This window comes from Puma concolor, chromosome B4, assembly GCF_028749965.1.
Source record: "Puma concolor isolate L17-30 chromosome B4, mPumCon1.1.hap2, whole genome shotgun sequence".
Lineage (NCBI taxonomy): Eukaryota > Metazoa > Chordata > Mammalia > Carnivora > Felidae > Puma > Puma concolor.
In genome coordinates this window covers 68,500,309-68,572,397 of record NC_141673.1, presented here as the reverse complement: position 1 = coordinate 68,572,397, position 72,089 = coordinate 68,500,309, and the positions used below count along the sequence as shown (strand labels likewise).

General features: G+C 43.9%; 1 protein-coding gene and 1 long non-coding RNA gene across 3 annotated transcripts; one reads left to right on the top strand and one right to left on the bottom strand.

Annotated features, from left to right (window-relative positions):
- Positions 1-31,222: 31,222 nt before the first annotated feature.
- PCED1B (PC-esterase domain containing 1B) lies at positions 31,223-46,237 on the top strand. Of its 2 annotated transcripts, none has more exons than XM_025930670.2 (2): positions 31,223-31,693; positions 44,598-46,237. In XM_025930670.2, exon 2 carries the CDS (start codon positions 44,646-44,648, stop codon positions 45,942-45,944), a length of 1,299 nt encoding a protein of 432 aa, XP_025786455.2. In that variant the 5' UTR covers positions 31,223-31,693; positions 44,598-44,645; the 3' UTR covers positions 45,945-46,237. The 2 variants fall into 2 exon arrangements, with proteins under 2 accessions (XP_025786455.2, XP_086569710.1); XM_086713584.1 differs by lacking the exon at positions 31,223-31,693 and adding an exon at positions 36,737-36,887.
- Positions 31,699-37,269, bottom strand: LOC147579203 (uncharacterized). The gene is made up of 3 exons (XR_015253659.1): positions 36,872-37,269; positions 35,835-36,187; positions 31,699-32,661 (listed from the first exon to the last, which is right to left on the bottom strand). It is a non-coding gene; the product is annotated as an uncharacterized LOC147579203 (long non-coding RNA).
- Positions 46,238-72,089: the final 25,852 nt, after the last annotated feature.

The window sequence follows — 72,089 nt, the reverse complement described above, 5'->3', positions numbered from 1 at the left end:
GGCTTTGGGTGTCTCCTTGTTTCTGGAAATGATTTAAAAGATGGTTTTTACACATTTTGCCATCTGGAAAACACAGGTGACATAAAGAAAATTAACATCGAATTACATAACATATGTGATGTCCTTGGAATGTTAAATATCCAATTAGAGAGTGACCTTTTGTCCGTTAGGGAAAACTGGAGTACTTACAATTCAGGTATCTAGCATTATAATGTCAAGTAAGCGTTCATGTCTTGGTGGTTCCGTACAGGTAAAGGGGTGGGCAGAAAGCACGTAGAAAATGCCTGAACTATCTCTGCTCTGTCTGTCTGAGGATGAAATTCCTAAATATGTTATATTTTGCTTTAAGGCCTTAGAGAAAAAACCTTAAAGAAATTGGCATGAATCTTTCAAGAAATCTAAGGTGGCAGAAAATGTGCTTGTGTTTCCTGTGAAAAAGTTAATTTGTATGTCGGGGACCTAGAAAATGGGGGCCACTTCAGTGGCCGAGCCCATGTCACAAATCTAAACCTAAGTCAGCCTGTACTTACGGAAAACACCTGTCAAGGAAGTTGAGCATACGACAGTTACAGTCCTCCAATCCAGTTTTTGATAGCTTACCTTACCCTAGAAAATATGACCTGCTAGCTTTCCAAAGAAATTCCTGACCTCCTGGACACTTGCAAGAGACAGGCGTGTGCCAGTAAACAACTGAGGGGGAAGGGTTTTGATTTATTATTTGCAGATTCCCACGATACAAATATTCCCACCATGTTGGATTTCAAGCCAACAAGTTGAAAAGCCATCGAGCCCGTGCCAGAGGCTCCAGCAGATTATTGCTTCTAGGCCCTCAAGGCAAGTTCAGCCAACGTTCTTCTTGTCGTAGACTTTTGGATTTCACAAGCAAATATAAAGATTTTTGAAAATTAGAGGAAGAGTGGGGCGCCTGGGTGGCGCAGTCGGTTAAGCGTCCGACTTCAGCCAGGTCACGATCTCGCGGTCCGTGAGTTCGAGCCCCGCGTCAGGCTCTGGGCTGATGGCTCAGAGCCTGGAGCCTGTTTCCGATTCTGTGTCTCCCTCTCTCTCTGCCCCTCCCCCGTTCATGCTCTGTCTCTCTCTGTCCCAAAAATAAATAAACGTTGAAAAAAAATTAAAAAAAAAAAAAAAAAGAAAATTAGAGGAAGAGTAACCCCAAATCTCTTCCTTCCCTTCTCCCTCTCTCCCTCCTTCCTTTGCAAGTGCTAAAAAAAAAAAAAAAAAAAATACAATCTATAATCACCATCATGTCTTTAAAAAAAGGACATTTTAACAACAAAAAGTGAAAACCACATAATTTTAGAATAAAGAACAGCCCTTTAAATTTAAGGAATCTAGATCAAGAAAATTTTATTACCTTCTTTTTCTAATCTTGTTATTATATACCTGTGGAATTTTGGTAAATTCATTAGGATGTGTTTTGGCTACAAGTGATGAAGAACATGGAAGTGGCTTAAATAATACTTCAGGTCATTTCCTTACATATGAAGAGGTCTAGAGGTTCGTGGTTGCCAACAATCGTTAGTTGTCCTGTGATGCTATCAGATACCTCCCTCACCCCAGCTCTCTTTTCCATTGTCTTTAGCCTATTTACCTTTTTCTCAAGAGTGTAGCTTCATGGTCATTAGATGGCTGCTGTACTTCCAAGAAGATGAAAGGTAAAAGGCATAAGGCCTCGCTGTAAGTTGAATGTTGTCCCCCCAAAAGTTATGATGAAGTCCTAACCCCAGGTACCTGTAAACGTGACCATATTTGGAAACAGTCTTGGCCAATGTAATTAGTTAAGATGAAGTCATGCTGAATTAAGATGGGCTCTAATCCAGTAGCTGGTATCCTTATAAGAGAAAACAGACAGATACCAAGAGTATCTCATGGCATGAGAATACACAGAGAAGTCACAAAGGGACACCTGAAGACAGAGGCAGAAATTGGAGAGATAAAGTGTAAGCCAAGAACATCAGGACTGCTGGCAGCCATTAGAGCTGAAGAAAAGGCAAAGTATTCTTCCTCAGAGCCTTCGGAGGGAGCAATACCTGAGGTCAGATATATAACCTTCAGATCTGTGAGGAAATAATTTATGTTGTTTTAGGCCCAGTTTGTGGTATTTTGTTATAGCAGTCCTAGGAAACCAACACAAGCCTCTTCATCACAAAGCCTTGTCTTGGGAAGTCTCCAGATTACTCTTTATAGCCTGTTGGTGAGAACTGGGTCAGATACCCAAACTTAGAAGCATCAACGGCCCAGGGGAAGGAGATTTCCATAACTGGTTTAGATCTATACTGATTCATTCTTGGGCCTGGGGTAGGGTCTGTTCTCCCTGTGATCAAGGGATCTCTCTGCACCACATGAACACATTGGAAGAAAGGGAAATGGCCTTGAGGAAGCAATAGGCAATGACTGTCGTATGTGAAGATGGGTCGTTTTGCCACTTTGCATGTTAGACATGCTGCCCTATTTACCAGCGTTTGAGATTCACCCCCAAACAGATCTTTACATTCTCCAGAATCACTCAGAAATTTAGGTTAAGGATCAAGGTAGGTAGTTCCAGGGTAAGAAGTTAGAAAGGTGAGGGTATCTGAGAGGTAGTGTCCACAGGGTGAAACCATGGGATCTCATCTAAAACTAAGAGAGAAATTATGGAAGCAGCCCCAGTACCCATCGATAGATGAATGGATAAAGAAGACGTGGAATATCTTTAGCCATGATAGAATATTATTTAGGCATCAAAAAGAATAAAATCTTGCCATTTGCAATGACATGGATGGAGCTAGAGAGAATAAGTCAGTCAGAAGAAGACAAAAACCATATGATCTCATATGTGGAATTTAAGAAACAAAACAAATAAGCATAGGGGGAGAAAAGAGACAGAGAGGCAAGGCAAAAAATAGACTCTTAACTACAGAGAACAAACTGACAGTTACCAGAAAGGAAGCGGGTGGAGGGATGGGTGAAATAGGTGAGGGGGATGAAGGAGTGCACTTGTGATGAGCACAGCGTGAGGTATGGAATCGTTGAATCCCTATATTGTGCGCCTGAAACTAACATAACACTGTATGTTAACTCACCTGGAATTGAAATTAAAAATTTAAAAAAAGTTTTACTTGGGGTGCCTGGGTGTCTCAGTTGGTTAAGCGTCCAACTCTTATTTATTTATTTATTTTTGAGAGAGCGGGGAAGGACAGAGAGTGAGTCAGGGAGGGGCAGAGAGAGAGGGAGACACAGAATCTGAGGCAGGCTCCACGCTCTGAGCTGTTAGCACAGAGCCTGACACGGGGCTTGACCCCACGAAAGGTGAGATCATGAACCAAGTTGAAGTTGGATGCCTAACCAACTGAGCCATCAGACGCCCCAAGCATCCGACTCTTTATTTTGGCTGAGGTCACGGTCTCACAGTTCATGAGATCGAGCCCCACATGGGGCTCTGCACTGACAGTGCGGAGCCTGCTTTCGATTCTGTCTCTTCCTCTCTCTCTCTCTCTCTCCCTGCCCCTTCCCCGCTCATGTTCACTCTCATTGCTCTCTCTCTCAAACAAATAAACATTTTAAAAAGTTTTACTTAGACAGCTAATAATAACTGAATTAGGTAACAAACCTTTGCAAGAATACTTACTAAAATGGAGGTGGGGTATATCAAACTCCACATTCAGTATGACCTAGCATTTCTTAGTTTAAAAAAAAAATGGGAAGAAAACAGCAAAATGTTAATAATGATTATCCCTGGGGAGTGAGATTTTTTTTATATTGTTGTAATTTTCTGTTATGTTTTTCTGTATTTTTAAACTTTTCTACAGTGAGCATGGATAATAATGATATTTAACATTTTCAAATGAACATATGCTAAGCATTGTACTTGAATTTTTTTTTCATTTCATCTTCCAATTCTTTGCAGTGGGCACTATTGTTATCCCCATTGTACAGATGAGAAAACTGAAGTATGGAGCCATCAGTTAAATAAAAAAAAAAAAAAAGGAGAGAAAACCAAGAGAGAGATGGTAAATGAGAGAAAATGAAGTGTCAGGAAACTGGAAATCCAAGGAAGGTGAAATGACCTGGTGCAGATGAAAACCCCCCATCCTTACTCCAAGGGAATTACTACCCTCGTTTAACTATAGCAGCAACATATAGTAAGGCATGCGTCTTTAATCTTCACTCAGTAACAGGCTTAAACGGTTAAACCCGGCACCAAGTGATAAAAGCATCAGTGTTGTTAAACGTTTTTTTTTTTTCAGAGCTAAAACAGAGACTAAATGTGCTCATGAATTTAGCTCTAAGGACCAGAGGTGATAGAGTAGCTGTCCAAGCATTCCATCCAGTAGGCAACTCCCAGGTCTACACATTCTGGAATTCCTCTCAAACATTAAATCCATTGAGTGCATATCTGGGAACTATAGACATTGTCTGGAGGCCAAGTCTTGTAGAGGCTGTTACACTTCCTTGGGGCCCCTGGGTGGCTCGGTCGGTTAAGCGTCCAACTTCGGCTCAGGTCATGATCTCGCGGTCCGTGAGTTCGAGCCCCACGTAGGGCTCTGTGCTGACAGCTCGGAGCCTGGAGCCTGCTTCGGATTCTGTGTGTCTCTCTCTCTGCCCCTCCCCTACTCATGCTCTTTCTCTCTCTCTCAAAAACACATAAACAATAAAAAATTTAAATAAAAAAAAAGATAATTACACTTCCACTGGGATCTTCCGATGTGTGCCAGCCAAGCCCCATTCTGCCACATCTACTCCCTGGACCTGGCCTTTACTCCAACCGCTCCAAAGATAGGGTTCCAAGAGGCCAACTGATCTATCTGTCTTTTCCCGACCACACCAGTTCTTTGACCATGGCTGCTTTATTCCCACAGTTTGCTCTGCCTGGGAGCACCTCCTCCTTCTTGGTGACCCCTCTGTTCCCCAGACATACATGTGTCATAGCACTAAGGCAGAGTATGGCATTGTTACGTGTCTGTCTCACCTTACTGAAGACTTTGGAGGCAGTCGCCATGCCTCAGTTATCTTTGTATTCCCAGCATCTAACACAGTTGACGGTCTATGTGAGATCATGGACCAAGATGGATGGATGGATGGATGGATGGACAAATGGATAAGTAATTAAAGGTTAATCCCAAGGGAAGCAGATCATGTTTTAAATTCCTCAGCTGGGTTCAGTGATGTTCCCACACAGAAGCCTTAAGTCATGAGAATCCAACAAGGGTGTTGGCCACAGGTCTTCCCAGTCTGTGGAAAAGTAAGAGATATACACAGTGAGCATTGAGCAAAAGTCCTTTGAGGTAGTCTGATTTATTTTTACCAAATTCAATGCTCAGTTGTGGCGATCTGTTTTTTAAATCTTCTTTTTAATGTTTACTTTTTTAATTTTTTTCATGTTTTATTTATTTTTGAGACAGAGAGAGACAGAGCATGAGCAGGGGAGGGTCAGAGAGAGGGAGAGACAGAATCTGAAGCAGGCTCCAGGCTCTGAGCTGTCAGCACAGAGCCGGATGCAGGGCTCGAACTCATGGACCGTGAGATCATGACCTGAGCCGAAGTCGGACGCTCAACCGACTGAGCCACCCAGGCGCCCCAATGTGGTGGTCTGTTTTTAATGTGTAAATTCTGCTTTCCTAAGACATTGAGAGGGACCTGCGCAATTACTTACCTCGTTTCGAGTCCAAACTTCTCCGAGTTCAGGACTTCCTTTTGTGAAATGTGCAGCTGAGCAGTTAGCGGTCAGAACTGAGAGCGGCAGAGCCCTGCAGATGTGAACGTGATATGGAAGCTTTCATCATCCAAATGGAGATGTGAGACGTCAGCTGTAGCCGTCGGCCACACGGCGGTGGTGGGGCGGGCAGGAGGCGAAGGGAGTTTGGACGAAAGTGAAAAGCTCAGGGGCTGTCAGAAACACACTCATTTTACACGGTCTCCCTAAAAACAGGCCTGTTGCTGGCAAATGAAGTGTTTCCAGCCCCAGTTAAACAATTGCTGGGTTTAGCTGCTAGACTCATGTAGCTTCTTACTGTGAAATAGCTCTGCATTGCATTTTGCCCTGTTTTCCTTTCTTCCATTTATTAGGTCACTGTGAACTTTCTCTCCATGTTTACTCACAGTACCAGAGTCTACGGGGGTGGGAGGGAGTGCCTTCACCTGTCTTGAGACCTCCCACTGTTCCTCATGATTGACCTCACCGAGCTACTTTTTTTTAATTTCCTATACCTTATATTCCGATCGTTTTTATCTTCTCTTTTTTCTTCCATCATTTGTTTCCTACCTGAATCTGGAAGTGACTTTAAGAAGTGATCTCAGCAGAACACATGCATCGTTTTCAGACCTTGAGAGGATCCACACTACTTCATGGGATGCCTTTGTGTGAACTGGAAGAAGGCATTCCTTCTGGGCCGATGCAGCCCCACAGTAAGGTACAGGTTTAGTGAGCAGAGAAGCAGACTGATTTCAGGACCAACTCTATTGTGCCATGAACAACCTGCCCAACTGAACAGGTGCAGTCCTGTTCAGAAAAGAACAGCCCGTAATCTTCCTTAAATTGTTATTGTGACCATTCTTCTCATAACGAAGATATTCTTCTTTAAAGTCCTTTTAGGGGCGCCTGGGTGGCGCAGTCGGTTAAGCGTCCAACTTCAGCCAGGTCACGATCTCGCAGTCCGTGGGTTCGAGCCCCGCGTCAGGCTCTGGGCTGATGGCTCAGAGCCTGGAGCCTGTTTCCGATTCTGTGTCTCCCTCTCTCTCTCTGCCCCTCCCCCATTCATGCTCTGTCTCCCTCTGTCCCAAAAATAAATAAACATTGAAAAAAAAAATTTTTTAAAAATAAATAAATAAAAAAAATAAAGTCCTTTTAATGGATGAGTGACCTCGAACACACATTTATTTCTTCAATCTTTGGTAGTTTACAGGTCCTTGAGTGGTGTTGAGGCTACACAGTGGCTTTCTGCTGTATCGCCATCGCACATATTGTCTTCATTTCAGCAAACAACTGATGAGCAGGGACGCTGAGTCAGACTCTAAAAGCCAGCCATCTTTTGTTTCTCTCCAGCCTGGCATTTTCCCTTCAACTAGCCTTATGACGAAATGGGAGTCCTTGAAATTTCCAAACAGAAAGTTCCCCGAGATGTTTGGCAAGCCCTCCACATAACTCTCTGCCGCTCCAGGCCTGAGAGCCACAGAAGAGAGCTCTTGGGTTGGCTCCTCCAGCCCCAGCTGGCACTTGTCTCAGCCGTTCCCCACCCACATACCCACTTCAACACAATGTGCTCAGAAAGGTGCTTGAAGTGCACAGACTGGTTCAATGTCATTTGCAGGAATCTCTGAAACTCCACACAGAAACACAATGACAAGACCTCATGCACACAGTATTTTGTTTCAGAACAATATTGTCATACGCATGAGTTCGTGTAATCTTGAGTTGGACTTCTCGCCCAACAAGCAGAAACGCCTAAACTCAGATTAGCAAAAGCTGTCTATCCCAGCCTGTCCTTTTCTGTGGTTCAGGTTGGTTCATGAGAAGGCACGAGCGAGAGCCCTGCTCCATGGGGCCCCATTCTCTGGGTCTCAGTCTCCAAAATGGGTGCAGATGTCCCCCCAGTTCCATTTGTTCTGACCCACTTCTTCCTCGCCCTGAACCCCGAGCCTGTGGCCTCGACACCTTCCCTCTGGCTCCTTTTCTTCCTTCCAGCTCCCTGCAGGCTAAGGGTGATAGGCTTTCTCTCAATGCCCTTCAACTTCTTCAACTAGAAACCTTTAGGTCTCCACCAGTTTCCAAGGCAAATCTTTATGAGCCGCCACCTAAATCCTGAGGCTGGGATACAGGATTCATTCACACAGAACCTTTATCTCTTTGAAACAACAGTTACATTAACTGATGCCTATTCCTGTCTGTATGATAGCCACGGCATTCTGTGCTTTATGCGTATTCTCCCATCTCATTCTTACAACAAACACGTAAGGGGGCTACGAAGAGTATGCCCATTTACAAATGAGGAAGCTGAGGCTGAATTTAAGCCGCTTTCCCAAAAGGACCTAGCTGGCTTCACAGCCACGTGCTGTCTGTGTTCAGACTCGCTTTACCTCCTTATCTTCTGATAAAGGTCTGCTTGAAATCCCCAGGTTTCTCCTTAATGCCATACCCCAGCATTACCATTCAACGATCTACCAGATCTCAGGGGGGCGCCTTCCCCAAACCTTCAGCTTGCGCTTCCCCAGACAAACTAGCATGTTCACAGCCCAAGGCATCTACCTTACTCTCATCCTAGGCAACGTGGAGGAAGCCACATTTTCATTACAACCCAGAAGAAGAAATATTCACCCCCAGGCCTGCAGCTCTCCACAAACGACGTGGAAATATTCGGGGCGCCTGGATGGCTCAGTTGGTTAGGCGTCTGACTTCGGCTCAGGTCATGATCTCACAGTTTGTGGGTTCGAGCCCCACGTCAGGCTCTGCACTGACAGCTCAGAGCTTGGAACCTGCTATGGATTCTGTGTCTTCCTCTCTCTCTGCCCCTCCCCTGCTTGTGCTCTGTCTCTCTCGCTTTTAAAAATAAAGAAACATTTAAAAAAAAAAAAAAAGACGTGAAAATATTCATCATCTAGTCTTTGCCCTAAGGCAGAGGTTTTCAGCCCTGGATGCACATTAGAATCACAGGAAGCTTTCCTACAGCATGGATCCTTGGGTTCCCAGGCCCAGGGCAACTGATGCAGGATCTCTGGGGGTGGGGCCTGGGTGCAGGTGGATTTTTCATTTGTTTGTTTTTACTACCACGTGATTCTAATGAGAACCCTACATGCCCTTCTCTTTGTGATCCATATTCATTACATTTTCCTTTTTTAAAGTTTATTTATTTTGACAGAGAGACAAAGTGTGAGTCAGAGAGGGGCAGAGAGAGAGAGAGAGAGAGAGGGTATCCCAAGCAGGCTCAGCACTGTCAGTGCAGAGCCTGAGGTGGGGCTCAAACCCACAAACCGTGAGATCGTGACCTGAGCCAAAGTCAGACACTTAACCAACTGAGCCACCCAGGCGCCCCTCGTTACCATTTTCTATAGCTGACTCAGAACCATCAGTTGATATATGGGGCACCTAGCACTTGCCAAAGAGGTGACAGTTCGCTCTCCATATCTCCTCATTAGCTCCTGACCAATAGAGCATCCATTCACTCTGTCTCCTCCTGTGAATATATCCAATCTATCTAATATCATTGTGGAATGTCTACCCATTGCTATAGAACTACTGTTTTCTCATTGCATATGGATTTGCTTTACTTAAACAAACTGATAACTATCTCAAAGATGTAGACTATGCTTTATAATCTTTGCTTCTTTCCACAGGGCCTGCAAATAGCTTCGAAACCACAATAGACAGTAAATGAATGATGATGATAAGAAAACCTATTCTTTTTGCTTTCATTTCCCTTTGATATGAAAGGCAATTAAATAGGCTGCAGGGAACAGGGTGTTTAGAGGCTGAAATAAGAGAAATATGTAGCCTGGACAAAACCAGAAGATGTCCAGGAAGCAGATACAGATAAAGGCTCAGAGAGGTTAAGTAATTGGCTCAAATGTGCACGGAAAGTAAAAAGTGGAGTCCATTTTGCAACCAGGCATTAGACTATCCCTATTCTGTGTTGGCATCACCATCCATCCAGTTGTCCAAACCACTTCAGAAACCCGTGTTAAGTTAACCGGACAAGGAGGCCGTTAGATTGAAATAGCTTTAATGCCATGGCAACCTGTGTAAGCAAACTAAAATCTAAGCCCGTAAATGCCTCAAGATTACAAAGTTGAAACCTAAGGGTAACCAATCACAACCGGCCAACTAGGCTTTAAGCTAGAGCCAATCAATGACTTCCTTGCTTTACTTTCACCTTTTCTCTACAAAGAAAGTCTCTCTGGGAGCTCCTGTTGGTGGAATTCTCCTGACCACTTCTGACTTGGTGCTACCCCATCAGAACTGATTTTTTGCTCAAATAAACTCTGAACAATTTTAATATGTCTCAGTTGATCTTCTAACACTGGGAACCATTCTCTACAATACTTCTCTGGCCATGACTCTTGTACCCTCCTCCAATTCCGCTCGCCATTTGGTTCATCAGTTTGCCCCCACCCCTCTCGATCACCACCGTAATTCAGATTACTGCCTTCGCACGCCCAGATTACCCCGGTAGCCAGAGTCGAAGATTTGGAATATGGGCTGACCTCCAAAACAAAAAGATTAAACATTGGGAATGACTTTTATAAACTGTGAGCATTTCTTCTAATCTCTTTTAGAGACACAGACCTACTTCCGTACATGTAGTCCTGAATGGCTTAAATCATGGTCCACTGGGAAGTTACAATTGTCTTTTCACCCACTGACATAAATTTTGGTGTGAGGGTCAGCGCACCTGCTCTAGACCTATAAATCCCATTGAGGCAACCAGATAGTCTCCGAGATTCTAGTCTTGTTCGCTGATTGCATGTCACCAGTGTATTTCATTGTCCACCATTTAGGACCTAACTGTGATGACTGCATTTGGTGTCTTGAGTTGTGGTTGCTTTTAACCCATTTCATTCCTCGGTTTCTCCGTGGCTGGGGCCTTGTGTTGCTCTTGACCTCGCTAACCTGAATTCCCGGGTTTCCTGCCTACCTATCACTGAATAAATATCCCATGCCGTGATACTGAAGTGGTTTTTTTTGCTGTACTTTGCCACCTGTAGGGGCATTTGGTCAGGCTGCCTTAAGACCTCTCTGCACCACTAATTGCCTGCCCTTTGCTGCCAGCGTCCTTCAGATAACTTTCTCTATTGCCCCTCAAACAGATCTGCCTCCCCACTGCCTTCCTCATCTCAGAGGTGGGTCTTCTTACAAGCGTGGGAACTAGTTTAGACCCATAAGTGTCCCTTTGATATCTACTTATTGCAAACACAAGAGAAACTTCTTCAGGGCAAAGGGAGCTGGTCATTTTTGGCAGAGTGCTCAGGCTGTTTCAACAATGAAGCTTCTCTGAATATTACGGTCTCCTGCTCTTCTGGGAACCATGGAACAAAGTACTCTAGTTAATATTCTCAGCTGACCTGCCAAGAAGGAAGGTCACACCGGTAGGAGTTCCATATACTATTTAAAGAACAGACGTTCCCTAGATGGGAGAACAGCAATATATGGCCAGGATTTTAATGAGGCAGGGAAAGGTGGGATGTGGCAAAATGAGATAGCGAATGAAAATTCCCTTCGACCTTCACACTGGCCATTTATTCTGTTTTGTGATTCCATTTAAACTTATTGTCTGCATTGGGAGTATTGTGCATTATTAGCATTATATATTTAACCTGTTCTATGAAGAAATGTGTACTTGTATGAGATAAAAGAAGCCTGCTTTAGTCTTTGGGAATTAGTCTTCAGGAGTATTCGTAAAAGTTGGAGCTGTGCCTCAAGAGAGAAAATGAGGATGATGAGGATATGAAATGATCTCTCTCCGTATTCATTGTTTACATTTCAATTCTGTCTCGTAATTGGTGGCTATAAGGTTATTCCTTTCCCTCTACCTATGCTTCTTCCTCTCTGATGGTCTTTCTAAATTCATTTAGAGGCAGAAAATCCCCCCAAAAAACTACATGGTCGTAGGTAGAGGAGAGTTGAGCATTATACTAGAGGTGTAGTTCTTGTAAGCAACACGATGCAGTGAGAGTCAGAAAGACGATTGCTCAGGGCAGCTCAGTCCAGTGTAATATCAGACATGGAGGCGAGTCAGGCAGATGAAAGAAAGTGGTACCTGAGTCCGTCCGAGTTGTCTCACCCACTTTTCCTATTCTCCACGTCTTCAACTTCCATTCACTTTTTTGTGTGTGTTGTTAAATACTTATTATACGCTTTACTATACTCATGCAAATAGCGTTCATAATTTAATATTGAGTGCACTATGATTACTATTAAATTTCCTTATCATTTGCTTGTTCCCTGTAGTTAATAATTGTCTTAAAAAAAAAAAAAAACTTCTTAGATTTCTTTCCCCATTACACTTCTTCCCACACCTTCCAATATTCTATCAGACCGGTTTTCCACAAGATTAGTCAAACCAGGGAATGTATCAATTCCAGTTCCAAAATAAATGAATTCTTTTAAGTTTGCAAGGAAATTTGAAAATCCTGCCATTTTTGAAATGGAGCCTGTACGAGTGTCTTTTTTAAAAAATATGCAAGGGGCGCCTGGGTGTCTCAGTCAGTTAAGCGTCCAACTTCGGCTCAGGTCGACTTCGGCTCAGGTCACGATCTCACAGTTCGTGGGTTTGAGCCCCGCGTCGGGCTCTGTGCTGACAGCTCAGAGCCTGGAGCCTGCTTCACATTCTGTGTCTCCCTCTCTCTCTGCCCCTTCCCTGCTCATGCTCTGTCTCAAAAATAAATAAACATTAACAAAATTTTTTTAATAAATAAAAAAATTAAAAATATGCAAACCATAAAAAATATAGGTAGAGCAGGCCATCTGCAAGTGGGAGCACTTCATTAGGGGTCAGTAGAGCTCAGGGGCTAAGTTTCTGGCATCAGAGTGCCGCTCTTCAAATCCTGGCTCTGCACACGTGAAACAAGTTACTCTCCTGTTTGTGCCTCAGTTTCCTCATCCATAAAATGGAGATAATAGTACCTACCACAAGGATTGTTTCAAGTTTAACTTAAATAATGTATGTAAGTCTCTTTATAGGATGCCTGACACATAGTAAATTATCAGCACATGTGAGGTATTATCTACCACAATAACAAAGGAAGAAAGTTAAACAAAATCAAGACTTTATTTAAAGTTTATGCATGTATATCTGAGACTAATATAATTCTGTACATTAATTATACTGGAATTAAAATGAATGAATGAATGTCGACAAAAAATCCACATCTAACATCATACTTAACGGAAACTAGATGTGTTCTCCTGAAGATTAGAAATAAGGCAAGGATATCCCCTCTTACCACTCCTTTTCAATATTGCACTGGAAGTCCTAAGTAATGCAATAAGATTTTTTATCAAGGAAATAAAAGTTATACAGACTAAGAAGGAAAAAATAAGCTGTGTTTGCTTACAAATAACATGACTCTCTGTGTAGAAAATCCCACAGAATCAACAAAAAACCTCTTGTGATAATAGCAAGGTTGCAAGATATAAGTTAATATACCAAAGTGATTGCTTTCCTAATACCAGCAATGAACATTTGGAATTTGACATTTAAAACACAACACCATTTACATTAGTACTGACAAGAAAATAAAAATCCAATGATAAATTTTAAAACAAATGTGCAAGATCTATATGATGAAAACCACAACACTCTGATGAAAGAAATCAATGATCTAAGTAAATGGGGGAGGTGTTGCATGGATAAGAAGACTCAATATTATCAAGATATCACTTCTTTCTAATTCGATGAGCAGATTCAACTCAAACCTAATAAAAATCCCAGCAAGTTATGTTTTGGCTATCAACAAATTGATTCTAAAGTTTATATGGAGATGAAAAACACCCAGAATAGACAACCTAATAACAATAATAATAAAAAGAAGAAATTCAGAGGACTGACACTATCTGACTTTAATTCTTTCTATAAAGCTGTAGTGATGGGGTATTGGTGAAAAAACAGACCAATAGATTGATGGCACAAAATAAAGAACCCAGAAATAGACCCCCATAAATATAATCAACTTCTCTTTGGCACAGGAGCAAAGGCAATTCAGTAAAATAAGGATAGTCTTTGCAATAAATGTTGTTGAAACAATGTACATCCACACGGGAAAAGAAAAGAAAAAAAAAGAATTGACACAAAAATTAGCCTTTCACAAAAATTAACTCAAAACGGATCACAGACCTAAAAATACGAAACAATAAAACTCTTAGAAGATAAAATAGGAGAAAACCTAGGTGACTTTGCATCTGGCGACGAGTTTTTAGATTCAGTATCGAAAGCATAATCCATGAAAGAAAGATCCGTAAGTGGGACTTCCTTAAAATTACAAACTTCCGCTCTACAAAAGACACAGTTAAGAGAATGAAAAGACAAGCCACAGACTAGGAGAAAATATTTATGAAACACACAGGTGATTAAGAACTTACATCCACAAGGTACAAAGAACTCTCAAAAGTCAATAATGAGAAAACACCCTAAGTTTTAAAATGAGCAAAGGATCTGAACCTCACCAAAGAAGACATAGATGCCAAATAAGCATGGGAAAAGATGCTCAACACTACATTTCATTAGGGAGCTGCAAACTAAAACAAAAATGGCACACCTATTAGAATGGCCGAAATCCAAAAACAATTACGACACCACATGCTGGTGAGGACGTACAGCAACGGGAACTCTTCAGGGCGTGTGGGAAGGCAAAAGAGTACAGCCACTGAAGACAGTTTGGCAGTTTCTTACAAAGCTAAGAGTTCTGCCAAATCTCTATTTTGTTTTTTTTGTTTTTGAATGTAAAAGGCATATTGCTAAGTGAAAGAGGCCAGCCAGGAAGGAAAGGCTATATATCCTGTGTGATTCCAACCATAGACATTCTGGAAAAGGCAGACTAAGGAGACAATAGAAAAAGCAGTGGTTGCCGAGGTTTCTGGGGGAAGAGAGGGTGAGCAGGTGAAGCACAGAGGATTTTTAGGGCAGTGAAACTTTTCCCGATGATGCTCTAATGGTGGATACAGGATGATATGTGACGCCATGAAACATGGTGGATACAAATGAACATTTGTCCGAACCCATAGAATGTACAACACAGAGGGAACCCTGATGCAAACTAAGAACTTTGGTTAAATGATGTATCAACATTGATTCATCAATTGTAACAAATGTGCTACACTAATGCAAAATGTAGTAATAAGGGAAACTTTGGAGGTAGAAGAGGATATAGGAACGTGTACTTTCTTATTCAATTTTGCTATAAACCTGAAACTGATCTAAAAATAGCCTATTAGTCAAGATACATTTTATATATATCATTTATGTATAGTGATACAACATGTTTCACCTAGGACACTTCAAATTTTTTTTTTTCAACGTTTATTTATTTTTGGGACAGAGAGAGACAGAGCATGAACGGGGGAGGGGCAGAGAGAGAGGGAGACACAGAATCGGAAACAGGCTCCAGGCTCTGAGCCATCAGCCCAGAGCCTGACGCGGGGCTCGAACTCACGGACCGCGAGGTCGTGACCTGGCTGAAGTCGGACGCTTAACCGACTGCGCCACCCAGGCGCCCCTAGGACACTTCAAAATTACTTTTATATTGCAATATCCACTGTGAGGATGAAATCTATTCTCCACTCAAATATACATTGACACTTATACATTTATATATACAATTTGCATGTGTATGTGTGTGTGTGTGTGTGTGTGTGTGTGTGTGTGTGTGTGTGCCCTGCTTTAAAACCTTTATTTCCTTCTCAGTGCCCTCTACAAAACAATCCATATTCACTCCTATGCTTATAGAATCTGGCACAGTGCCTAGTTCATAGCAGATACCCATTAATATTTGCTAACTCAATGTTTGTTGAATGATATGTCGAATATTAGATGTAGATGGCTATGGATGCACTAAACTGTGCTATCATGTATCACCTACATATTTCTCCATCTTATTTATAAGGTTATACTGACAGCCATTTCCAACTGCCTTGCTGATATCAGGACACAATGTACCTATAGCATTCCCCTGGTATATCTAATCTCAGCTTAGCTTGTTAGAGTAGGTAGAAAAATAATAAGGACAGGTAAACAGTAAAGGATATATGACATATGGATTAAAAGGCAGAGTTGCTCATTTAAATTCTATTTCTCCAGTTTCTTAAAAACAAAATAGAGAATTGCTGGAAGTTATTTGGAAGGCTTTTTAAACTTCTTGGTAGTATGGTTATTAATACTGCCCTAACAGTATTACTATTCTTACAAATTACATACATACTATTATATATATTATTATTGTTCCTTAACAAAGAAAACACGTATTCTTAAGTTCATCTTTGAGTAAACCCGAACTTCCATCTGAAAATGGGCCATGGAGCTCTGCCCAATTTTGAAGAAATATTAAAAAACATTTGGATCAACTACAATATCAATATACCAGTGTTACAAATATCTGATTATCTATATTCATTGTAAGCACCACAAACAAAATAAAAACTATACCTAGAAGATACTTATGAAGCATTCAGGCTTTGAGAACCTGATTTCAAGGATCCACAAAGACAAAGAAATGAGCATTCATTAAAAACTCCATACTTCACAGAAAGGTTGAAATCTGGGATACCTGGGTGGCTCAGTTCGTTAAGTGTCAGACTTTAGCTCATGGCACGATCTCGCAGTTCATGAGTTCAAGCCCTGCATCGGGTTCTGTGCTGACAGATCAGAGCCTGCTTGGGATTCTCTCTCTCCCCTCTCTCTGTCCCTCCCCCCTTGTGCTGTCTCTCTCAAAATAAATAAACGAGCACACTTGAAAAAAAAAAGTGGGGGGAGGGGAGTTAACATTTTCCACGGCAGGGAGTTACTGCTCTAAAGCACCGTCTCAGCTTCCTTTCTTGGGTTTGTAAGACTCCGAAATTGTGCCAAAGTTGCCTATCAAGAAATGTTGCTACACTGCAGAAGCACGTGAGTTTCCAGGCTAGGCAGACTGGATGTTGCCTGGGAAACCGTTACTGGCTTCTGCTACAGCTAGAAGGGAAAATGTCTGTTCCCGAGGCAAGAATGGCATCAGAATTCTCTCTGGCCCTTCTGCCGTTTCTGCAACCCTCATGGCTTATCTGTCCCCTGTCCACAGCTCCCATTTGACCTGATTTTGTGTGATTCCTGATTCCCCGGTTGTTTGCTTGAATTTGACTCTCTCACTCTCTAGACAGAAGTAAAAACCTAATGACTGCAAAGCTGTTTGGTTTTACCTACATGGTGTATTTATTTATTTATTTATTTTGACCGATGTTTAAAAATCAGGATATATCTCATAAAAACCTCTACAGCTTTGCTTTTTGAAAAATTGGAGTACCTGGCAATAACTGAAACTATTTTCTCTCACAGAGCAGTCTGTTAGAACAGAAGGGCTAGTGCCTACTTAAATGGCACGTGTTCTCCATTTCGCCACAATCCCCACTATTCCCTATTGTCCCCGACAATGAGACTGCATATTAAGTTTTCATTTACCACTCTACTTCCGCTTTTTTTTTTTTTTTGTCTTCGTGATCGAGAGGTATTTTTCTCTTCCATTTATTCGTAAGAAGCGGCAAAATGAGATAGGAGAGGTTTAAGAATTTCAAGAAAAAAATATACAATACATTCTCAGAGGATACAAAGACTATTTCTACATGTTTAATATGGAAAATGAGTATACATCCAAGAACAGATCCTGCTTCACGTACCGTCTTATACCTCACGTCTAATACCCACAGCTATTGGAGTTTGTGGCTCCTGGTATAGTTCTCAGACATCCGGGTTTTCTTAAAGTGCTATCATGCTCTGGATGTATCCCCAATCCTAGCTTGCTGCCTCATTTCCTCAATTTGCCTACAGACCAGGAGAAGTAAGTCATACATCTACAAGTAAAGGTTCTGGGTGGCTCTAACTGCTCCTACTCATTGTCTACAAAGAAGCTGATTTCCACACATGGGCCATAGCGTTTCCTTCTAATTTAGCAATAAATGCTATACAGTCAATGATTCTTAGCATAAACGAATCTGGACGTCCTAGCTCACTGACCCCCTAATCACTTAATCTTTGTAATCGTGGTTGTGTGTAGATTATGCTAGAACAATCAACGACTTTAGCCGATAGTATTTAGCTAAAGAGAAGGGAAGGGAAGGAAGGAGAGAGAAGAAAGGAAAAGAAACACAAATAGCACTCAACAAATGTTAACCGTAATATTACGCATATTATATCGATGCCGAGTACCCTTAGCATCAGGTTTAGGGTATTTTCCTCTCTTCCTGGTAATTACTTCAGCCTACTGGAGACAAGGCAAAAGTTTACTGCAGTTTTCTGCGCTCTCTAATGAATTGATCATTTAAAAAAAATTTTTTTTTAACATTTATTTATTTTTGAGACAGAGAGAGACAGAGCATGAACGGGGAAGGGGCAGAGAGAGAGGGAGACACAGAATCCGAAACAGGCTCCAGGCTCTGAGAGGTCAGCACAGAGCCCGACGCGAGGCTAGAACTCACGGACCGTGAGATCATGACCTGAGCCGAAGTCGGACGCTTAACCGACCGAGCCACCCAGGCGCCCCGATCATTTTAAAAATCCTAGGGTCGCCTGGGTGGCTCAGTAGATTAAGAGTCCGACCTTGGCTCAAGTCATGATCTCACGATCCGGGAGTTTGAGCCGTGTGTGGGGCTCTGTACTGACAGTGTGAAACCTGGAGCCGGCTTCCGATTCTGTGTCTTCCTCTCTCTCTGTCCCTCCCCCATTCATGCTCTCTCTCTTTCTCTCAAAAATAAATAAACATTTAGAAAAATTGTTTTAATCCTAGGTTTTTAAGGACCTTGTTTGTTGGAAAGGAAAGCGAGGAAACAGACCTGCATGCGGTCACGGGATGGCAGCAGACCACCAGATACCCCAAAATCTCCTTAGAAGGTGCAGACCAAGGTTACCCTGGTGGCCTTCAGGGAAAAAGCTTCTCAGGTCCTAGGTGGCATCCCGTGGTCACAGCATCAAGTACATAAAGGGACCTTAGCCTGAAGATGACAGACCGAGGGCTAAATGGGTTTAAGTCTCTGTCCCCAAAATGTAAAATAAATGATTAGGATAGTCAGGGCTGGTCTGAATAGGCACATTGGATTGGTTCAGATGAAGCAGGCTCGTCTGTTAGCACAGATGAGTCAAGGCTAGACACAATTAGGGCCATAAAAGAGGAAGCCCTGACTTCCTAAAAGAGGACAGCCTCCACCTCTCCAGGGCAGTCTGAGGCTTTGGGGACATGCCCTCTGGCTGGCTGAGGCTGCTGCCTCCGTCCAAGCCTGCAGGCAGAAGTGACGGCCTAGCACATCAGCAAGTGGCCAACAGGAGCTCCTGGCTGCCTTTTTCTGCAGGGGTGACAATGTGGCGTGCTTCCTGACCTCTCTTTCTTCCTCCTCTGTACCGAATGATGAAGGGACAGGACAATCAGAAAATCTTCCTTGTGCAAACACGGAAGTATGCATTCCTCATCAGACACAACCACAAGGTAAAGAAACCGCATCAGCCTTGTAGGCTGGGTCCTGGCCCTGGTGGTCAACGACATACCCAGACACTCTTGAAACATCCGCTGAGCGCTCCCTTAGACCAGAGGCTTTTGCGTTCCCCTCCCCCCACGCTTGGGGGCTTTCCCATTTGAAGAACTAATAAACTCCCTCTCTAGTTTTCTTCAACAGACCAAGCACGTGACAGGCGAGGTCTCCGATTTTTTTTCTTCGCCTATTTCCTCCTAAAATTTAAGCCCGCAGTTAGCCACACTAAACTGCAAGAGAGTGTGGGCTAACACAGCTCTGTGAAGCATACCCCACGTTTTGTTGTTGCTGTTTCCCGAGGAGTGCCAACAATCCGAATAAGATTGTTAATAAATAAGGTATAAGGAATTTCCCCCAGGACCTCACATCTGCAATTCCACCCAACGTCAAGGACTTCTGAGCCTGCTGTCCCCAAACATATGCCTGAAACCAAAGCAGTGACATGTTCGGTGGTGAGCTGGGTGCTGCGTCCTCAGCTCCAGCCTCTCTCTTCCCCTGATAATAAAACACCCTGCTTTACTTCACCACAACGTTAATTCCCCTGTATGTCGCCATTCCCTGTGTGACACCCCATAGGGGTGGAAGCCGCAAGGATCGGGAGGTGTGAAGGACCCAGTTTGGGGGAGGACAGACTGGGGGTAGGCTGAGGCAGGCTGGGTCTGCAAATTGCTACTTCCTAGCTGACTAGCGTGGCCTGACGCCCTGCAGGGTGGTTTAAAAAGTAACAGCTAATGGACACATATGTCTGGAATGTAAAGGAGCCGCCCAGTCCATGGCGCCAGTAATTATTGTTGCTGATTTTGTAAAAAGGGTTAGTATAAATTGTTAACATTCTGAGCGGTTGATGATGCGCTCAGTGTGCATTCAGAAGGGTCTACTCGGTATGCACTTGTGATGTATTATTGTGATCTACGGGAACCCAGATGCCTTGTCAATTGGGGAGCCTCAGACCTCACCGAGGCACCGCTGCGTAGGTATTTGCCTAACATGCCTGATGAAGAAAAGGCAAAATGTTGAGTATTTTCAGAAAAATTCTAACAGGATGTAGCCGGTTAAACGCAGCCTCTGAAAGGGAAATGAAATTGTAAGCTACACATCTTTTTTTCTTTTTTTTAATGTTTATTTTTGAGACAGAGGGAGACAGAGCACGAGCAGGGGAGGGGCAGAGAGAGAGAGGGAGACACAGAATCTGAAACAGGCTCCAGGCTCTGAGGTGTCAGCACAGAGCCTGATGTGGGGCTCGAACCCACGAACCGTGAGATCATGACCCGAGCTGAAGTCGGATGCCCAACCGACTGAGCCACCCAGGCGCCCCCAGATACACATCTTAAAAAGAGCATAGACTGCAGACAGAGAAGGGGATGGAGGAAGAAAGGAACACCTGTGGGAAGATAAATCAGGAAGGCACGCCCGGGTTTCAGATTCGAACCCAGGTAGCGGCGTAGGGAGAGAAGTGGACAGATCACAGAGTGGTCCAGAAAGGGGAATGGACTCCACGCCTGGCGGCTGAAGGCAAGGAGGGAATCACAGACGATCTTGCAATTTCTGTCATGGAGCGATTAAGTAAATATTGACTTCACTTACTGAGAGGAGGAACAAGCTTGGGGACTAATATAATTAGTTTAGAATTTACTTTAAATTGGATACTTACGTCATCGCGGAGTTTATTCAACCAGGAACAAAGAGCCGTTTCTTTCTTAGCTATTTTTGTCATGTGTTTTAAGACTGCCCCGTGATTTAACTAGCATGCATCACCAAGAATAAACGCGTATATAGAAAATAAACACGGTCTTTTGTTCTAATACAAATATATAGGGTGACTGAGTCCACAGTTATGCAACACCTAGAAATCATGACTAAGAAACTAGAACATTGACATAGAATTCAAAGATTTATGATCAGGGGTCAATAAAACTGGTAATCATCAGATTCAGAGAAGTGAAAGTCATTTATAGTTCTCCCTTTTCATTTGTTTGAATATATTTCAGAGAATCCACAACCAACTGTTAAGCAAAAGAATGTCCTAAAGGAGAAAGAGGAAGGTAACAAGAAGTAAGCAGTAACACTAGTTTTGTAAATAATAATTTGGAAAAACGTCAAAAAGTCTACTATTTCACTGGTAGAATGGACTAGTGATCAACAACTGATTTGTAAAACAAACAATGAAGGGTGCCTTGGTGACTCGGCGGGTTGAGTGACCCACTTCGGCTCAGGTCATGATGTCGCAGTCTGTAAATTCCAGTCCCACATCAGGCTCTGTGCTGACAGCTCAGAGCCTGGAGCTTGCTTCAGCTTCTGTGTCTCCCTCTCTCTCTCTGCCCTTCCCCCACTCACGCTCTGTCTCTGTCTCTCTCTTTTCTTTTTTTTTTTTTTTAATGTTTTTATTTTATTTTTGCGACAGAGAGAGACAGAGCATGAGCAGGGGAGGGACAGAGAGAGAGGGAGACACAGAATCGGAAGCAGGCTCCAGGCTCTGAGCTGTCAGCACAGAGCCCGATGCGGGGCTTGAACCCACAGACTGTGAGATCATGACCTGAGCCGAAGTCGGATGCTTAACCAACTGAGCCACCCAGGCGCCCCTGTCTCTGTCTCTCTCAAAACCAAATAAACATTAAAAATGTTTTTAAAAAATAAAATAAAACAAAATAAAAACAATGCAATTCAGGTCAATCGTTATAATTATAAAGTAAATATTCATTTGAAAATAATCTGACCAGAGGCCACTTTTTCCAGAGCTATTTTCAATTATTTTATTTTTAGTAAAAATTTTAAAATCCCTTTTCAGTAATATAAGTAATGTCCCAACATAAGGCCATAATTGCATTTCCAACAATGAATTGTAGTCATCGGTTTCTGTTTTTCCCTCACTGACTGTGAGCTTCTGAGCACAGAGAACATGCCTCAGTCGACCTTGTAGCTGGATGCCAAGCACTGTGCCTGGGTGTATCTAAGCGAAGGAAGGGAAATTAGCATGCATCAAAAATATTAAGCAACGTCTGCCTTCCTGGGCAAAGAAACTTCATGTTTAGCAATTTAGCAGTTAATATCTCTTAAAATATTGGAACTTTTTCTTTATAAATAGAGTATGACCAGGTTTCAGACAGCCTTGAAAATAAAGCAAATTATTGCATCCACAATCCCACCATGCAAATATAGGAAGGGTTAGCATTTTGATTTAGAAAAAAAATAAAACTAGCAGTTAGAATTAATCTATAATGCACTTAAAAGCATGCATTTTTTTGAAATATCCAGATGTTTTCTTTAATTGACTCTGCTGTGGATACCCCCATATGATGGTGCGCCTGGGTGGCTTAGTTGGTTAAGCGTCCGACTCTTGATATTGGCCCAGGTTATGATCTCATGGTCATGATCTCATGGTCTTGAGATCGAGCCCTGCATTGGGTTCCGTGCTGAGTGTGGAGCCCTGCTTGGGATTCTGTCTCTCCCTCTGTCCCCGTCCCTCCCCAACTCGTGCATGCACATTCTCTCTCAAAATAAAATCTAAAAGAATTTTGAAAAATTAATTAATTAAAAAATAAAATGCAAATCATGAATGTGAAAGGAAGATCCACTCAGATCCTTCTGGGTGGGAAAGAGATGATGCTCCCAGCATTTTTGGAATCTAGGATGGAGCTTCTTTATTTGCACAGTTTATGCCAACACAGATCGAGGAAAAGAAGTGTTGTCCCTCCTAAATAACTAAGTCAACTAACCCGGAACGTGAAACATCTCAAATAGAGTTTTTGAGAGCTTCTTGCCTGGGATTTGACATAGCTATGTTCTTACACATGGTAACTGGGTGAACTGTGGTGAACTTGGCAATGGGACATTATTCAGCCTTTAGAAAGAAGGAAATCTTGTCACCTACAACAACATGGATGAACCCTGAGGACATCACGTTAAGTGAAATGAGGCAGTCACGATAGACAAATACTGTGTGATTCCACTTGGGTGAGGTATCCAAAGCAGTCACATTCATAGAAGGAGAAAATCCAAAGGTGGTTGATTGCCAGGGACTGTGGAGATCAGCAAAGTAGAGTCCTGCTTTAATGGATATAGAGTTTCAGATGTGCAACATGAAAATGCTCGTGCGATCCGTTGCACAACAGTGTTGTGAATATACTGAACACTAGCGAACTGCACACTTACAAGTGGTTAAGATGGTAATAAAAAAGACAGAGAGAAAACTGGAATCAGAAAACTAAGCCAGTGGTTTGGAGTCTTCTAATTAAATTTGATATTATTTAGAGGTAAGGGACACTGTTAAATGAATTCAAAGCCCCATTCTCCTAGGATATTACATTATTCTTTGTGAAAAAGGTTTACAACCTTTTTTTTTGCCCCCCTGAAATTCATGAACTGTGACTCTGGGACTAGGAGACCGAGACTCAGGAGGCCTGATCCTTAGTCAACTCAGAGGTTAGCCTGGCTGTGATTCAGGCAGTTGCTTGACCTCCCGGAGCCTCAACTTGGCCTAAGGCCCTGCCATCTTCCCCACTTCTCAGGTCTGTTCCTGCAGGGATAGGGGCACACCGGTTCACAGAGCTGTGCCATCAAATGGGGTACTTGTCAGTATTTACGTTTTATTCAATGTCATTTAAAGCCTATTTTTTTATAACTAAATTACTAACATAATTTACTAATTATTTTACATTACTAAAGCATGGATACATGTATACTAATTTCTAGAGTAAACTGAGCATTTACTTAGCACTTTGCTTATTCAATCTCCTCTGCTGGATTTGGGCCAGAGAGGCTAAGTAACTTTCCCCAAATCACACAGCTCCCAGGTTTCAGACTTGAACTCAACCTTTCTGCCTACAAAGGCCCTGCTCTGAAACCACTAAGCTACACACCGGAGCAGGGTAGAAAACTTGCACAAAACATAGAATTCCCAGAAAATTTACAGAAAATTTTAAGAAGTCGTCACAGAAAGAGGTCTTTTATAAATTCGTCTCTCATTCCATCCGCCCTGCTGAAACCACCAATGTGGCTCTTCTCGACCTATAACCTCCCAAACTCCAATTCTAGCCTCACTCCTCAACAACACAGAGATTTGCAGGTACTGACTTAGTGCAGAACTGAATTCCGTTACTAAAGTGAATTTGTTACAAGTTTTAATCCAGTCTCAGAATTCTTAGTACACGATCAGAGAAAACTTTGCGCCTCAATAGAAACAAATTATTCGGGGGCGCCTGAAAGTGCTAAATGCAAGTGCCTTGAAGAGAAATTATCGAGAATATGCAGACTGTTGCAAGTCATACAAAGAAAACGCATACTGTTTTGTGGTTTGCCAAATGTGATCCTTTTTTAAGGTAGCCACTCATAGATTTGAGCATAAACACACAGCAGTTTGTTGAAATACGTGTATTTATAAGTACATATTCAGTAGGTTGATTTCAGGCCTGCTTGAAGCACTCCATTCCAAGAAGATAAGAAAAACCACAGTGTTCCTGGAAATAGAAAATGTGAATAAAATGATATCAGCTCATAGAAAGATTAGTTTACTTAAAAAAAATTTTTTTAATGTTTATATATTTTTGAGACAGAGAGAGACAGAGCATGAACGGGGGAGGGGCAGAGAGAGAGGGAGACACAGAATCGGAAGCAGGCTCCAAGCTCTGACCCATCAGCCCAGAGCCCGACGCGGGGCTCGAACTCACTGACCGCGAGATCATGACCTGAGCTGAAGTCGGACGCTTAACCAACTGAGCCACCCAGGCGCCCCAAGATTAGTTTACTTTTAAATTTTTTTTTAATGTTTATATATTTTTTGAGAGAGAGACAGCATGAGTGGGGGAGGGGTAGAGAGGGAATCCCAAGCAGGCTCCACACCATCAGCACAGAGCCAGATGCAGGCTCGAACTCACAAACCACGAGATTATGACCTGAGCTGAAATCAAGAGTCAGTCCCTTAACCCACTGAGTGACCCAGGCGCCCCAAAAGATCAGTTTAAATTAATCTATGGCTGGAACTGTGAAAGAGCTGTTAATATTAAAAGAACATTATTTCTGTCCTGATATTCATAGTATTTTTCACTGTCTAAAATACTTGGCTTTCATGGGTTTGCTTCTAAATAAATCATAGTTTAAAATACATTATAAACCTGTAATGGCCTATTAACATACATTAATAGAAACCAAAAGGCAAAACCTCATTCCCGACTAAATACAATTTTTGTCTACACTGCTACCTGCAGCCCATGGGGCTAAAACAGACTAGAGAAAACCAAGCATCCATGCTGAGCACTCTCGGTTCAAATAGAGGCTCGCAGCCCCAAGTGAGCCTCCATTCTGTGCGGTAATTACAGCCTCCGTCATCTCCCAGATGATGATTTCGTATCTTCTCCTCGATGCGCAAACCTCTCATAGCACCTGCCTCGGGTTCACGCTCAGCTGGTGACCTAGACTTTGCTGCCTATTTCACTGAGGAAATAGCAGTCAGGAAAACTTCCCAAGCTGGCGCCCCCACACCTACCCTTACTCCGGCATCACGCTCCTGTACTCAGCCTGATATCTAATGTGTGCTCCTATCCAAGGCCAACCCGTCCACTTAGGCACTAGATCCCAACCCTTTCACCAACATTGCTCCAGTATTCCTCCTGCATCACCTAGTTTTCCCCATTTACGGACTCATTTCTATAAGGATATACACATACTATTTCTGTTCACATCTCAAAAAGGAAATTAAAAATCTCTTAACCACCCTTCCCCCTTCTTGGGGAAGAAAAATTTTACTCTACCCGTTAAGATTCTCCTGGGTGGTATAAGAATATTAAATGAACATGAGACAGATTAACGGGGTCTGGGGGAATTAGTTCCTACGTACAGAGGTGTCATAGATATGGGACCTAAGAAGTGACCGAGACAGGCAGCTTTATACTTCCTAGACAAAGAAACATACATTTACGAAGAATGGACAGGACAAAGAAAACTTCTGTTTGGGAATTGTCAGTTAGTAAGGAATCTAAACAGTATTGGGCCGAGGTAGTAAATTAGCAAAAGTAACAAGGTTTGTTTGTGTAGGCTTCTTCAACCTTGAGTTCCCTGTCTCTCATGATAAGGATGTCTCTCTTCCTCCTGGTGTAGGGAGTGTACCTTTCACATGGGAGATTTACGACCTGCTTTGTAGAGACGGAGGAGGGTCAGACTGTTTTTGTTACACTGGCTGTGTCTTAAATAATCTTAATTTAAAAAAGCATCATGCCATTGTGGCATATTTGGGGGCAACCTGCCCTGGGCTCCCACACTCTCCCGCTGACTTCTCATTCTTTGCTTCCCTTTATTTACAGTAAAGCTCCTCCAGGGTGGTACTGTCTCCGATTCTTCTCTTATTCTTTCTTACCCACTCCAATCAACCTTTGTCCATACTACTCAGTCAAGTCACCAATGTCCTACACTGTCCATACGCTATAGCCAACTGTCAACTGTCCCGCTTGACTTATTGGCTGTCTCTGACACAGACACTCTCTCTTGAGTCCTCCCTTGAAACACGTTTTCCCCTTGGCTTCCAGAACCTCATACTCCCCTAGTTTTCTTCCCGTTTCACTGACTCTTCCTTCTCTGTGTCCTGTGTGAGTTCCTCCTCAGCTTCCTGACCGTCTACACCTAAAGTGTCCCAGGGTTCAATTCTCAGACCTCTTTTCTTCCCTATCTTCACCTTTGACACTGGTGACAGCATCCAGGCCAAACTAATATATCTCCGGCCTGGCCCTCTCCCCTCAACTCCAGACTAGTGTATTCACATCCCCATTCAACATCTCAATTTAGATGTGTATAAGGAATGCCGAACAAGCCCCAAATCGAACACTGGACCTCCACCCCCAAACCTGTTTCTCCTAAATTTTCTCCGTCTCAGTAAACAGCAACTCATCTTTCCTGTTGCTCAGGCCAAAAACCACAGGGCTAGACTTGCCTTCTGTCCTTTTTTCTCACACCCCATCTTCTCTCCACAGCAAATCCTAGCATCTCCACCTTCGAAATAGATCTGGAGTCTGACCACTTCTCACTGCTCAGCTGATGTCACTCTGGTTCAAGCCTCACCTCCTGGATTATTTGATGACCTCTGAATTGGTCTCTCTGCTTCCACTCCTGTTCGACACAGTCCATAATAAGGTGGTGGACGTTTTCTGCTCAAACCCTTCGTGACGGCTCCCAGAGTAAACACCCAAGTCCTTTCCATGGCCCGCCATCTACCTCCCTTTCTTCTCTGACTCGATCTCTTGTGTCCGACTCACTTGTTCACTCTAAGCTAGTCACACTCACCTCTTTATTGTTCTCTCTGCTCGGAGCTGCCTTCCCCCAGATTTCTACATGGGGTTTCCATCACCTCCCTCCAGACTTTGCTCAAATCTCATCTTCTCTGGGAGGCCTTCTCCAGACTACTGCTGGTCCCTTCTGCCCTTTCCAGGTGCTCAGCTGGGTCTGTGTAACAAAAGGCAGACTGACAAGAGACGAGCACACAAATTAGCCTTCAGAAACAAATGACGCCCCCAAACAAGGTTAAGCCGGAGTGTTTTTTTTTTACTCGGGGTTCGATGAAGACCAGTAGGACAAAGGATACCAGCTAAGGGTGGTGAACTGGGGGAACTTACCCACAGCTGTTCGTTTGGATTCCTTGCTGAGTCCTGGTGTCTTCAGAGACAAGGATGTTACTTTCTTCCAGGTAAGGGGAGGGCACCTCTCCCAAGCGGGCTTTATGACCTGCTTTGGGGGTGGGGGGCGGGGGGCGGGGGGGGGTCATAGAGTCCTTCCAGCACCTGCCATTTCACAAATTCCTTCAGCTTACACTATTCCGTATGAGGGAGTGCCATTCTGAGGTGATGTATCTGGAACCCTGTCACTATCCTGTTCAAAATTCCAACCCACAGCCCCTGAATCTTCCCCATCCAACAATCACGTTCCTATTCTAGCTAACATATTATTTTACTTATGTTTTTTAGTTGTCTGCCTCCCCCAATCCCAAATGTCAACTCTATAGGGGCAAGGCTTTTATTATTTTTTTTTAATGCATTATTCACAGCTGTATCTCTAGCACCGAGAACGGGGTCTACCACGGTATTCCTCCTGCATCATCTAGTTTTCCCCATTTACTGACTTATTTCTATAAGCATACAAACATACTATCACTGTTCCCATCTTAAAAGAAAATTAAAAATCTCTTAACCAACTTTCGTCCTTGCTGGGGAAGAAAAATTTACAAAATTTACAAAGTCTACAAAATTAACCATGGGCCACGGTTAATGATGTGGACATATTTTATTATACACTACTATATCCTTGGTGCTCTGGGTGTATTTTCTCATTTAACCATCACATCTATATAGTGGTTATTAACATTTTTTTAGTGTGTTAATGTTTTTTTTAATGTTTTATTTTGGGTAGAGAGAGAAAGACATTTCATGTGTTGATGTTTTTTTTGATGTTTTATTTTGGGGAGAGAGAGAGAGACAGCATGAGTTGGGGTAGGGGCAGAAAGAGAGGCAGGCACAGAATCCGAAGCGGGCTCCAGGCTCTGAGCTCTGAGCTGTCAGCACAGAGCCTGACGCGGGGCTTGAACTCACAAACCGCGAGATCATGACCTGTGCCGAAGTCGGCCCTCAACCGACTGAGCCACGCTGGTGCCCCTATGTAGCAGTTAGTATTGTCGCTATTTTGTAGATGAGAAGATCAAGCCACAAGGAGTTCAGTGACTACCGATGTCATGCAGCCATAAATGACAGAATTAGTTTTCCAACTCAAGTCTGTGTGGGCCTCAGAGTCACTTCATTCACAGTATCGTAGCTCTGGTTTCAATTCACACTGTCAATACACATGCAGTTGCCGTATTCCAAATCCATATCAAGGTTTAAGTGGTCCCCAGGCAGGGCACGAGGGCCCAAGTCAATTATAGTGCGACACCACAGGGAGGGCTTCGCCTAACTCCTTTAGAAGCTGTTGTGAGTCACAAGTTTTCCGTACCATTTCAAACATCTGGATATTTGGAACAATCTGGGTGATCGGTTTACCAAAGCCTTTCTGCAGTTTAGCATCTGCTCCGAGTGGGTTTCGTATTCGTTCCAGACGTCTGCCTTAAGTAAAAAGGGAAGTTGACTCTTCAAGAAAGAAGGAAGGGAGAATAAAATACTTCCGAGAGATATAGGTTATCTGTATAGAATATTTCTGGTAGAATAGATAAGCCAGTGACTATATTGCTTCTGGAAGGAAGAATGAGGGATTAGGAAACCAGAAAGGGAGAGGGACTTCTTGCTTATACCACTTGTACCTTTTCAAGTTCTGTGCCATTAAATACCATCCGAAAATAGGCCGAATAATAACAGCAGGGTGCCCTTTCTGGCCTCCCGCTGAGAGGGCAGCGAAGAGGACACACTGTCATCATCGTGCCCCCAGGCTCTGAGCACCCCGTCAAGGTGACAGTCATTCAAGCTCTCTCCGGGCCTCGGCTTCACCATCTGCAAGGTGACCATCATAATTAAAGTTTGCCTTGCTTTACTAGCGGGGTCTGTTGTGAGATTCCAAGTGTAAAACCTTATACATGTGTAAGTGATCACGGCTGTTTAGGAAAAGTGTGGTGGAGAAGAACGCAAGCCAGCTCACTGAGCTACGGAACACGGAATGGGGCCAGAATAGCAACAGTAACTGTCTCCATAGATAAGTTCTTGGAAGTGGGAAAATCTGTAGAAAAGCTGTTGTGTGGTCTCAAACAGTGTTATGTTAAATTCAAAGAGTAAAACGAGATTATCATTTGCACGGTGCCGGCTCTAGTCCCTGGTCTTGGAATTAGGCCAGTTTGGGTCATCCTCCCTCGAGACCTCACAAGGGCTTTTCACCCTCACGGTACACAGACTAGCTGGACTTCAGAGAACCAGAGCGGTTGAAACCTCATTTATAGAAATAAACAACGGCAAACTTTCAGTTATAGGACATACTAGCCTGAATTGTAAATATCTAGATGCAGCCTTGCCTTGAGACACAATAACGATTGTAGTAGAAGTCATGGAAAAATGCAAGATAACTTGCTTTATGGCTACTGATAAGAGAATAAAAACAATGTGTAATGGATGCAGTTTTGAGCCACGCTGTGGGTCGTCAATGAAGTGAAGGGAAAATGGCATTTCTCAAGAAAAGGCTGCTAGGTTGTTTTATAGGCCGATTTACCTAAATAGCACGGTATTGATTTTTAATTGTTTTAAGTTTACTTATTTGAGAAAGAGAGCACGAGCACATGAGAGCGAGCAGGGGAGGGGCAGAAAGAAAGGGAGAGAGAGAGAGAGAGAGAGAGAGAGAGAGAGAGAGAGAGAAGCCCCAGCAGGCTCTGCACTGACCGTGCAGACATGGAACTCGAACTCATGAACCGTGAGAGCATGACCTGAGCCAAAATCAAGAGTCGGACACCTAACTGACTGAGCCACCTAGACGCCTCTAACTAGCATAGTATTTAAAAAACTAACACAAACTAAGTGCACAGGGCACATATTTCTGGACTGTTTTGGAGCCCATTACTCTTGTTCATTAGTTATCTTATGCCATGGAGAAACGCTCTATCCTAAAGTGCTTAATACACCGATAAAAGGCTCCCGGTTCGGGGAAAAACTTTTTTAGAGCTTCATGTCCTTCTTCTTCTTCTTTTCCGATTCGTTTCCTCCTTCTCTTTCATCTTGGTACCTGTAGGGAAGGGAATATTCCTCGGCCTTCAGATCACAGACAACAAAGCACTACGTGTATCTAACCAATCTAAAGACCGCTCTCCAGGTCCCTGCCGGTTTCCCGGCGGAACAGCAGAGGAGAAATCGGCAGGTCCTTGTGGGTCGGCCACTGTCTGAGCTTACTGGAGGCCTGTAGTTCTCCACAGTTCTGGGATGGGCTCTTCCACGCACAGGGCGGCGGGAGGGTGAAAGGAGAGGATTTGGAGGCGTTATGTCAACTAATGCAGCACACGAATGTGCATCACAAATCCATTTGAAGAGGGAACCGTCTGCTTCTTATCATCCCCTCCTGTTCTCTTTTCTCACTTCCCCTTCCTCTCCCCTCTTTCTGTCCTTCCCCACTCTGCCTTTTCGGCGGGGCGCAAGCTACAAGGCAGGAAGAACCGAGGGTCTGAGTTGTGAAAACAAAACAAAGTTTAAGAGTCAGTAAATACAAGCTACACCCAGATTACTGAGAAAAGTGAAATAAAAACCAGCTCAGAGCCAAATTCCGGGAAGATGCTGTATGTTGGACTGACTTCGCGTTTTCACATTTGTTGCCTTGAAGCTTTGGTCATTAGTCTTCCGGTTCCTAATACAAAAAAGTAAATGCTGACTCGTGTCATTGGCCTCAGATACCACCGGAAATGGCATCTTCTCCCCAGCCGCTGGCTCAAAAGCATAGAAGCACCCAGGGGTGAACTTATCTGCCTTCCAGCCCAGGCCTGGCCTTCTGATCTACAGCCGAGAAAGGAGCCCGTCTAGGGAAGAGATCTCGGATCAACTGAGAGGTACATTTTCAAATCACCAGTTACTGTAATGAGTAAGTACTTTCCAGTTTTCCCATTTTATTTTAAGCATTAATTAGGATCCTCATTTCTTGGGCACTTACTGTAGAGAGGAATCACCGTCCTAACCCCCTTCACCCTACCCCCACTTAACTGGACAGCCCTGAAGAGACAACTGTTTATTTTGTAATAAGAAAGATTTATGATCGATACACTACCCTATCTCTAAAAACGTACAGTAAAAAGAGACAGCCAGTTGTGAACAGGAGAAAGGATGTGAAGCATCGGCTGTCTGTGCAATCTTGTATGTTGTGGTTGACCACAAAGGCTTGGCATCAGTTTTGACTCCCAGCTCTGCTTTTTATAAAATAGACGACCTTGGGCAGACGACTTCATCTTCCAAACTTAATTTTTGAATGTGTAAAATGGAGGAAAATAAAATACCAATGTCACAGATAACCAGGTAAAACACTTAGGATACTGGTGGAGTGGACACCAAATGTTACTGAATAACAAGTGAAATTAGCATTTCTCAGTAATAAATTAAGTCCTTCATTTGACTGGAAAGCTCTCTTAACGAGGAACATCCCAACCCTTGAACATGCAGACGTGGCTTGAGTATAACGACAACGAACATGTGCAAAGTTTCCAGAGCATTGCATCTGATTTCCACAGTTAACCCTGGTGAGTGCAGAGCCGTTGACATGATTTTGTCACTGAGGGATAGAGAAGCCAAAAGCCCGGCTGAACCCGGCAGCAGGAAGGGAAGCTCACGGGTCCAAACTCGGAGCTGAAGGGAGGAAAACAGGGCTTGAAAAAAGCCAGTGTCAGAGTGAGTTTGCCCGTTCCATTCTCCAGGCGAGCTTCTCTCCTCTTGGACCTTGTCTCTCTTCTGGTTCCAAGCCCTGCAGCTTAAAACTGGCAAAGTCCTTGGTCCCACTGCTGCCAACACACGGAGCGGTGGGAACGCAGGTCTTCCAGATCCGTCTATAGCACAGTGTAGCTAGGGAGCAAAGGCGGATGAGAGACTGACTCTTAGAATCCCATTTAATTCAGCACCTTTTTTTCCCATAGAAACACTATTGCACTTAGGAATCAGACACCACATTGTTAATCATAACAGCAATAATAAAAGAATATCCAACTTAAAAGCTCTTTACAGGGCCCTGGGGTGGCTCAGTCGGTTAACCATCTAACTCTTGCTTTCAGCTCAGGTCATGATCTCATGGTTTGTAAGATCAAACGCTGCAATGGGAGCCTGCTTGGGATTCTCTCTCTCTCTCTCTCTCTCTCTCTCTCTGCCCCTTCTTCACTTGGTCTCTATCTCTCTCTCAAAGGACAAAAAAAAAATTAAAAGCTCTTTCCTGTGATCTCCTTAGAGGAGCACTGGAGGCCACTTCTCCCATCTGAATGCTGAAAACACAGGAGATGAAGTGAGCTCAGAGGTGGGAAACCCCAGCCTGCTGACTCAGCCTAACGTTCACATCACTGCTTAAAATGGCTCTTGTGGCCATTCCTGGAGACAGAACTTTCAGAATCCAAGCTGCTCATCTGTTGAAAGCAACTTAGCCTTTATTGGCTCCCCATCACCCTTCCTTTCCAACCATGGGAAATTTTTATTCAAATACTGGTTAGAATCTGGAGTAGTCAGCATAAGTATAAAGAATTTCTAAGTACAAACAGAGCTTAGCACAGCACTGAGTTTTCCACTGACCCATTAGGAGGAGGAATTAACTATCAGTGAATGAAAGCTGAACTGAGTTAACTTCATCCCTGCTGTTTCCTCATGGAAAAATTTTTTTTTATTTTTTTTTTTAAATTTTTTTTTTTTCAACGTTTATTTATTTTTGGGACAGAGAGAGACAGAGCATGAACGGGGGAGGGGCAGAGAGAGAGGGAGACACAGAATCGGAAACAGGCTCCAGACTCTGAGCCATCAGCCCAGAGCCTGACGCGGGGCTCGAACTCACGGACCGCGAGATCGTGACCTGGCTGAAGGCGGACGCTTAACCGACTGCGCCACCCAGGCGCCCCTCCTCATGGAAAAATTTAAAGCTGTGTACAAAACATGGCTTTGATTTGTTTTTCAACAGAGAATAAATAGGAAAACGGTATGCAAATATTATTTTTCTAGATAAGACTATTTTTTCCTCTTAATTTCAACAAATATTTATAGCTGGGGTTAAAAGCTCAGGTTTTGGAGCCATAATTCCTCTTAAAGAAACAAAACAATATCTTTGGCTTATCTAATCAATCAGAAGATTCATTGGCAATGACAGACTAGTTATGCCTTTTCCTAGCTGCACCATCTTGGGTGATTTACATAACCTCTCCAAGCCTCAGTTTCCTTATTCATAGAGTGAAGATAGTAATAGTCCTTACCTCATGAGTGGGCCCGGCAGGCAGTAACTGCTCAATGAATGCTAACCATTATGCAGAGGGGTAGGTAGAACGGTGGGGTGAGACCCAGCCTCCAGGACTAGGATATACTGGGGTAGTTAATTATAGTACAAAATAGAACCAAGGTCTAAGTCAGGGCATCTATCAGAAGGAGGAGGGACTTTCCTGTCTGGGGAAAAAAGGGAGGCTTTCAGACAGAACTTCATTTGAAACTGGATCTTAAGGCAGAAACAGAATTTCAGTAGAAGGGGTGCCTGGGAGGCTCGGTGGTTTAAGATTCTGACTTCAGCTCAGGTCATGACCTCAAGGTTCCTGGGTTCGAGCCCCACATAGGGCTCTGTGCTGACAGTTCAGAGCCTGGAGCCTGCTTTGTATCCTATGTCTCCCTCACTCTCTCTCTCTGCCCCTCCCCCTCTTGTGCTCTGTCTCTCTTTCGCTCAAAAATAAATAATAACAAACATTAAAAAATTAAAAAAAAAAATTTCAATAGAGGAGGGGGTTAGGGAGCACTGATGCTGAGCCACAGAGCAAACACGAAGAGGTGAGAAAAAGCTCAGAGTATACACAGGCTCTAAAATTCATCCACAGGCATTGGGGAGCGGCACAGAAGGAAGGATCCTATCTTGGGTTAAAAAACAAAGTTTATAAATACAACATGTTGGGCTTATGCTAGCATATCAAATGAAAGTGAAGATACAAAATTCAAAAGCCTAGATGATCACATTTTATGTGAGAACACGGAAACTAAAAACCATGCCATTTTAGAAGTCTTCAAAAGTAAAAAGACACACTTTCTTTATTTCTTATGTTTATTCATTTTTGAGGAGAGAGAGAGGGAGGGAGGGAGGGAGGGGCAGAGAGAGAGGGGGGACAGAGGATCTGAAGGGCAGACAGCAGTGGGCCAGATGTGGGGCTCGAACTCACAAACCATGAGATCATGGCCTGAGCTGAAGTTGGACGCTCAACCAACTGAGCCACCCAGGCGCCCCAAAGACACACTTTCTTAAGAATTAAGAATAATTTACGGAAAGCACAAGAGGTAATCATAAAATCTAAAACAGAGGTGAACTCGATCGCTGTGCTCAGCTTCCCAAAATATATTGCAACACCCTTCTCCCTAAAGCATATCCTCAAGAATCCCATCTTATTTCTTTTTCTTTTTTTTTTTTTTTCAACGTTTTATTTATTTTTGGGACAGAGAGAGACAGAGCATGAACGGGGGAGGGGCAGAGAGAGAGGGAGACACAGAATCGGAAACAGGCTGCAGGCTCTGAGCCATCAGCCCAGAGCCTGACGCGGGGCTCGAACTCACGGATCGCGAGATCGTGACCTGGCTGAAGTCGGACGCTTAACCGACTGCGCCACCCAGGCGCCCCCCATCTTATTTTTTAATGCCAGGAAATAGTTGAACGGTTCTCCATTCAGGCTCTCATTCAAGGATTTTGAGGTTTCAGGAAGAGGGGAGACAGCCATACTCAGAGGCAGAGGTGATTTCCACCTGGTTATCCCCAACCAATGTGGCAAGCCTCAATGATACATCAGCTCTCTGAAAATGCACAGCAAGAATATGCTGCCATCATTCCCACAGAGGATCTGATATTTACCTTTAGGAAGATTGTCCAAAGGTCACAAGAGAATTATCTTAGGAATTCAGCCATGGTTTGATGGTAGGATAAATTGGCGTCTAGAGAATTTGAAAGTGATAAGAGGCCCACACAGAAGGTTACTTGTTGCCCCCTCCCCTTCCCCACCCCCTGGGAACTTCATTCCACTCACCTGAATGCGTCTGGAACTCAGGAGACAAGTTTGGGCTGGCTTAATTTATTGAGCACTTAAAAACGCGGTGGGCCTCACGCTAGTGACTTCGTTCATTTAACCCTCACTTCTAAAGAGATTCGTGGTATTATTCTCGTTTTGCTGATGAGGGTTCTGGAGTGCAAAAAAATGACTTAAAGGGCCCTGGGTCTCAGAGGCTCGTAAGCGGTGGAACCGGATATAAACCCAGGGAGCTGATTCCGAGCCCCCCTCTGAGCCACTGGGCTTTGCCGCAATTCAGGAGGCATCTGCATACAAATGGTGATTGATAAGGAGACTTGGATAATTTGTTTCCATCCGAAGTGGGACTTTTTCTGGTGGGGGGAAGGGTGCTGTGAATAATTGCGCTGGAAAAGCAGGGGGCAAACCTGAACAGTTTGGGGCAAACAGAAATGTGAGAGTGGAGGGATTTACCCAGGGAAAGAGTGTTGAAGAAAAGAAGAAAGGAGCCCATTAGTAGGTCTTGAGAAAGACCAACAGTAGAGGAGTTGCCCGAGAAAGAGAAACCCACACCGGATCCTGGGGGAGGTGAGCCGGGATACTGGAGTGTCAGCCTGGGGCAGTTTTCCTCAGCGAGTCACCTGGGATGCCCCCAAGACCCCAGGAGCTGGGAATGCTTTGGGTGATAAGGCCCACGAGGTGGCCTTTAACAGGAGCGGCCGGGAAATCACTGGTGATTTACTGACCAACATTTCTTGGGTTTGGTGGAGTTGGAAGGCAAATGAAAGTAACAGGAGTGAGTGGGAGGTGAGGCCCCAGCCACAGCCCGTGCAAATAACCCGTTTCCAAAGTGGCCTTGGAGGGGAAGCAAAAGATAGGACTGTCCTGGAGGTGGAGTCAAAGAAGTTTCCTTTCTTTTTGAAAGCAAGAAACCAGAATGCGTTTAGTGCTTAAGGGAAGGAACCAGCCACAGGAGGGAAGAAAAAGTAGAATGCGTAATGACCCCCTCTCCAGGGGCGTGGAGCAAAGTTCCTGAGCCGCCAGAGCTGAGAAATTACCTTTACACCTGAGCAGGTACAGCTGTGCCTCTGCGGGAGGAAGGGGGCACCGTGGGCTGGAGGGCTTGATGCAGGGGAACGGGAGCGAGGTGCCGTCTGCGGGCTCGGGTTTTCTCTGCCGTCCCAGCGGGGAGGGGTTGTTGTGCGCGCCAGGCGCTGTACTAGGCCCTTGACAAACAGTGACGTGATCTCTTTTCGTCTTCACGGCGGATCGGTGATCGGTAGGCGATCTACCTCACTTTACCTCCAGAGGAGACGGTGGCTCAGAACGGTAGGCAGTCAGCCCAAGCGCACACGGCTGCTTGGGGCCAGAGTCCACGCCTGACTTGAGTGTCTCCAGGGAAGGGAAAGCCGGCTGCCTGTCTTTCCGTTATCTTTCGGTCTCAGGGTAATAAGAGGTAGGAAGTTAGCGAATACAGTTTAAATACTGATTGGAGACCGGAATGTGGAAGTTTGTCATAGACTCGGCATGATTGAAATAGTGTGTTTGTTTATAGGGATTGCTTTGATATTTTTACCCTAGGAGATCCTTTCGTAAAACAGGAGTTGTTTCTTTTTCTTTTCTTTCTTTTTTTTTTTTATGGAGCTATTGAATAAGAGCTCCATAGTTTGTTTCGTTTTGATAGAAGTCACCTGCATATCAGGTATTATGAAGCGACCCTTCATTTGTAAAGGATGCTACCAGCATTTCGTTCTAAAATCCATAAGAAAATTTTATATTAGACTGTTCCCACAGGGAAAATACGCTGCCTGGCGGATTTTTACACTTGGCCATTTTTACACTCTAAAAGTGTGTGAAATTCTTCTGTGGATACTTTATTGCAAAAGAATCCCAAATTTAAGATTGTGGCCCCAGGGGGATGGTGCTGATACACCTTGATTATGTCCGCGGTGAGTCCTGCCTCCACCAGGAAAACCTGCAGCCCACTTCGTTGCCTTCCTTCCTTCTTCCTTCCTTCCTTTCACCGTTCACATTTATTTATTTTTGAGAGACAGAGTGTGAGTGGGGGAGAGGCAAAGAGAGAGGGAGACACAGAATCAGCCTCCAGGCTCCAAGCTGTCAGCACAGAGCCCAACGCGGGGCCCAAACTCACACGGACCCAGAGATCATGACCTGAGCTGAAGTCAGACACTTAACCGACTGAGCCACTCAGCGCTCCACGTGGAGCCCACTTTGAAGATCACTATTCTAGGTTTCAGTTTTCCATTTCCGTCACTTGTGTTTGAGATTTTAGATGTGGTGCATAAGGATTCATTCCCTGAATAGCCAAGTAAGAAATATGGGCCATATACGGATGGGGTAGAGGAACCTTGACAGTAGTTGGGGGATGTGAGTCACTTTGCAGAATGACAACTGTCACAGCCCCCAGATAGACACAGGTGATCTCCAGTTTGTACTGAATTAATTAATGGGCTGCAGAGCTGAGGCCTATTTTAGAGGGGAAGTTACCTGGAGTGGGGGATTAGAATCCCAACTTTCTAGGGGCTGATATTTGCAAAGAATTTGCGTTCTTTACCATAGTAAATTATTTACCGTAATATTTCACAGTATTTTATGTATTTTTTAAAAATTTGCTCTCAGAGGCGCCTGGGTGTCTCAGTCGGCTTCGGCTCAGGTCATGATGTCACGGTTTGTGGAGCCTGCTTCGAATTCTGTGTCTCCCTCTCTCTCTCTGCTCCTCCCCTGCTCATGCTCTCTCTGTCTCCTTCATAAATAAATAAATAAATAAATAAATAAATAAATAAATAAATAAATAAATAAATAAAATTTGCTCTCAGAACCACTTTTAAACATAGTAGGCCGGCATTATTTTCCCCTTTTTTGTGTTATATGGAAAAGAGTGTGTGTTAACGGACTTGCCCCAGATCAAAAGAGCAGTCTCTTGAGAATCAGCAATCCTCAGGCCATTCATTAAGCTTTCCCAAAGAGAAGTTTGAATTGTTTGTTTTTCTTCTTAGAAAACTTACTGTGACACGCAATTTAATTTTTGACAAGTTTAAATCCCGCTTAGAAAATTCAGCAAATGCCAAGACACAGCGGTAAATTCGTGAAAAATAATAATCTTATTTGTACTATCTGTTCCGTTTAAATAGATGTAAGGGGCTTGGAAAGTTCCACACATTGATTTGATTACGAAAAATGCAGGTAGAAGAAAATGAACTATTTATATTCCCAACATAATGTTGTATTAAGATGGTTAGTGTTATGCAAGAAAGTTTTTAACTAGTTGCAAGTACTTCCTATAACTAATCAAAACAACATCCTAATTGTTAGTGTTTACCTCTGATTTAAGGCTTCTCTGCAGGGTCTCTAGAGCAACTGACCTATATCTGTGTCTGCCTTCCTGTAACTAAAGATCAATAAGAAAAGAAATTAACCTAAGTTCTACAACACGTTGATGAATGAAAAACAAATGTTATGTGTTTGGCTCGTGATAGTTATACAAGCAATAGTCAGTGATTTATAAGTCATGGTGCTTATGAAAGTATTAAAAAATTAATTACCCCCAAACAGAAATCTAAGCAAAATACTTGAAAGTAATTTATTGTAGTAGTAGCCATTATTAATGCATATTTCTGTAAGAGTGTTAGTCAACGTCCAAATAGAAAGCATGGAATTAGGGGCGCCTGGGTGGCTCAGTCAGTTAAGCGTCCGACTTCGGCTCAGGTCATGATCTCACGGTTCGGGTTCGGGAGTTGGAGCCTGCGTCAGGCTCTGTGCTGACAGCTCGGAGCCTGGAGCCTGCTTCAGATTCAGTGTCCCCTCTCTCTCTGCCCCTCCCCCATTCATTCTCTCTCTCACTCTCTCCCTCTCTGTCTCAAAAATAAACATTCAAAAAATTTAAAAAAAGAAAGCATGGCACTAACTTATGATTTGAGGAATCATCATCAAACTCTTTAAAAAAAAAAGTTTTAATTTGACGTTGGAATCACACCTTGCAAGGATCACCCAAATACCTCCTATCCCCCTCCTGTCTCTTCCATCTGGCTTTGGCGCTTCATTTACGTATATCCACTGTAGCCACTGGCACCTTCTACAATACTTGCCTTTCTGAGTCCATTTCCTTTCCGCTCCTCTTGAGAGAAGAGACCGCCTTTTTATACCTAGTCCTTCCATCTAGCACAATAGCTGGTTCTCAGTGACCTTTACTGAATGAATGAATGAGTGAATGAATCACTCTATCTATAAAACAGCTACCAAAACTAATAAGGGAGTTGAGCACATTTGAAGCACATTTTTAGCCTAGGCCAAAAAGCCCCAAAATCTGTTTTCAACTCCCTTTTTTGTTTCATTTTTTTTTTATAAATAAAAACTTTGAAATTGGAACGTACCAGCCTTTTTTTTTTTTTAGAACAGAGAAAATTTAACTCTCAAGTTTTCTTCCTTCACTACCTCCACCCCCCAGAAGTCACTTTTGTTTTTGTTAGGTTTTGTTTTTAATGCTTGGTATCTTAGTTTAAATGATTCTTTCCCAGGGCGAGAATCCGAAGGGTGTCTGATTTGCTACTCCTGTTACAGGGGTGGTGCTCTTGATCAAGAATTTCATGAATTTCCTTTCAGTTTAGTTTCTGACTGGAGTGCTCTTTCCCAGTCATTTTCTCCCCCCCTTCTTTTCCACAGTCTGATCTGCTCACAGGCTCCATTTGCGGAAGGATGATGAGAAATTCCCAGGGAGACGTTTTGCCCAGTGTTGACGCTGAACCCTTGTAGCTGCATTTGGGTGGGTTAAGTTCACTGGTGGGGACAGAGAGCAGCCAGAATTCCTCAAACACTGTGAGAGGCCTGGGAGTCTGCAGAATTTTGTTTTGGTTGTTCTGAAATCCAGGTCACTTAAATTTTTGCATGTCTTTTGGTTGAGGTCAAGGGATGGGATGAAATATGTATACTCTCACTCACAGCCCCCCAGCCCCTGAGTACGCACAAACCACCTTTCTCCGGGCTCGCAGAGGAAATAGTTGCCTGCCTTTGCATAAAGACCTACCAAGGCACTCTTCTCTCCTGTCTTCAAATATCTCCGGGACATGGGCCAAGATCTTGTATTCGCACCAGCCCGCAGGGCATTCTGTTGTAAAGGATGCAGGGCATTCTGTTGTAAAGGATGTCTCCTACTGAGAGACCAGAGACCGACCGACTTTGGCGTTCATGGCTTTACATTTTAGCTCCATCAGATCACATAGGAATATCCTTCCCTGTAAAACAGAACTAATAAAAATTATCTCATAAATGGGATTACATTTGTAAAGCTACTGGCATCCAGTAGCCACTCAACAAACACAGATTTTTGCTTTTCTTCAAAATCTTTCACTTAGGTCACATCATTTGCTCTTCACAGAACCCTGCTGGGCAAACGGCACACGTTCTGTAAGCACCCCCCACCCTTTTCATAGATGATTAACCTGGTGTTTGGAAACTTGCTCAGTAATAATAATAACAACGAACTCTTATCCATGCTTGCTACATGTCAGGCATTGTTCTAACCATTTTACATTTAGTCCTCACAAGTCTATGAAGTGAGCGCTAAAAGTCCCATTTCACAGATGAGGACCATTAAGACAGTGAAAGGCTACGTCATTGCCCAAGGACAAAGAGCTGGCAAATAGAATAGTTGAGATTCAAATCCAAGTAGTGTTGGTCCGAAAGAAGTGCTCTTCACCAGTATACTTCAGTGCCCCTCTTTCCCACGGTTTTTAACTAGTAGATTGGATTCCCATCTGTGAGTCCCAAGTCTAGAGCACACTTCAGACTCAGAGGAGGAATGCATTAGGTCCAGTAAACAAAATACCCTCCTGGAGACAGCACCAGGTTATCTGATCTGCCAGCCGGGACTAGGCACACAGTAGGACCAGAGAGCCAGCCCAGGGAAGGTGCACACAGCCGAGCAGCATGAGAAGCTGAGACGCCCCGGGAGGAGATTTCCCTCTTCACTTTGCCCTTTAGAGACTGGGGTCTAGGGCAAAGGAGGACTATTTGTTTACAGAGACCCTGAAGGTCCACAGCACCTGTTCATTCAATGGTACTTAGCGCTCTTTGTATTGTACTTAGCCGTGAATATTTCTGAAGGGCTCCTGAAGGGCGTGACCAGGTTTTACTTACTTTTCTACCCTCCATGTGGAGCCCATAGTAGGTACTTTAACAAGTGTGAGCTGGATGAATAAATGGTTGCAAACCAAGGAACATCCCTGAGCCCCAAAGGGATTTGGGGTTTGCTTTATGTTTTATTTTGTTGCACCGCAATGAACTACATCTCATTTTTAAGCTTTTTTTTTTTTCTGATAGCAAAAACATTTACATGAAGATTCTTTGGGGACAAATAAGCCAATATTTTCAACTCTTCTCTTAGGGCAACTCTTTTATATTCTACCCATTTTCATGTTTTTATGTTTGTACATTACCCATTTAAAACCACAAATAGTATGACTTTTAGAAACTGAATGTGTGATTTAATAATAAGCATCCACCCCCACCTATTAAAATGCTTCCTAATGCATAAAAGCCTACAAATATCAAGCCACAATGGATTTTATTGACTTCTGTGTAAGTGTTTGAAGTGGATGCCATGTTCCTCTCCATCTGAGATGTGTTGGTAATATTGGACTGTGTTTCTTCCTTGTAATCATTAATGGGCATGGTTGTAAATGGCAGCTTTAAAATAAACGTAAACTGGGGCGCCTGGGTGGCTCAGTCGGTTAAGCGTCCGACTTCGGCTTAGGTCACGATCTCGCGGTCCGCGGGTTCGAGCCCCGCGTCGGGCTCTGGGCTGATGGCTCGGAGCCTGGAGCCTGCTTCCGATTCTGTGTTTCCCTCTCTCTCTGCCCCTCCCCCATTCATGCTGTGTCTCTCTCTGTCTGAAAAATAAATAAACGTTAAAAGAAAAAAAAAAACGGGGCGCCTGGGTGGCGCAGTCGGTTAAGCGTCCGACTTCAGCCAGGTCACCATCTCGCGGTCCGTGAGTTCGAGCCCCACGTCAGGCTCTGGGCTGATGGCTCGGAGCCTGGAGCCTGTTTCCGATTCTGTGTCTCCCTCTCTCTCTGCCCCTCCCCCGTTCATGCTCTGTCTCTCTCTGTCCCAAAAATAAAATAAAACGTTGAAAAAAAAAATTAAAAAAAAAACAAAACAAAACGTAAACTGAAGTTTTGAAGATGAGTTTCACAACTCTTAACATTTTATTCAGTGTGCTGAGGAGGAAAAACTTTTCTTCTACCCTCTTAGGTTCAGTATCTGGGGCCCTGTGAATTAAACAGAGACAGGTTAAAAGGAGAAAAAGCACACCATTTTTGTTAATATTTATGTGCGCAAGAGTTCACCAAAAAGAAATGAAACTCAAAGAAGTAGATTCGGGCGCTTACATATTATTTTAACAAAGGCATGGGGCGCCTGGGTGGCGCAGTCGGTTAAGCATCCGACTTCAGCCAGGTCACGATCTCGCGGTCTGTGAGTTTGAGCCCCGCGTCGGGCTCTGGGCTGACAGCTCAGAGCCTGGAGCCTGTTTCCGATTCTGTGTCTCCCTCTCTCTCTGCCCCTCCCCCGTTCATGCTCTGTCTCTCTCTGTCCCAAAAATAAATACACGTTGAAAAAAAAAAAAACAAACAAACAAAGGCAAAGGGGCTTGGGCTTCATGGGATGATGAATTGTGGGGAAGAACTCAGAAATATATAGGGGGACTAATGGAAAATCGGGGCTATTTTAGTAAAGTCTCTTTATGCAAACTCATCTTGGTGTTGACAACTCCCTGTCTTCTTCCTTGACTCTTCTCTCCCTGGTGGGGGAAGGATCACCTGCGCCAAAGGGAAATTTGTACACTGCTTTTAAGCAAATAAGGGAAGTTCTGAGAACACTTCCTATGTCTGTTGATTCTTAGTTGCTTTCAGCTCAAAATAATCCTTACACCAAAATGGCATCTTTGGGGATGGTGTATTCTGATCTGCTTCCTATGGAAAGTAAAGAATATTACAGCTGAAACGTGTGAATTATTCCCAATGTTACTGCCTTTTTCACAAGTCCTTTCGCAAAACAAAAACAAAAACAAAAAAACCACACACACACACACACACACACACACACATGCAAACAAAAATCCAGCAGCTTCCTTGTTAAGGAAATCTGTTTTCATATGTTTTCTGACCTGGCACCTGTACTTTTCTGTTGTTTGTGGCATTTCCATGAGTTCTTTTTAAATTATTAAAAGTAAGGTACAATTATATAAAGTCTATTTACAAAAAAGGGGAGAAGGCAAGTCATCCATAGCCGGACCTTTTCTATTACGAACTATGCTTTTGCATACTTTCTTTCAGTGTTATCTACGTGCTATAGTTGGAGTGAGGCAGGGCATGGAACATATCACCACAGGCTCTGTGCTATTGCTCGCTCACGGTGGTCATTACTGAGCAGCTGCAGGGTTGACCTCACCACTCTTCAGTCCTCAGACACCTGAGCTGCCTGCCCAGGGGCAGTCTGACTTCTAGCCAGGGGAGGAGGGCCTGTGGGGTTGGCCGCTTCTGGCCCGGTGGAACTTGGGCCTCCAAGAGCCGCTGCAGAGGCTCTCAGGTTAAGGTGAAGTATGGCCAATGGGCTTATAGCTCCGGGCTCCCTTCTTGCTCTCTTCCCACTGCCGGGCTGAGGGGAGTGGACTTCCCAGGCCAACCCTCCATCCCCTTGCCTGAGCCTTGCCACACCAGGGCCCTCCCAGGGTGGGTCCCTCCCAGCCACTCTCTCCTTCTGTCCTAGCAACCTGAAGACCTCCCGGGTGGAGAGGAAAGACCTAGGCGGTGCACCATGGCCGTCATGGCCCACCTGCTGGCCGCCGATGTGCAGCAGCTGCTCCACAACAAGTTCGTGGTCATCCTGGGAGACTCTGTCCAAAGGGCCGTGTACAAGGACCTGGTGCTCCTGCTGCAGAAGGACCTCCTGCTCACTCCCACCCAGCTCAAGGCCAAGGGGGAGGAGAGCTTTGAACGGGACAAGCTGGTGGACGGAGGCCAGCGGGGCCCCATGCACAACGGCACCCAGTACCGGGAGGTCCGCCAGTTCTGCTCCGACCACCACCTGGTGCGCTTCTACTTCCTGACGCGCGTGTACTCCAGCTACCTCGAGGCCATTCTGCAAGAGCTGCAGTCCAGCCAGCACGGCCCCCCGGACGTGATCATCATGAACTCCTGCCTCTGGGACCTCTCCAGGTACGGTCCGGACTCCTGGAAGAGCTACCTGGAGAACCTGGAGAGCCTGTTCGAGCGCCTGGGCCAGGTTCTGCCCGAGTCGTGCCTCCTGGTGTGGAACACAGCCATGCCCGTGGGCAAGAAGATCACCGCGGGCTTCCTCCCGCCGGAGCACCGGCCTGAGGATTCCTCCCTGAGAGACAGAGTCATCGCGGCCAACTTCCACAGCTCTGTGGAAGCGAAGAAACACGGCTTCGATGTGCTGGACTTGCACTTCCACTTCCGCCACGCGGGGCGCCACCTGCAGCGGGACGGAGTGCACTGGGACGAGCTCGCGCACCGCCACCTCTCCCAGCTGCTGCTGGCCCACGTGGCCGACGCCTGGGGCGTGGATCTGCCCCGGCGGTACCCGGTGCGCCCCTGGATCCGGGATGGCCCCGCGAGGACCGGACCCGGCCCGGGAGTTGAGCGGCAGCCCCAGGCCAGCCCAGATCAACCGTCCATGCCTCCTGCCGGGTACCGCCCCCTGCTCCCACTTCCCCATCTACCCCCGCCCCCGCCTCCCCTCCTGCCCTTGCCCCCACATCCTCGCCCTTTTCCCTTTCACCCTGTGATGACCAGATTCCAGTTCGGTCCCCGAGATCACTTTTCTGCCTCAGACCATCCTTTCCAGTCCGATCAGTTCTCCTCAAACCATTTCCATTCAGATGTCCCCTCACCTACCCAGACAGGATTTTCCTTTGAAGATGATCCCCAGCCACCCAGGCCCCCTTTCCCCACACCCTACCTGCAGCGGGCCCCTGTGGTTCATAGGGGGTTTCCCCGGCGTCTACCTCGTGGCCCCTATGTGCCCTGGGGTCGGCGGCCCAGATCTTCCAAGAGACAGGCCCCATCCCACCCACAGCCAAGGCCTCAATAAACTGACTTGGGGGCCTTACTCCTCATGGTGGACATGGACTGGGCAGATCATCTGACTCTCCTGAAACAGCCTGACCTTGTTAACAGAAGCCTTTGCTCCCTGCTTGGACTTCTTTTTGGTCATTGCTGTTACTAATAATGGCCTAGAAGAGCCCTTCAACCATTTTTGTTGGCTGTGGCCTTTTCCTCCAATCGCTGGCGGTGACCAAGCATTATTCCTGCCTCTCCACTCCCTGTCCTCTTTGTCTTTTTGTAAACCTAAAATTGAAATAAAGAAGTAGTTTCACAAAAGTAGTTGTAGATTTTGCGTGTGTCTGTATGTAATGGTGCCTCCCCTTTCCATTAAATAATTAGCTTAAAAAGCAAGGACGGTATCTGTTGACTTGAGTGTTTATGGCATCTACTTGACAAACTATTCAAAGTGGAATTTGTCTAAAATCATTCTGAGGCTTTCCATAAAATACACCTGATTCCTTACGAATAAGCAGAAGAACTTTAATTTTTTGTGGTCTTTTCCAGAGATTCTCAAAGACTCATTGAATTTTAAAACTGGGAAGAGTGGGGGCGCCTGGGTGGCTCAGTCGGTTAAGCGGCCGACCGGCTCAGGTCATGATCTGGCAGTCCATGAGTTCGAGCCCTGTGTGGGGCTCTGTGCTGACAGCTCAGAGCCTGGAGCCTGTTTCAGATTCTGTCTCCCTCTCTCTGATCCTCCCCTGTTCATGCTCTGTCTCTCTCTGTCTCAAAAATAAATAAACGTTAAAAAAAATTTTTTTTAAATAAAAAATAAAACTGGGAAGACTGAATATATAATATTTAACGCAAACAAGGTAACTGCAGCTAAGCATGGTGAGTAACTTGTTCTAGGTCATGCAAGAGCCCTCATCCACCAGTCTTTCCTACTTTATGGTATAACTTTCAAACCACAGGACTAATTTATTTATACCAACTAATACCAAACCAAGAAGGACAGGTTACCAAACATGGTCCTTCTATGAAAATGATGGTGAAAACCCCTCATAGCTCCATAACTCCAGAAGTTTATTGGTTAGGTGTGCAATGAATTACATACGTACACTAGAGTGGATGGCATGCTTGTGACTATGATTTTTTGGACAGTCTTGAGTTCGCGACTTGAGAAAATTAGAAAAAAGTAAGTTGCATTCAATGGCGATGTCTATCGCCATCATATAATAAAACTACCAGTGGGAAGGGAACACGCAGGACACGACTTGGACAGATGGCCATGGCCAGCTCTTCTCTGTTTTGTGGGAATGTTAACATCACCAAGACTTTATGTTCTAGGCCCTTTATCACCCCAGACTAGTGAAGTGTTAGCACTTAGATAAAATAGCCCAAACAGGTCATGACTAACATTGAATGATAGATTATTTCATTGGGTTGATTTGACTGGTTTATGAGCCCTCCCCTGGACCATTCCTGAACTTGACAAGTTCAAGTGTCAGAAAATGTTATCCCTCAAAAAATGAAATTTGTGAAATCACACATACACACAAAAATAGATGAGATCAGCTCTCTATAGAAGAAATACACAGCAGCTTTTAATCTACTAAAAAACCATGAAATTTGTGGGGAATAAGACCTTCGTCTTACTTACTTTGTGTCTTAAATCCCAGCGCAAATGTATAGCACTTAGTAAGTACTGAATACTGTTTCTTAAATAAATTAGTGAATGAATACGGGGTGTATAAGTCTTCCTGGTGAAACTCACCCAAGTCTCTGACATCTAATCACCATAGCACATCTGAAGGAATATTGCTGAAACAAACACGATGACGACATTCCAGGACTCTAGAAAGGTGGAGTCTACATGTCAGAATTTGCCAGAACATACCAGCAAACTCAGGACAGAGAGTACCTGTCCAACCAGTGTAAATGTGCTAATCCCAAGGAGGAGATTAATGCACCGGGCTGTAAGATTTGGTGAAATTAGCCATCGATACGAGTCAGTTGCCTTCTTCTGGCTTCACATTCCCCAAGCAAGACAAAGCAGTGCTTAGTGATTTGAGTAAGCTCACTCATTTAGTATGTATGTTTCCATGGATAAACAAATCAGTGGTGTGGTTTATATCTCTTAGGAGTCAGGCCAGTGTGTACTATTCCTCTTTAATCTGATCATACCTGACGAGGCAAGGGGAATGAGTTCTCACATATACATATATGTGAGAGGACCACACATACACAGTGCTGAGGACCAGAGACCAGACACTGAATCAATGATGAATCCACTATAATACGACATGGATTAAACTACACCAAGCACTTATCGGTCCTGTTTCTCTCAGAGGAATAGGAGTGCAGGTAGACTCAAGCAGGGACAATCTTTTCCTGCCCGGGTGTATTAATTTCCTGGGGCTGCTGTAATGAAAACCACAAACTTGGCGACCTAAAACAACACATATTTATGCTTTTAACAGTTCAGGAGCTCAAAAGTCCAAGCAGAATCTACCCAGGGTCCCGTGCCATCCCACAGGATCAGGCCTCTGCCTACCCCTGCCATGTCATCTTCTGGAACTCTCTTCTTTGCTGTTCACACTGGGCTTCCTTCTGTTCATGTTCGACATGCCAAGCTCTATCAGAAGTTGAGACTTTGCCCTTGCTATTTCCTCTGCCTGGAATATTCCATATCCCCTGCCCCTGGTTTCTTTGGATATCTAACACTTCATCCTTCCATCCACATTTTCCAAGTAACCTCCAAAGGCCTTTTAGAATCATGCCATCTAAAAGTACCATGAAGATCTACCCTGGCACTCTTTCTGTCCTTGAATTGCTTACCCGCCCCCCAGCAGTGGCTTTGGTAGCTGGCTGTGTGTTGGCCGCTCCCATTAGAAAGTAAGCTCTGTTGAGTCTCGTTCACTATTGAATCACAAATGTCTAGTAGCACAGTGCCTGGCAAGGAAGGTGTTCAAGTATGTTTACTTTAGATAAATGTTCAAGAACGTTAATTCACATTGTGTACTCATGAGAATGCAACTGATATTAAAATTGAGCTGTAGATGGCCACTTTTTTTTAGAAAATGTCTATAGAATTCTCCCTTTATCTAAGTCATTCTGGGTGGCTGGCACCCTTGAACTTCTTCACCCCCATGGGATTAGTCTGACAGCACCTTCAGTGCGAATTTCATACATAACGCCGAGCTTTCTTCTTTGCCTATTTTTACTTGCTACCTTGCTCCTTAAGTCAAGAAACCTAACAATGCAATCAAGCCATTGTCTGGGAAGAAGAGCCTAAATTATTCAACGGTTATGAGAAAAATTATTGTTTCATTGTTAAGACTTAACAGTGCAGGGTCCATTCGGCCTAGTCTCCAGCCTCAAGAAATGACAGCGCTCGAAGCTTTTTATACTTGACTCTTGTCTTCTGGAAAAAGGAAAAAAAAAAAAAGTAAAATCAATGATTAAATTAACATTATCCAAGCAGCCTATGGTTCTCACCTTATTCTAGAATCAGGTATACTGTTATATCAAAGGACAAAATTTCAAAGCTATAACTATTTTTCCATAAGCACAATGCAAGGCCCAGCATTGGAAATCAAATGGAATCTTATAGCCTTTCATAGGATGGGGATCAGCCCGCTCTCCCCAGGTCAGCCACAGAGCTCTTGTTTCCACACCCCCCCCACCGCCCCCGCCCTGCATTGCATGTTACTTCCTCTGAGCTGCAGCCTCATCTCTGACAGCTTTATGTTCATGAATTCTGCAAAGGTAAGTTATTTGGACCATTAAGGCTCATATCTAAGGGATTTGCCATTATTTTAAACTATTAGATGCTTGTCTTTAAAACTCTAGGATCAGTATCTCATTCCTACCACTTTAAAAAAAGGCTTCTTGTCACTGCACCCTTAATTCATAGATACGGTTTTTCAAAAGACTTGACTCTACCCATTAAACTTTAAAGAGAGCTTTCCTAAAACATGTCTCTCTGAGCCCTAATCTTTACATGCATGCTGTAGGCAAGGATACTTGTAAGGATTTGTTCTGTAATTGCCCCATGTGGAAATTCACAATGACTTTTAATGGATTAGAGGCTCTGAGAGGTTCTGCGTGAAATGAACTGGATTAAACATGTTCAACCTAGTGGTTTCCAGATGTATTCAACCGCATATGAAAATACCTTTCCATTTGTATGATCTCCGAAAAACATGTTTTGGGAAATATTGTTCTAGAGAATGCCATGTAAAACAGGCGGTGTAAGTGCAAAGAAGGCTCGTTACTGACATTTTACACACGAAGCCCCTTTTCAATGGAGCATTATAATAATCTGGGCCAAGTATGAGATAATATTCATTAAGTAGGCCTGTGACAAGTCTGAGATTGGCTAGTTGAGCGAAGTGGGATGAAATGGACCAGGAATGATGGCCTTCATCTTGTTCTAAGGTGGGGGGCTGGGGTGAGAAGGGGGCTGTGTGGCCAGTCCAGACGACACAGCAGGGCACGCAGCGGAGGTAATAGTCATTCAACACAGCACCCTCTGTCAGCACTTAACAACATGGTAAGAGGCAGGCCCCAGCTCTCTAAGAAAGAGCCTTTCTTGGAAGAATGAGAGCACCCACAGAAGCTGCTGTGGCCATGTCATGTGGTCTGTGACACGTAGTCTGGGCCCTGAACAGCTTCCCCTGCATCATGCTGCAGTGATGCCTCTCCGACCTGGGTGGTACCTGGTTTCTCATCTTTACTTCCTGCTCCCATGTCTATGTCACATGAACTAGTATTTGATCTTATCTTTCATCTCCGTGATTCTATCACGCTGCCAGATGGATCCTTTCCCTATCACTCATTTGTCCCTAACCACACAGTGCCCCAAGGCACTGGTTCTCAAACTTTATTTGGAGTCTGTCAGAATATCCTGGAGGGCTCGTGAAAACATCACTGCCACGATCTCCTTGGCAGAGTAGAGCCCTAGGATCTGCATTTCTAGTAAGTTCCACACTTGGAAAACCACCAAAGAAACAAAAAATGTAGAAAGAAGCATGTAATCCTACTGATGTAGCCATAACCTAAATTTATAACCATTGTTAACATTTTGTTGTATATTATCTTTTTTCTGAAGTATTTTAAAGTTGGCTTCTTAATTAATGTTATATTGCTTCATATTATATTGCTTCATAATATTTCACCCCTAAATATTTCGTATGTGGGAAAGAAGGACATTTTCCTACATAACCATAAATATTACATGTAACAAAGCTGACAATAACTTGCTTATATCATGTGATACTGTTAGGGACTGAATGTGTGGGACCTTTGGAAGACAATTAGGATGAAATGCGATCCTGAAGTTGGAGCCCTCATGAATGGGATTAGGGCCCTGATAAGAGTCACAAGAGAGCCTGTTTCCTCTCTCTGCGCTTGGCTATATAAGAATGCAATAAGGAAGAGCACCTGAGTGGCTCAGTCAGTTAAGGGTTGGACTCTTGATTTTGGCTCGGGTCATGATCTCATGCTCATGAGATCAAGCCCCCATAGGGCTCCATGCTGAGCATGGGGCCTGCTTGGGATTCTCTCTCTCTCCCTCTCTGTCCCTCCCCTGCTCGCGCTGCACAAGCACTCTCTCTCAAAATAAATTAAAAAAACATTAAAAAAAAATACAATGAGAGGTAGAAAAAGAGTGTTCTCACCAGAATCCAACCATGCTGGCGTTTTGATCTTGAACATGTAGAAAAATTTGTTTATCAATTCTAAATTTCTGTCTCTACATTTATAAATTTCTGTTGTTTATACATTTCATTTGTTTTATTGCTGTAATAAATTTCTATTGTTTGTAAGCCACTGGTTTATATACCAAAGTCTGTGGTACTTTGTTATAGGAGCCTGAATTAAGACAGATGCCCATTCCCAAAAATGTTTTCTATAGATATCCAGACTGGGATCCACTGAAGAATCACACATTGCATTGATTATTATGTCTCTTGAATCTTTTTTAGTCTAGAAGAGAACCCAAACACATTTTTTTATATGACATTGACTCATTGAAAAGACATATCCGATAGAGTGTTTTACTTTGAGTTTATCTGATTTCTGCCTGACGCCATTTCATTTTTACTTTATCCCCTGTGTTTCCTATAAAGCAAACATTAGCTTCAAACATTAGCTTCAAAGTTTTGATCAGACGTAAGCTAAACATGTTTGCTAGAATATTTCACAGGCAAGGCCATGTTTTCACATCGTATCACAACAAGAAGCATATAAACTGGTTTCCTAGTATTCAGTATGAAGATTGATCGCCAGATAAAAGTTGACAGCCTAAGCCTCCAGTTTTAAAGTTATATTTTTTCTGCTTGCAGTCAGCAAGTGTCCTGTGGCTGATATGCTGGTACCATTGCCAGTATTCCAGTTCCTCATCAATCTTTCAACTAGACAGTTTTAGCAACCACTGATGATTCTTGCTTGAAATGGTGATTTCATTAGGGATAGAGTGCTGGAAACCAAGCTATCCAACCAGCCTGATGGCAGGGCCCGGGCGGCGGACGGGTCGGGACCGTAGGGTGGCCCACGACAGTGAAGCTTCTTGTACTCCCGCTTGTATGTAATTTGGCCTTAACGTTGGTCAGGGCAGCCCCACGACCAATCAAAGTGCCTGGGGAATTGTCTGTTGGGGAATTGCCCTCGACAGGCCCCCTGGAAAAAGAACCGTTGGGGAAAGAAATAAGGTTCCACAAGGAAATTGTGCGGCCCTACATCTAGCCCTTGCCACCCCCTATAAAGACTCCTCTACCTAAAGGAAGGATAGCCCCATATATTTCCCAGCCAAGGAAGGAACAAATGGATTTGAGAGCCCCACTCTGGCAACAAAGGAGTGTATCTATGGGCACAAGTTACTCCAACCCCTAGGCCCACTGGGCCCCCAGGAGGCATTCCAGATGATGACTGAACCTAGTCGGTTAAGGTATAGAATGGTTCATTAGTTCCTAGGTGCATTGTCTCTCTGGGAATGCATAAGGCGTGGGTTCCTAAGACCCTCTTGGCCCCCTCCTGGCACCTCAGACCGAGGTGAATACTTTTGTTCCTCAAACCACAAATGGTTTCGGGAAACAACTAAGAGGTCATGTCCCTGTAACTGTTCCACTTGAGGTGTTGAGAGATAGATGACCTTTCATGAAAACAGCAAAGCAAATGCTTTATAGATTATAGATTAACGTAGATACATAATGAAAATAATGTAAGAAATTAATCAATGAGCAAAGGGCAGGAGGGAACGTTATGAGAAAATAACCATGTTGTTCCTTAATGGGTGATTACACAAAGGAACATTTTTAGAATTAGGTAATGCCAAGAAACATAGATGACGCCCGCTGCAAGGAAATTGCTAACAAATATAATGCCACGTTTGCCACAATAATCGGCCAGTTCAACACACTGCTCTTGCCTGTGTCCGTTTTATTTTTGTTGTATTGTATTTTCACTTTTTCACCGACGCCCTCCATCCTTCGGGAACCCCTGGGCCTGCTGGAGCTGGACCCCAGCAATGGAGAAACACTGATTTTCTGGTTTCGCCATTCCTGGTACAATTCTTAGCCAACATTCTTTTGTAAAAGAGAAATATTTTCACCAACCAGAGCGACTTGGTTCTCTGAGACACGCCTCCTACAGAAAAGACTGGCTACCATAAGATATGACAATGGGTACAAATGGGTTCTACTCTCAGATTCCCCCTCCCAGTCAGCCGGGGCTTCACTGGCAAGGACCCAGATACAGAGAAAAAGAAATGACACGGCCATCTGAAATGTGGTTCTGGTAAGAAGCCAGGTCTTTGAAACAAACCAAGAACCCCAATATTGACATGAGGAAATAAGCTCAGAGCTAGACTAACGGCAAGGAGATAGACCAGGTGGAGATGACTACAGATAGAACACAAATGTGCTTGGTTTTGCAGAAGGGAAGGAGGCGAAGTCTCCTAGAAAATTCTAGAAAGACTCTAGAAAACAACCAATGGGCCGGTTAATAAATGAATGTTCAAAGTGGGAAAATTGTCTTTGCCTGTGAGTCGTCTTCATTTGGGGATTGTATCTTTCCTAGTTGACCAATAAATAAATTATTGCATATCAGAGTGGGGGTATTTATGTACCCGTGTCAATTGGCAAATGATATACTAGTCTCCTATGGTTTATACATATTTCTTAAAAAAATATTTGTTTTGTATTAGGCAATACATTCCATTTTCATGGCTGGAGATAAACTTTAAATGAAAAAGAGAAATTATATAATATTATTCCAGAAACTTGCTACTTGGGTCGATTAACTTAAGAATGCTTTACTGAGTGTTTTTTTACAGTGCCAACCATGTGCCAATCACAGTTGTAGGAGCTTACTACCAAATTCGCAGTTTTTCACTGAAATTCCTCTAATGGTGGAGAAGATTGAACGTCTACTTCTGTCTGTCTGTAGCAACAGACCCCACAGATCAAATGTATTTTACACCTCATATTGAAATATTAACTGAAATTCTGTGTTCAAGTCCATACAGCATCATAATTTGTTTTTGTTTTTTAATTTTTTTTTAACGTTTATTTATTTTTGAGACAGAGAGAGACAGAGCATGAATGGGGGAGGGTCAGAGAGAGGGAGACACAGAATCTGAAACAGGCTCCAGGCTCTGAGCCGTCAGAACAGAGCCCGACGCAGGGCTCAAACCCACAGACAGTGAGATCGTGACCTGAGCCGAAGTTGGACGCTTAGCCGACTGAGCCACCCAGGCGCCCCTTATATTAAAAAAAATAGTAACAATGTCCTTCAAAATGCTAAGTAGAATCAATGCTACAAAAATACTGTGGGATTCAGGGTCTTAATCTATAGAACTGGGGGGTGAGAGCACTATCTCATAGGATTATTACAGATATCAACTGAGGAAATATTTACAAAGTCCTTGCAGCTGTGATTGGCACATAGTTGGCTCTACCAAAAATATTTGTTTAAAAAAAATTAAGGATTTTTGTCCAAGTTCATCCTGTTGTTTTACCTACCACCATAGCTCCCAGAATATTAGGAACCCAGTTTGAGCGTGATTTTAAAATGTAAGGCCATAATTATGGTTGGAGTAAGTGAACGCGGAAAATGCGATTGTTTATTTGGGCTAAGTTAGAAAAGGAATCAAAGAACAGAAGGAAATAGACGTGAAGCCGTGGCCATGGCCGTGGCAGAGAGTATTGGTGTCCAGGCAGGTTGGTGGTATAGCTTTTAGCAAATGTTTCAGAGCACCGGCCCCAGGCTGAGGGCCAGGCACTGAGGACTATGGGAACTACCAATAGTTGTTGAGATGATGTAATGCAGGGTTTCTTAGACCACTTGCATCAGAATCACCTAAGGTGCTTGTTAAAAATAAAGACTCTGCGGCCCCAGCCTGGATGTATACAATCAGAATCAATGGGGGTATCCAGAGGTATCAGGATTTTTAAACAAACACCAATTCCTTATGTAGCTAGAATGTGAAAACCATTGCTGTCAGGGATATTTCCCAAGGGTAATGCCCTTTTCTCTTTACAAAGACTAACTTAAAAAAATCATTTAAAAAGTATAATCTGTGCACCAGGTCAGAATAGCCTAGAACTGTTGACCAGAGGACAACGTAGCAATCAGGTAGTTCAGTTAATTCCTAACTCTAGTGGCATGGTTTAGTAACCTGGGCAGTTAAAAACAAACAAACAAACAAATGAAACAATCCACAGGCCCCACCCCAAAACAATTCAATCAGAAATTCTGGGGCAAAAACCTGGACATAAGTGTACTTAAAAGCTCTCTAAATGTTTGTAATGGGCAGCCAGGACTAAGAATCACTAATCTGGTCCAGCCTCATCTTGCAGATGAGGAAACTGAGGACTTCGGAAATTATTATTATTTTTTTAAATTTTTTTAACGTTTATTTATTTTTGACACAGAGAGAGACAGAGTATGAATGGGGGAGGGGCAGAGAGAGAGGGAGACACAGAATCGGAAGCAGGCTCCAGGCTCTGAGCCATCAGCCCAGAGCCTGACGCGGGGCTCGAACTCACAGACCGCGAGATCGTGACCTGAGCTGAAGTGGGTCGCTTAACCGACTGAGCCACCCAGGCGCCCCTGAGGACTTCGGAAATTAAATGGCTTGCCTGAGATGGTAGAGCTGTCTTTCCAAAGGTAATTGCGTAAGATACACTTGCTGTGTGCGAGTGCAGAGTTCTTCAAAATAAAGGCAATGACCCAATAGCGACGGTGAAAACAAACTAGTGCATCCCGACCAGAAGTCTTTATTTTTTTTTTTTTTAATTTTTTTTTTCAACGTTTATTTATTTTTGGGACAGAGAGAGACAGAGCATGAACGGGGGAGGGGCAGAGAGAGAGGAAGACACAGAATCGGAAACAGGCTCCAGGCTCTGAGCCATCAGCCCAGAGCCTGACGCGGGGCTCGAACTCACGGACCGCGAGATCGTGACCTGGCTGAAGTCGGACGCTTAACCGACTGCGCCACCCAGGCGCCCCCCGACCAGAAGTCTTTAAAAATGAAGTAGAAGATATCAGAAGACTTATCAAGCAGTAATGGTATTATTTCATGGTGTTTGTTCTGCGACTAGATGTTAGACGTGATTCTCACTTTCGGTTGTTGTCCAAAAAAAGTTGGAAAGTCCTGCTCTGGACTTATAATTCTAATATATGAGGATAGAAACTTTCATCTGTGTACAGGAGGGGTAAAGCTGCCTCCTCTGCCCAGCGAGTAGCCCACAGAGAGGGTCTGATGTCATTAGGTCAAGAGCACATGCTTGGGGGTGCAAATACCTCCAGATAAACTGAGTCTGTCACCCTTATTGATGATGAAAACATGTGCAAGAAGCAGACTCTTTAGGGCTCAGCTGCCTAAACTTTAAAATGAAACCCACCTCATAGAAATGTTAGCTTTAAATAGCACAATGCCTAGAAAGCATTTAGCACAGCGTCTGGCATATAGTAAATTGTCAGTAAATACATAGAACTAAAAAGGCATTCATGATCTAGCATTTCCAGACTCTGAGAAGAAATGACCTAAAAATGGACCAGGGGAGCTCCTGGGTGGCTCAGTAGGTTAAGGATTCAACTTCGGCTCAGGTCATGATCTCCCGGTTTGTGAGTTCGAGCCCATTGTCAGGCTCTGTACTGTCAGCCCAGTGCCTGGAGCCTCCTTCGGATTCTGTGTCTTTTTCTCTCTCTGCCCCTCCCCACCCTCTCAAAAATAAATAGACGTTAAAAAAAATTTGGGGGGGGGGTGGCACCTGGGTGGCTTAGTCGGTTGGGCAACCGACTTTGGCCCAGGTCATGATCTCATGGTTCGTGAGTTTGAGCCTGGAGCCTGCTTCGGATTCTGTGTCCCCACCTCTCTCTGCCCCTCCCATGCTCATGCTTTTGTCTCTTTCTGTCTCTCAATAATAAATAAAACGTTAAAAAAAATTTTTATTGTACCAGCATCAGGATGGTATTTGGAGGGATGTGTGTTCTTTGGTCTGTTTATTTCACAAAAAACAAAAGTTTAAAAAATAGCTGAAGTGATTGCTTCAACAGGCAAAAAATTAACAAGAACAATTTTCTATTTTCACAGAACTGGAAATCACGGTATCCCAAACATAACTGCTTATCTTGGAGACAAAACATTCCAATTTTTTTGTCAAGAACTCCTTGTCTTATAGATGGACATCAACTATGTGATGTCATAACTTTAGTTACATCCTTAGCTTCTTTCTTTCTAGAAAGATATTATTCAGCGTTGGCAGGCAAAAAAAAAAAAAAAAAAAGTTTTGCATTTGTTTCTGGTAGCTGGATCCCAAATAAAATGAAAAATTAGGCTGATGGACCCAAACCTCCCTATAGTTGCTCACGGGCCTCACGTGCTGCTCAGATCCTTTGCATGAACACAGACGCGTCTCAGGTACAGCTCTCCACTTTAAATATGCAGCTCCTCAACCAAGAAATAAAACCCCGTCATACTCACCCGTGCTTCAGCCTCCCTTTTGTGAAGAGACAGGAGCTCATCTGGTCCTAAAAAGTAGACGTGCCTGGGATATTAACATTTGTATGGCGGCTGGTAAAATTCCTGACCGTTCTTTTCTCTTATTCCCGTGAAGGCGTATGGATGGTCTATAATGTCATTTGCATATGGGCACATACATACATATGCATACGTACGTACACACGCATGTATGTACGTTTACACGCATAAAAAGGACCACGGATGTCTAAGTTTGTAGGACATAAATGTATTGAGCTAGGCATTGTAGAAGATTTAGAGATATATAAAGACCAGCCCTGTCATCAAGGAGCTTATAATCCAGTAGCGAAGATAGGACGGGTGCACAAATAACTCCAGCCAGGAGAAAATGCAGTAAGTCCAGAAGAGACAGGACAGCACTGCGGGGGGTTGGAAGGGAGCGATTGCAGGCATCCAGCAGACGTGGGAGCAGTAGTCTGTGGCCGAGGAAGCATCCCAGCAGCATCCTGAAGGACGGCCAGGGCTCACCTCTGCTGACATAAAGTGGCATGGTCGTCCCCATGAGGGAGGCCATAAAGGAGGCCTCCAAGGAGGCCATAAAGGAGGATCCAAAAGTACATAGGAAAGTGCCCAGGGGCCATTGAGGAAGTCACTTTGGCCACAGCACAGAGCCCACAAGAGAGAGAGAGAGAGAGGTTGAGAATTCGGGGAAAGAGGTTATGCAGTAGTTGTCTTGGCCGCTGTAACAAATTGCCACCCACTGGCGGATTAAGATAACACAAATACATTATCTTACAGTGCTGAGGCAAGAGGTCCAATCGGGGGCTCACTGGGCTCAAATCAAAGTGTCCGTACGGCTGTTTTCCTTTCTGGAGGATTTAGGGAGAACCCGTTCATTCCCTTGCCATTTCCAGGTCGAAGCTGTTCCCATTCCTTGGCACCTGGCCCCGTCCCTCTTCAAAGCCAGCAACGGCCCGGTTGAGTCTTTGTCGCACCATACTTAATCACATCACTCCGACGCTGCCTCGTCTGCCTCCTGCTTCCACATTTAAGGATCTTTCTGTTTACCCTGGGCCCGCCCAGATAATTCAAGATAATCTCTCCATCTCAAAATCAGCAATTAGCAACCTTATTTCCATCTGCAAACTTAATCCCCCTTTGCCACAAAACCTAACATGTTCCTAGGTTCTGGGAGATAGGACATGAACATCTTTGGGTGGGGCGTGGGGGAGGAATTGTTCTGCCTACCATAAACTGGAACCACGGATGAAAGAGCCCTGAATGTTGGGTTTGTCATCCCCGTTTCTCAAGCTGGGGCGGAAAACACAGGGTCTGTTTTCAGATTAAAGATGGTTTCTTTAGAGCAAATATTTTCTTGCTTTTAGCCGGAATTGCAGCAATTCAGTATAGTCACCCACGTTTTCTCATACTGGTTGAATGTTCCAGTTGGCAGTTATAGATTACTTTGATTAATAAAATATGGGGAAATAAATTAAATATTGATAAATGCAGGTTGGTATGTTCAGTTTTCCAAAACACAGGGCCCAGAGGGAGAGGAAATCATAAAAGAGGATCTCAGAATTGGAAATGTTGGGAACAACTGCCTTAAAATATATAGCCTCTGATTTTTCCAGTTGGTTCTACCTGTAGTATATTAGCATTTTGCTCTATTATTGCCACATCTCTAGGATCGCAAGATGAAACGTTTGGAGAAGATTAACAAAAATAGATTTGGCAAATGCACGTCACCTTCCAACTTGTTGATGGATTGATCAATAATTCATCCCTTAGCATCTGTTTCTTAAAGACTATCTCGTCTGTTGTCTTTATGGACGACAGATTAGGAGATTGAAAAAACAAAACGCCTTCTTTTTAAAGCACACAGCATCTCAAATGAAATGCCCCAAATGTATAGTGTGTAGGTAACGGAAACAAATGGCATGAAGCTGTACAACAGGAAGAGGGAAGAAATTCTGATAAAGCAGGAAGCACAAATAAGAAAACAGAAAATCCATCTGGGTTTGGGTATGGAGCTGTTCAAATGGCCCTTATTTGCTTAGCCAATTTGAAGTTTCTTCCTTTTAAAATACCATTTCAGGGTGCTTGGGTGGCTCAGTTGGTTAAACATCCGACTCTTGGTTTCGGCTCAGGTCATGATCTCACGGTTTGTGGGTTCAAGCCCCACGCCAGGCTCTGTGCTTGCTGATGGTGTGGAACCTGCTTGGGTTTCTCTCTCTCTCTCCCTCTCTCTCTCAAAATAAATAAACTTAATAAAAATTTTAAAATAAAATAAAAAAAATACCATTTCAGTTCAAACGTTCTGCCGTGAACTACTGGAGCCTGTTCATGGCCCTGACCACGGATTCCTTTCTATTCCAGCTGTTTGTGTGGCATAGATTTCCAATTCCTAGAGCTTGCCTTTTTGATTTGAATTAGAAGTGGTGAAAAGGCAGAACAAACTAGTTCTGTGAAAGACACATCTAGGCAGGGAAAGGGGTGCCAGGTGGGCACACAGACTTGAGCACTTACTATGCGCAAGGGGCTGTGCAGAATTCCTGACCCTCATAGCCACTCCGTGAGCACTGCACTATTATTGATCTTATTCCTGCGCTACTAGTAATCTTGTAAAGAAACCAAGGCTTAGAGAGGTTAATTTGCTTGCCACTGTTAACGAGGGAAGGAGTGGGACCCCCATCCCTGGGCGATCTCCTAAAAACACAAATGTAGTCATTTTATTCTTCCGCTTTGTAACCATTGTCTCCTTAACACTCACAATCGTGGTTCTCCACGTTGGCTTGGCATTAGAATCACTTGGGGCCCTTTCACAAAATCCCATCGCCTGGAATCCTTTCAGGACTACTTAAAAACAACAACAGTAGCACTCATGGTAGCAAAACTTACATTGGGCTTACAACGTGCCACACCTTTTGCCAAGTGCTACGAATATTCTCATTGAAGTCCCCCAAACAACGCTGTGATGAAGATATCCTGAAGTAGCCTCAATTTATAAGTGAGGAAGACGAGGCCCCGAAAGAGTAACTGCTTAGCCCCAAGTCATGTGACAAAACTGAGATCCTGATCACAGGCAGTCTGGCTTCAGAGTCTGTGCTCAGAAAACAGAAATAAAACGAATTCAACAACCACAACAAAAACCCTCACTGGTAACCTCTGAAGGAAGCTAGAGAACCAACCCACTATTATTTAAAATGGAAGATAAACAGGTAGAATTAGGCATTTATCTCGCCTTTATATGTATAAACTGTACCTTCCCATAACCAGTAGATTGAGATGTAACCTCTCTTCGTAGGAGAACTTCGAAGAACAAATTAACGAGTAATAAAATTAGAATATCATCATTTTGCACTCCTCAACAAAATAATGAGTGTAAGCCATGATCATCAACAGATGCCGATTTCTCATAAAGAGATGTCCAGATCCTTCCATATAGAAGCACACTTCACCTCCTATGAAGTGTTCTTGCTAGAAAAATCAAGACTCTTCAAGCTTCTATAACTAAATACCATTTGGGGATAAAACAAGAGACCAGAGGAACATGTCACATGACATTGTGGGAGCACAATCAGCAAAATTCAGCCTGTGGAGAACTTAACAGACAATATATTTAATTTTCTTTACATGTAAGTTGGGAAAGAGACAAAGAGGGACGGAACCTATGGATTGAAAGATTCATATAAACTAATTGCAACGTATGAATGCATCACGTTTGGATCCGATTTTATCAAATGCGTATAAAAAATAAAATTGGGGGACTTTTGAACGTTGAATAGATATTTGATGCTATTAAAATAATTATTAATTTCTCTTTTTCGTGTGATAATTGTCTTGTGGCTATGTTTTTAGATACGCACTGAAATAGTTACGGGTGCAATGGAAAATATAGAGCAATAATTACTACTTAAATAGATATTTAAAAAAAATTTTTTTTAACGTTTATTTATTTTTGAGACAGAGAGAGACAGAGCATGAAGGGGGGAGGGGCAGAGAGAGAAGGAGACACAGAATCGGAAGCAGGCTCCAGGCTCTGAGCCATCAGCCCAGAGCCTGACGTGGGGCTCTAACTCACGGACCGCTAGATCGTGACCTGGCTGAAGTTGGACGCTTAACCGACTGTGCCACCCAGGCGCCCCTTTAAATAGATATTTAAAGGTGTGTGTGTGTGAAGCAGAACTGATTTGACTCCAAGTTCTATCCAGCACTTTTATTAACTTCTTCCATGACTTAATTGAAATCATAATTCTCATCGTCATCGTTTTATAAAATATCCTGCGTGCAGCAGGTTCTTAATTAGTGGTTTTTTTCTTAAATTAATGATAGCAATAACAGATGATGCGGGATTAGAGTACAACACCAAATCCTCTTCTGAAGCCCCCTAAGAGAGTGCAACTCAGAAATAATTGTCAAACTCATACACGCTTCTGGAGAGTTGTCCTCACTGCTCAGCCATCTTGACTTGACCTCTTGCTGGCTTCTCTATCACATTCCCCAGGTGGCTGTTCTGCGTCTTAGCTGCTGTTTACGATCTCCCACACCTCCTCTCAAGACAACACAATTCTTATTTTTAGAAAGCTCCTTTTTTTCCCCTCTGTACTCTTCAGGAAGTCTCTGTGCTATTTTACCTACGTTTTCACTCACTTACTCGTTCACTCGCTTATTCAAACGTGCTTAGTGAGCTCCTATGTTGTGCCAAGAGTAGGTGTGAGGATACAACGGTGAAAAGACACAGTTCCTTCCCCATGGATACGCAGAGACTGTTGGAACATTTCTCGGTATGTTTACCATCTTTTCCTCCTCTCTGCCTTCCAAAGACCAATGGCTTTCCCTTGGAAAACTTAGTCTCGCCAAGTAGAAAATAAAAACAAAAACAACCCCCCCCCCCAGGCTTAAGAGTTAAAACTGATCCAGGCTCAAATCATGATTCTATCACGTGGTAGTTACACGACGCGGAGCAAAGATCTTCTCCAAGCTTGTGTCCTGATCTGCAGAGTAAGAGTAAGGGCACCTAAGCCATAGCGCTGGGGGACAATGAAAAGTAAACAGAGCCCAAAGCTGAGTAAAACCCCTGGCGTGTGGCAGACACTTGATGACAGCGGTTGCCACTATCATTGTCGCACACCGTCGATCTTCCCCACTTTCACAAATACCTTCCAATTTTCTTTCTCAGTGGGTTTTTTCTCCTCTATCGGCAGAAGGATGTGACCACACCACACAACGTTGCCCAGAGCCATGCAGGGACATCTCTTCCCAGCTCCCAGGTAATCCCTGCTTACATTGGAGAAAGGCATTCCCTTCCTGGCCTTCCTCAGAACCACACGTTTTCCCATCTCTTCCACAGGAAAGGATGAAATGCTGATGACAAACGCATACATACAGGGCCTCTGGGAGCCCCGGGACCTCAGACAAAGAAGCCTTACTTTAGCGGGTTCTCACCGTGCTCCACCGTGCACACTTGGCCTTTTTTGGTTACATGGAAACAACGATCAGCACGTGAGCCACAGGACCTTTACCTTTCAACATTCGAGAAAGTTCACAATCGTCCTTCTATCGTCCACTCACGCTCCACCAGGAGATTCATAGAACTGCGCTTGCTAACCTCACTTTGAGTTCCAGTTCGGCTAAGCACCTTGCCCAACAGCAGACAAGATGGTGGTGGTGGAAAGGGTTGTGCCACTCTTTCTGGAGTCCATGCACCAGAAAAGAATTCCCTCTTCTCCGGTCATATCACATACCAAGAAGTTTGCTGCCTATGGAAAAGAGTCTAAAGGGAGAACGAAGTAAAATAAGAGGACAGAGATTAAAGAGGGGGGAAGAAAAATCCGGTTTGAGAAATAGGAGGAAAAGGCTAACTCAGCATTTTTAGCAGATGGTCTTGGGTTGCTGCACCAGACTTGGTGGTCTATGTTCCGTCTGCAGATCCTTTTAAACATCGCTCATTCATTCATCATCAATTGCTCCCCTAAGGGGTGCCCCCTACACTAGGGCTGGGCTTACAGGTGCATAAGAAAGTGAGTCTACATTCCAGATCATTCCCTATCTCTGGAATTTTGTTATAAACGTAAGATGCTTCTACTCAGTCTGCAGGGCCTCTCTGTAGAACAGTCACAAATGACCTCACTCATCAGGACGGGGGCCAAGAACTCCACTGCAGCAGAGTTCCAATCTGTGTCTCAGCTAAGTTACCTCTTGTCCTGGAATCCTGGCCCCATCATGGGATTCAAAGAGAATGGTGAAGAAATATGCTCTTTTGTAAGATGTTCTTATCTGACTTCATTCCAAGAGCTCAAATTTCCTCCACTGCACTCACACGAATTGACCAAAGAGAATGGAGGATGGAAAAATAGCCCAGGTGGTGTCTAGAAGGCAAGACTCTTCAACCCTGGGTTCAACTTTTAAAATACACATTGGCACAAGGTCATTTGGCTGAGGCTCAGATGCTTCTGGAGAAAGTTTAATATGTATATTTGAATCCTTGATTTACATGGGAGCTTCCTAGGAAGAAGATTTGAGTCATGTATACCCAAGGGGATTACACACACACACACACACACACACACACACGCACACGTGCACACATGTGCATGTGTGCACACGTGCACATGTGTGTATTCAAAGCATGCCGGTAGTTCCAAAGCAGCCAGATTACAAGGAGAACGATGGGGACCACTGAGGGAGAACACTCCATGAGGAAGGAAAGTCTTTGGCCTCGGGAGCTCAGGGCACTGGTGATTCTAGGAATCACAAGGAGCCTTATACTTCTTACTAGTCAGTATTACTGAAACCCAAGTATAGCAGGACTCTATCTCTAACAGCAAAAATATATGGTGGGATTCCAACCTCAAAGGCAGATGTCAATTTTGGTCCCATCAACTTGGCTTTAGGAACAATATTCTAGCTCCATGGCACCACTGTAGACATGTCAGGTGAGAAACTGAGAAATCAGGAAGTCAGCAGTAAGCAGGGCTGATCCATGGACACCCGTGAGCCCAACTAGAGTGATCCAGAAATTGCTGAGGAAGGGAACACTGTCTAATCAGCTAAGACCAGATTCCCCTGCCATTAGCCTTTCTCAGCTGTTTTAACAGCTAAAAACAAAAAGCACAAAAAACCACAAAACATCATAAATGCAGTTCCCAAAAAAGTTGGTGAATAATGTTAAGATTTGAAGGAGCCTCAATAAATAGCACTCCTCTTCCCCACCTGCATTCTGAACAAGCTGAGGAAGTAAAATACAGGTAGAACAAATGGGGATCAACTTTGGTACTGCTAGAGACCAGGCTGGACGACTAGGCTTTAGGGCTGATGGTCAAGTGGGCTGAAATTAGACAGACTTGCCCATAGGCAAGCATTTGCTGGACCAGGACAGGCCCAGGCAAGACAGACAGTACAAAGAGATATTGTACTCTTTTGGAAGGTTTGCTCCAAAAAGGAGGAAGCAGAGCTGAACCAAGAGGCCCAGTAATTCTTCCAAAATTATGATCAGATTACCCACTCCAGTGCCCCAAGGATGGAATGAGTAAAAGGGTAAAGAGAGACAAGGCCTCTGTTTAGGGAACTCCTCATTATAGAATCTGGGAGAGGAGAAAGGTTCCTCTCTCCTGTATCAATCACGGTTCTTCCAGGAAAGCAAAACCCGTGTCAGGGTTATTAAATACAGGGTAGGAAACGCAGGGAATTGGTTACAAAGGTGTTAGAGTGGCTGAAAGAATATCCTGGATGAAGGAAGCATCCCAAAGACCAACAACTGGGAAGCCATTACCCATCGTTAGGGCTGGAGGGACAAATGAAGAAGGTGGTATTATTTGAGCCCAGGGGCTGGGGCCACCTGGTAGACCCTTAGCATCATAGGGACCTATTTAGGCAGGAGCTGGAGCCACACAGGAGTTACAGTTATTGCTGGATAGGCCTCAGGAAGCAGAGGAGAAGGGCGAGAGATAGCCCGGCTTCTCCTTTCCTCCCCAATTCCAATCTCCAGCCACACCTCTGGCTGGCAAACCTAGTCTAGAGCTGGTGGTCAAGAGGGCCTGAGAATCAGAGCTTGTGACAGTCAGACGGATGGAACACAGGCAGGGAACGGGTCTGAGTACAAACAGGCAACTTGCCAGCACAACCTTTAACAAGGAGGAATTTGATTCACATTTTTGTCCATAGATTAAAGAGGGATTCGTATACCTATCACACAACAAAACCTTTCTACGTTCTCTTTATTTCTTCAAATTTCTCTCCTGCAGCAGTCGCCATGGCCATGACTCTCCCTATCTCTCCTCCCTGCTGAGCTCTCTCTCTACCTCACTGGCTGTGCTCTGCTCCCCCACCCCTTTTTCTGAGTCCCCTCCACAAAAGCCTTGTCCAAAAGTCATGGGGACTTCACCTTCCCTATCAAAGCTGGCTCTCCTTGGGGCGCTCCTGATGACCACTCCGGGCCTCAAGACTGGCTAAATGGCATTAATGCGACCAACCCGGTCATCACAGTTTAGTCAAGGTAGTGAAATTACCCAGCTAAGGAGGGGGTATTCACCTGCTCAAAATAAGGTCATCAGCAGGAACCCTGCTGCCTCCCTTTCCCCTCTCAGTTGAGAGCAAGTGACCACTTAGTTACCCTGGCTAACGCCTAAGTCCAAACGCAGCTCCTGAAGCCCCCACCTGGCCCACCTATGGATTTAACAGAACTGGAAGGACCTCTCTCTGTTTCATTTTCCTGCAACCACAGAATTTAGACATCCGTGGTGTAGCTCATGGGGTCACTGTTGGAGGGTGGTGATCACTGCTATTTCAAGGTGGATGAAAAGGATTAGAATGGGGCCTGGGACATAATAGGAATTTGAAAACCGTGTTTTGCCAGCACATAGCTAGATTATATATGATTGCATTAGTTTGCCACGGCTGCCGTAAAAAGTACCACACCCTGGGTGGCTTAAACAACAGAAATTTATTTTCTCACAATTCTGGAGGCTAGAAGTCTGAGATCAAGACTTTTTTTTTTTTTTCTGGACAGGGTTAGTTTATTCCGAGGTCTTTGTTGTGTCGATGGCTGTCTTCTCCCTGTGTCTTCATGCGTTCTTCCCTCCATGTAAATCTGCATCCTGACTTCCTCTTCTTTGGGGACAAGAGTCACAGTGGATTAGGGCTCACTCTAATATAGCCGATGTCCAAACAAGGTCCCATTCTGAGGTAGCAGGTGTTAGGGCTTCAACATATGAAGTTTGGGGGACGAGAGTTGCTCAAAGTTATACTGCATCTCATGCAATAGATGACTAGTATTATCTTATTATCTGAACCACAGAGGACAACATGAATATTTACATGGTTAACTTTATTGTTGGTAGTGACAAGACCAGGATTAGATTATGGATTTCCTGGCACCCTAATCCATCCTTCCTGGCTCTGTTAGAGTGTCTTTCCATCCTGCAGGGATTACAGTGCAGTTATTAGATGATCAGGCTGTATAGCCATAGACCCATGGATCCAAATCCCAGATCTGCTACCTATTAGCTACTTGATCTTGGACCAGCTCCTTAACATCTCTCGGTTTAGTTTTGGCATCAGTGTAATGAGATAAGAGCAGTACCTTCCCCACCGAGAGGGATGAGGGTTCAGTGAGATGATGTATGTTGTCCGGGAAGAAAAACTTTCTGTCTACACTCTTCTGTTTTATATTTGGGGAACTGCGAATTAAGCTAACAAGAGGTAGATTAACAAGAGAAGAGGCACATCATTTTTATTAATATTTACATGCATGGGAGTTCTTAGAAAAGGAGTGAAGCTCAGAGAAGTGGTCAGACTCGGGGGCTTACCCACCATTTTAACTAAGAAAAGGAAGTTTGGGCTTCAAAGAATGATAAACTGGGGGAAAGGAACTAGGAGATATGTGGGGGAACTGATGGAAAATGAGGGTTATTTTAGCAAGGTCTGTTTATGCAGACTCGTCTCGGTGTTGATTTTCCATTTCCAGAGATTACAGGCTAGGGATGGGGGGGAGGGGACAACTTCATAAAGGAAAACTTATGCCACACTTTGCTCTCCACACAAGTGGAGAGCAGAGAACTCTTCCTGGATCTGTTGACTCTCAGTTGGCCTTCAATTCAGAGTAACCTTATGCCAATGTGGCACATTTTCGGGTGGGGTATTTGGATCCCTGTCGGTGTAACGTGCTTAGTACAGGTGTGGTCAGTCCTGGATAGTCACCTATCATTAGAGTCGAATGTGCAGTTCTGGAGCCCAGCATGGCAGGGCAGCATGGAAAAGGGACGAAGCAGTTTTGTCTTTTCCTCAGTTTTTCTATCTAGGCTTCCCTACACACCAGCTTTTGCACATTTAAAGCATATCCAATTCCACCCTGAAAGTTCACTCAAGTCTGTCCCCTCCTCGGCATCCCTTTGCCACAGCCCTGGTTGAGGTTCATATAGCATAGACTGCCTTCTGTCTACCTTCCTTCCACCCTCTTGTATACCAGGAAAAAAATGCAGAATCCTTCATGGGCTCCCCACTGCCTTCAGAGCAAAGTTCAAGTGCAAAGCCCAGCGCCATCCACCCTGCGCATAACTTTTCCGTCTGAATCCCCTTTCGCCTCAGGTCACCACTGAGACAGTAGCCATCACTGATCGGGGGTGCACTCTTCTGCCTCCGGGCCTCTGAGGGGGATGCTTCATGCCGTGCCCTCTCTCCCTGACTCGCTCAAACATTGTCTGCTCTTGGTTAATATTTCTCAGCTTCTCTGCTGCCAACCCCCTTCCCATTCTGGCTGATTGAGAAGCCCCTCTGTGCCCCCTCTGCTCTCCAGAACTGTTATTGTGCATTTTCCTCGTGGTCTCCGCCTTTAAGTCATGAGGTCTTTGAAGAAGGGCCCACATTTAGTTCAGCATCCCAGTGCCCAGCACAGGCCTGCCACAGTAGAGTGGGCCTTCCTTGTATGCCTATTGAATGTATGATGCCACCTAGTCCGCCTCTGTCTGTGACGGCACAAAAGTCCACAATAACTTAATAGCTTCATTCCTGCCTACTGAAGTTCAGGGTTTCTGTAAAGAATATGTGAGGTGAGTATGAGGTGACAGAGAGTGATCCTACAAAAATATATGGGTGAAAGAATGGGTGTAATGTAATGGAACAGTCTTTCCAAGTTTCCCCGAGGAAGATATATGTTAATTTCCCAAATGTATGAGCATCTGTGTATTTTCATGGAGAATATAGCGTCTTTTCTAGCACCGAGATGCCTGAAATGGGATTATTTCCCTTCCAAACGAAAACCAATTAAATAAATTATATTTTTTCCCCTTGGTGCTTACGAAGCGTGGGAGTTGTTGCCAAACATTACTAAATGTTCTAATTTAGTCATAAATGGGCTGAAAGAATGTAGCATAATTACTAAGTCCAAAGTAAGTTGTTCTAAATATTTTATCTTGTTCAGCATATGCTGTTAAAAAAAAAAAAAACTTCTCAAACTATAATTGTCAACATTCGACTCACAAAAAGTAAACAACAGCTGAGTATAATGGGATGATAAAGAATCTGTCCGTAATTCCCAACATATGGGAAAGAGTATGTCCACTTTGAAGTGAAAGATGATCACGTTGATCAACTGAGCTATTTTCTTTCTTTGAATTCTTCCCATTGGAAAAATATCCCTGGGAATACTAGAGGCATATTCCTAACATGGACGGGAAGACATGAAAATAATGTTTGATCTTGAGCAGGAGGAACTCAGACTCACTGGGTGAAGTAAAAACAAAACAAAACAAAACAAAACAAAACAAAACAGCCGTATTTCTGTAAGAGCGAGCATTCTAGAGATATCACGCATGAAATGAACAAGCATATATGGAAATTGTATAGGTGAATTTCTACTTACCAGTTTTAGTTTCAGTGAACAAACTCTGACAGGTAGAGCCCATGATGTAGCTTGTCTTGAGTTGGATTCATTGTACAGGCTGGAAAATATTTCTAAGGGAAGGCTCCTGGGAAGCTGCTTGAAGTATCTTTTTCTGGATCAGATGTTTTGTGTATGTGGATTTCAAGCTCAAAGGAGACATTTAGAAACCTTGTATCTTCAAAGTGCAGCACTAGAGGAGGGGCTTGGGGCAGTACTCCACAGCAGCCCTAGTAGAGAAAGATGTGGCCCGTCTCTAGAGAACAGGCCTTGCTTGCTGGCTTAGACCAGGAACAGAAGCCCAGCTTGGGGGACAAAGGGCTTTGCGAAGAAACGCAGAGGAACAAGACTGTCCCTTTGTTTATCCCCATGAATAATGACAAGCTGCCTTAAATGCTTTCTGGAGTGAGCAGCAGAATTTGGGAGTAGGTATTGAGTGATTATATTAACAAGTCATTGAACTAATTAGTTATTAATAACCACATCTAGGCAGACAGAAATGAACAAGAGGGCTGGCTCACTGGGAGCTCTCTAAGGAGGAAAAGGCATGTTCTATACCGTCCAACGCGGGGTAAAATACAGCAATTTGGAGGCAAAGAACTGCTTTCTGAACTTCAGTTTTCTGGAGATAATAATCAGGAGTATTGGGAATATGTTTGGCAACTCTAAAATCTCATAAAGTGTTATGTCTCATTCTGCCTGTCTTCTTGATGTGCTGTTTTTATTTATTTATTTATTTATTTTTAATTTTTATTTATTTTTGAGACAGAGAGCATGAACGGGGGGAGGGTCAGAGAGAGAGGGAGACACAGAATCCAAGCAGGCTCTAGGCTCCAAGATGTCAGCACAGAGCCCGACGCGGGCCTCGAACCCACAAACTGTGAGATCATGACCTGAGCCGAAGTCAGATGCTTAACCGACTGAGCCACCCAGGCACCCCTGACGTGCTGTTTTTAAAAACGATATCATGGGGTGCCTGGGTGGCTCAGTCGGTTGAGCATCCGACTTCGGCTCAGGTCATGATCTCGCGATCCGTGGGTTCGAGCCCTGCGTCGGGCTCTGTGCTGACAGCTCAGAGCCTGGAGCCTGTTTCGGATTCTGTGTCTCCCTCTTTCTCTGACCCTCCCCTGTTCATACTCTCTCTCTGTCTCAAAAATAAATAAATGTTAAAAAAAATTTTAAAAAAAACCGATAGCGTTCTAATTAATCAGATTAATCTCACTGAATAAAAAGAAAGGCTGCCTTTTCACAGAGCTCTTCATTGTGCCAGGCAGTGTATTTGTTCACACACAGTGATTCTTTCTGCACAGAGACTCTCTCTTGGACTTCTAGGAGAAGAGAGGTGGGAGCCATAGAGACAGCTCAATAAACAGGCACACAAACACTGCTCAGCTATCTAAGGCTACTCCAAGGAACATAAAACAGAAGAATTCTGAGAAAACAAGGGCACTTCAGAGAAAAACTCAGGGTGACTTGTTTGAACAAAAAGTCTGTAAAGGTCATTCGATGAATTCTTGATGTGAGAGAAGACATTCCCACTCCTGAGACACAGAAAATGAAAGTGAGGATTCTGGAAGGAAAACATCCCTAATTATATGGCTCAGTCAGTTAAGCGTCTGACTTCGGCTCAGGTCATGATCTTGCGTTTCATGAGTTCAAGCCCTGCATCGGGCTCTGTGCTGACGGCTCAGAGCCTGGAGCCTGCTTCGGATTCTGTGTCTCCCTCTCTGTGTCTCTCCCTCTGTCACACTCTCTCCCTCTCTCTCTCTGTCTCAAATGTGAATAAACATTTAAAAAATACTGACAAGAGACCTGTGTAACCAAGGTGTTTGATTGATTTCACTTCTGTCAGTATCTTTTGAAAGCCAACGACGTTGCTCAGCACCGACCTGGAGGAGTTGAGAAAAGTAGGTGGCAAGCGTAAGACCCAGAACGGCTTTCGGCATGATGGAGTCATAGGAAGCACGCTACACCCAAGGCAGTCCAGGACCATTGCCAGATGGAACAGAAAGGGTCTTTTTGGAGAGAAAATAAATAGCAATGGTAGCTGAAGTAGCAAGAAGGAGCTTTACTATGCTAGCAGGTAGACATTATGACGTCTCTTCTTATGAGGCACACAGTAATTCCTTAAATATTGACGACACTGCCGATGACGAAGGAAAGAAAATATCTCAAAAATAAAATGAAATGAAATAGGAGGAAATGGTGTGTTTTGGTCCCCACCCCACATTATTTAATCAGGAGAAATAACTGGATTTCATTGAATGAAGCATTGTAGGGACACGGGATTCATGGTATGAATCCTGAAAGCAATATCCTAGTCATTG

What these genes read in the sequence shown, in the direction of transcription:
- PCED1B (XM_025930670.2), top strand. Translation starts at nt 44,646, where the DNA reads ATGGCCGTCATGGCCCACCTGCTGGCCGCCGATGTGCAGCAGCTGCTC.